Source organism: Triticum urartu, chromosome 3A (assembly GCF_056163025.1).
Source record: "Triticum urartu cultivar PI428250 chromosome 3A, HENAU_Tu73, whole genome shotgun sequence".
NCBI lineage: Eukaryota > Viridiplantae > Streptophyta > Magnoliopsida > Poales > Poaceae > Triticum > Triticum urartu.
The window spans coordinates 631,656,679-631,728,767 of record NC_141875.1 but is presented as its reverse complement, the minus strand read 5'-3'; the positions used below and the strand labels follow the sequence as shown (position 1 = coordinate 631,728,767).

At 45.1% G+C, this 72,089-nt stretch overlaps 2 protein-coding genes and 3 pseudogenes across 6 annotated transcripts; 3 read left to right on the top strand and 2 right to left on the bottom strand.

Annotated features, from left to right (window-relative positions):
- Positions 1–36,649: 36,649 nt before the first annotated feature.
- Positions 36,650–39,333, bottom strand: LOC125545641 (amino acid permease 3). 2 transcript variants are annotated; one of them, XM_048709656.2, is made up of 4 exons: positions 39,202–39,333; positions 38,331–38,470; positions 37,702–38,244; positions 36,650–37,607 (listed from the first exon to the last, which is right to left on the bottom strand). In XM_048709656.2, the coding sequence occupies exons 2-4, from the start codon at positions 38,443–38,445 to the stop codon at positions 36,823–36,825; spliced, it is 1,443 nt and encodes a 480-aa protein (XP_048565613.1). In that variant the 5' UTR covers positions 38,446–38,470; positions 39,202–39,333; the 3' UTR covers positions 36,650–36,822. The 2 variants fall into 2 exon arrangements, with proteins under 2 accessions (XP_048565613.1, XP_048565615.1); XM_048709658.2 differs by having other exon boundaries at positions 38,331–38,473; positions 39,202–39,314.
- Positions 39,334–42,693: 3,360 nt separating this feature from the next.
- Positions 42,694–50,399, top strand: LOC125548961 (uncharacterized; annotated as a pseudogene). The gene is made up of 4 exons (XR_015598769.1): positions 42,694–43,092; positions 43,228–44,513; positions 44,610–44,692; positions 49,589–50,399. The product of XR_015598769.1 is annotated as an uncharacterized LOC125548961 (transcript).
- Positions 50,400–50,411: 12 nt separating this feature from the next.
- LOC125547098 (26S proteasome non-ATPase regulatory subunit 8 homolog A pseudogene) lies at positions 50,412–51,072 on the top strand (annotated as a pseudogene).
- Positions 51,073–54,687: 3,615 nt separating this feature from the next.
- LOC125545637 (uncharacterized) lies at positions 54,688–58,875 on the top strand. Of its 2 annotated transcripts, XM_048709653.2 has the most exons (5): positions 54,688–54,979; positions 55,068–55,181; positions 55,990–56,101; positions 58,122–58,474; positions 58,551–58,875. In XM_048709653.2, the coding sequence occupies exons 3-5, from the start codon at positions 56,006–56,008 to the stop codon at positions 58,654–58,656; spliced, it is 555 nt and encodes a 184-aa protein (XP_048565610.1). In that variant the 5' UTR covers positions 54,688–54,979; positions 55,068–55,181; positions 55,990–56,005; the 3' UTR covers positions 58,657–58,875. The 2 variants fall into 2 exon arrangements, with proteins under 2 accessions (XP_048565610.1, XP_048565609.1); XM_048709652.2 differs by having other exon boundaries at positions 54,689–54,979; positions 55,068–56,101.
- Positions 58,876–58,887: 12 nt separating this feature from the next.
- LOC125547099 (uncharacterized) lies at positions 58,888–60,630 on the bottom strand (annotated as a pseudogene). Its single transcript, XR_015599367.1, has 3 exons — positions 60,571–60,630; positions 59,549–60,462; positions 58,888–59,452 (listed from the first exon to the last, which is right to left on the bottom strand). The product of XR_015599367.1 is annotated as an uncharacterized LOC125547099 (transcript).
- Positions 60,631–72,089: the final 11,459 nt, after the last annotated feature.

Here is a 72,089-nt window from a genome sequence, read left to right as displayed (position 1 = left end):
TTCTTAGTTGAGTTTTACCCTTGCAACTATGCTTGAGTGCTTATGTATGCTATTGTTTGTTTGCGATAGAATACCCGAAGTGCGAAGCGTGCTACTACGAGCCTCTAGGGTTTGCAGATCGTCCGGAAGGCAAGTAACACTTTGATCATACCCCTTTATTACCCAGTTTTTATGCATTAGCTACAATCCTCAAACATTTCATGAGTATGATCCTTTAACATGTGGGTTTTGGGAAGTAGATGATGAGGTAGAACGTATTGCCCTTTTATTATCAAACCTTGGGAGTTACTTCTACATTATGCTTAGGTTGCCATGCTATGCTCGTAGAAGTGGTTTGGTTTGAGTGATCCATGAAAAATGTGAGATTGTTAATTAATGGTAACTTAATGTGGCTACTTAAATACACATCTGGGTGGATTGGTTGCGGGCACCTGGGGATATACCAGTGTTGTCTTTTGGTTCGCCACCCAGGCTCAAAGGGATGCTTGATACATCTCCAACGTATCTATAATTTTTTATTGCTACATGCTATTATATTATCTATCTTGGATGGTAATGGGCTTTATTCTACACTTTTATATCATTTTTGGGACTAACCTACTAATCGGAGGCCCAGCCCAAATTGCTGTTTTTTTCCTATTTTAGGGTTTTGAAGAAAAGGAATATCAAACGGAGTCCAAACGGAATGAAACCTTCAGGAATGTGATTTTATCAACAAATGTGATCCAGGAGACTTGGAGTGGCCGTCAAGAAACAAGGGAGGAAGGCACGAGGCAGGGGGCGCGCCTACCCCCCCTGGGCGCGCCCTCCACCCTCGTGGGCCCTCCGTTGCTCCACCGACGTACTTCTTCCTCCTATATTTATCCACGTACCCCCCAAACATCCAAGAGCACCACGAAAACCTAATTCCGTCACCGGAACCTTCTGTACTCGATAGATCCCATCTCGGGGCCTTTTCCGGAGCTCCACCGGAGGGGGCATTGATCACGGAGGGCCTCTACATCAACTCCATGGCCTCTCCGGTGATGTGTGAGTAGTTTACTTCAGACCTACGGGTCCATAGCTAGTAGCTAGATGGCTTCTTCTCTCTCTTTGGATCTCAATACAAAGTTCTCCCCGATTTTCTTGGAGATCTATTCGATGTAATCTTCTTTTGTGGTGTGTCTGTCGAGATCCGATGAATTGTGGGTTTATGATCCAGTTTATCTATGAACAATATTTGATTCTCCTCTGAATTCTTTTATGTATGATTGGTTTATCTTTGCAAGTCTCTTCGAATTATCAGTTTGGTTTGGCCTACTAGATTGATCTTTCTTGCAATGGGAGAAGTGCTTAGCTTTGGGTTCAATCTTGCGGTGTTCGATCCCAGTGATAGAAAGGGAACCGATACATATTGTATTGTTGCCATCGAGGATAAAAAGATGGGGTTTATATCATATTGCATGAGTTTATCCCTCTACATAATGTCATCTTACTTAAAGCATTACTCTGTTCTCTTGAACTTAATACTATAGATGCATGTTGGATAGTGGTCGATGTGTGGAGTAATAGTAGTAGATGCAGAATCGTTTCAGTCTACTTGTCTCGGACGTGATGCCTATATACATGATCATACCTAGATACTCTCATAACTATGCTCAATTCTATCAATTGCTCGACAGTAATTCGTTTACCCACCGTAATACTTATACTCTTGAGAGAAGCCACTAGTGAAACCTATGGCCCCCGGGTCTATCTTCCATCATATTAATCTTCCAATACTTAGTTATTTCCTTTGCTATTTATTTTACTTGCATATTTTATTTCTCGTTATCATAAAAATACCAAAAATATTATCTTATCATATCTATCAGATCTCACTCTCGTAAGTGACCGTGAAGGGATTGACAACCCCTTTATTGCGTTGGTTGCGAGGTTCTTATTTGTTTGTGTAGGTCCGTGGGACTTGGGCGTGATCTCCTACTGGATTGATACCTTGGTTCTCAAAAACTGAGGGAAATACTTCTGCTACTTTGCTGCATCACCCTTTCCTCTTCAAGGGAAAAGCAACGCAGTGCTCAAGAGGTAGCAAAAAGGATTTCTGGTGCTGTTGCCGGGGAGATTTGCGCCAAGTCAATTCAAGATTTGACTCCCACAACGAGTCATTCCTGGTGCCATTACCAAGTACCCATCACAAACTCTTATCCCTCGCATTACATTATTTGCCATTTGCCTCTCGTTTTCCTCTCCCTCACTTCACCCTTGCCGTTTTATTCGCCCTTCTTCTGTTCGCCTTTCCATTTGCTTTAATGTCCTACTTGGCTCGTTTGCTCGTTTGGTTGGAATAATTGTTTATTTATTGCTGAACAGAGAACCTAAGATCTGTGGATCCTCATTCGCTTGCTAATCATTTTAAGAGATCCAATTATGATGAACCAATTGCTAGCGAGTTTTGTGCACTAGATTATCTTTATGAAGTTTTGCTTGAAATTCGTGAATCTGAAAATTGTGATGAAGTACTTTATGAAGTGATTCACGATAGACCTTTGAATGAAAAGCATGATTGCAATGATGTTATTATAAATTCTATTAACATCAATTGTGCTAATAATATGCAAAACCCTAAGCTTGGGGATGCTAGTTTTGCTACAACTACTATTTGTTGCAATGATCATGATTGGGGTGATTCTTCTTTTGATCTTGAAAATTTATTTACTCCCCTTGATGAATATGAGATTGATAATAGTGTTTGCAATAATACTGACAGTGGGTTTGGAAGAGTGTCAACTTTAGATCCCACATATTTGGATAATGTTCAATCTTATGAAGTTTTTGATAAAAGTGGGTTTGGAGAGGTCATGACTTTAGTTAATGTTAATCCCACTATTTTGGAAGAGTGTCAACTTTGCATGCATGTGGATCGTGTTGAGTATATTTTATGTGATAGCTATTTTGTTGAATTTGCTTATGATCCCGCATGTAATTATTATGAGAGAGGAAAATATGGTGGCAGAAATTTTCATGTTACTAAATTACCTCTCATTATGTTGAGATTGTTATTGTTTCTTTCCGCTTCCTTGCATATGCTAGTTTTTTCTTGCCTTGATAATTTGTTTACCTATAAGATGCCTATGCATAGGAAGTATGTTAGACTTAGATGTGTTTGTCATGTGATTTATGATGCTCTCTTTGTGCTTCAATTCTTGTCTTTCATGTGAGCATCGTTGAAATTCTATGCCTAGCTATAAGGCTTTAAAGAAAAGCGCTTGTTGGGAGACAACCCAATATTTTTCCTTGCTGTTATACAATAAATAATTTATCTAGCCTCTGTTTTGGTTGTGTTTTTTGTGTTTAATTAGTGTTTTTGCCAAGTAGAACCGTTGGGAAGACTTGGGGAAAGTCTTTTTAATCTTGCTGTAAAAAACAGAAACGTTGGCGCTCACGAGAATTGCTGCCATTTTTATTTGGAGAGTGCTATTTAGTTAATTATTTTTGCAGATGATTAATAGATAAATTAATCACGTCCAGAAATTTATTTTAGAATTTTTGGGGTTCCAGAACTTGCGTTAGCTACAGATTACTACAGACAGTTCTGTTTTTGACAGATTCTGTTTTTCATGTGTTGTTTGCTTATTTTGATGAATCTATGGCTAGTAAAGAGTTTATAAACCATAGAGAAGTTGGAATACAGTAGGTTTAACACCAATATAAATCAAGAATGAGTTCATTACAGTACCTTGAAGTGGTGTTTTGTTTTCTTTCGCTAACGGAGCTCACGAGATTTTCTATTTTGAGTTTTGTGTTGTGAAGTTTTCAAGTTTTGGGTAAAGATTTGATGGATTATGGAACAAGGAGTGGCAAGATTCTAAGCTTGGGGATACCCATGGCGCCCCAAGGTAAAACTCAAGGAAACCAAAAATCCTAAGCTTGAGGATGCCCTGGAAGGCATCCCCTCCTTCATCTTCGTCTATCGGTAACTTTACTTGGAGCTATATTTTTATTCACCACATGATATGTGTTTTGCTTGGAGCGTCTTGTATGATTTGAGTCTTTGCTTTTTAGTTTACCACAATCATCCTTTCTGTACACACCTTTTGATAGAGACTCACATGATTGGGAATTTATTAGAATACTCTATGTGCTTCACTTATATCTTTTGAGCTATATAGTTTTTGCTCTAGTGCTTCACTTATATCTTTTAGAGCAAGGTGGTGGCTATGTTTTATAGAAAATATTGTTCTCACATGCTTCACTTATATTATTTTGAGAGTCCTTTAGAACAACAAGGCAACAATAAAAACTTTCATATAAGTGCATTGAATACTATGAGAAATTTGATACTTGATAATTGTTTTGAGATATGGAGATGGTGATATTAGAGTCATGCTAGTTGAGTAGTTTTGAATTTTAGCAATAAATGTGTTAAAGTTTGTGATTCCCGTAGCATGCACGTATGGTGTGTTGGGGAACGTAGTAATTTCAAAAAAATTCCTACGCACAAGCAAGATCATGGTGATGCATAGCAACGAGAGGGGAGAGTGTTGTCTACGTACCCTCGTAGACCGTAAGCGGAAGCGCTTATCAACGCGGTTGATGTAGTCGTGCACCTTCACGATCCGTCCCGATCATGTACCGAATGTATGGAACCTCCGCGTTCAGCACACGTTCAGCTCGATGACGTCCTTGCCTTCTCGATCCAGCAAGAGGGGCGAAGTAGTAGATGAGTTCTGGCAGCACGATGGCGTGGTGACGGTGTTGGTGAAGAACAATCTCCGCAGGGCTTCGCCTAAGCACTACGAAAACTGTGACAGAGGATAAACTAGAGGGGACGGGGTTGCCAGCACATGTCTTGGTGTTTCTTGATGTGTCTTGGGTGCTAGCCCTACCCCTCTATTTATACGTTGAACCTTGGGGTCGAAACATGGAGTAAAAGCCTCCACAAAGTCGGTTTCACCCGAAAGGCAAGTGTCCTTCTCGGACTCCAGGACCAGACGCCAGGGTTCCCGGCGTCTGGACCCAGACGCCAGGGTTCCCGGCGTCTGGACCCAGACGCCAGGGACTCCGCAAAACTTCCTTTTGCACTTCCCAAAAACCTTGTGGGCTTTCCCCTTTGGCCCAAATATTGTGTTCTCGTACCCAAACATTTTGGGAAACATCCGGAACCCCTTCTGGTGAATTAGGGAACCCTTCCAGAGTCCAACACTATTATCCCATATATCGATCTTTATCTCCGGACCATTCCGGAGTTCCTCGTCATGTCCGTGATCTTATCCGGAACTCCGAACAACATTCAGTTACCAACATACATAACTCATAAATACTATATCATCAACGAACGTTAAGCATGCGGACCCTACGGGTTCGAGAACTATGTAGACATGACCGAGACACTTCTCTGGTCAATAACCAATAGCGGAACCTGGATGCCCATATTGGCTCCTACATATTCTACGAAGATCTTTATCGGTCGAACCGCATAACAACATACGTTGTTCCCTTTGTCATCGGTATGTTACTTGCCCGAGACTCGATCGTCGGTATCTCAATACCTAGTTCAATCTCGTTACCGGCAAGTCTCTTTACTCGTTCCGTAATACATCATCCCGTAACTAACTCAAAGTTACAATGCTTGCAAGGCTTATAGTGATGTGCATTACTGAGTGGGCCCAGAGATACCTCTCCGGCAATCGGAGTGACAAATCCTAATCTCGAAATATGCCAACTCAACAAGTACCTTCGGAGACACCTGTAGAGCACCTTTATAATCACCCAGTTACGTCGTGACGTTTGGTAGCACACAAAGTGTTCCTCCGGTAAACGGGAGTTGCATAATCTCATAGTCATAGGAACATGTATAAGTCATGAAGAAAGCAATAGCAACATACTAAATGATCAAGTGCTAAGCTAACGGAATGGTTCAAGTCAATCACATCATTCTCCTAATGATGTGATCCCGTTAATCAAATGACAACTCATGTCTATGGCTAGGAAACATAACCATCTTTGATCAACGAGCTAGTCAAGTAGAGGCATACTAGTGACACTCTGTTTGTCTATGTATTCACACATGTATCATGTTTCCGGTTAATACAATTCTAGCATGAATAATAAACATTTATCATGATATAAGGAAATAAATAATAACTTTATTGTTGCCTCTAGGGCATATTTCCTTCATGGTGAACCATTATGTGATGAAGTCGGAGTATGATTTATTTATTGATTGTCTTCCTTATGAGTGGCGATCGGGGACGAGCGATGGTATTTTCCTACCAATCTATCCCCCTAGGAGCATGCGTGTAATACTTTGCTTTGATAACTAGTATATTTTTGCAATAAGTACGTGAGTTATTTATGACTAATGTTGAGTCCGTGGATTATACGCACTCTCACCCTTCCACCATTGCTAGCCTCTCTAGTATCGCGCAACTTTCGTCGGTACCATAAACCCACCATATACCTTCCTCAAAACAGCCACCATACCTACCTATTATGGCATTTCCATAGCCATTCCGAGATATATTGCCATGCAACTTTCCATCATTCCGTTATTATGACACGCTTCATCATTGTCATATTGCTTGCATGATCATGTAGTTGACATCGTATTTGTGGCAAAGCCACCGTTCATAATTTTCATACATGTCACTCATGCATCATTGCACATCCCGGTACACCGTCGGAGGCATTCACATATAGTCATATCTTGTTCTAAGTATCGAGTTGTAATGTTTGAGTTGTAAGTAAATAAAGTGTGATGATCATCATTATTAGAGCATTGTCCCAGTGAGGAAAGGATGACGGAGACTATGATTCCCCCACAAGTCGGGATGAGACTCCGGACGAAAAATAAAAAAAGAGGCCAAAAAAGAGGCCAAAAAAAAGAAGGCCCAAAGAAAAAAATGAGAGAAAAAGAGAGAAGGGACAATGCTACTATCCTTTTGCCACACTTGTGCTTCAAAGTAGCACCATGTTCTTCATATAGAGAGTCTCCTATGATATCACTTTCATATACTAGTGGGAATTTTTCATTATAGAACTTGGATTGTATATTCCAATGATGGGCTTCCTCAAAATGCCCTAGGTCTTCATGAGCAAGCAAGTTGGATGCACACCCACTTAGTTTCTTCTTGTTGAGATTTCATACACTTATAGCTCTAGTGCATCCGTTGCATGGCAATCCCTACTCACTCACATTGATATATATTAATGGGCATCTCCAAAGCCCGTTGATACTCCTAGTTGATGTGAGACTATCTTCTCCCTTTTGCCGTCTCCACAACCACCATTCTATTCCACCATAGTGCTATATCCATGGCTCACGCTCATATATTGCGTGAAGATTGAAAAAGTTTGAGAACATCAAAAGTATGAAACAATTGCTTGGCCTGTCATCGGGGTTGTGCATGATTTAAATACTTTGTGTGGTGAACATAGAGCATCTAGTGCAACCCCTAGTTGGTTTTGGAGTATTGACGACAAACCTGGTTGAGGGACTAATGTGTTTGTGAGAATTGCAGGATAACACAGGTAGTAGTCCCTCATTGATTCGGTTTACCTACTAGAGATGACCCCTAAAAATGTGTGGAGACATTAAAGATAATGGTGGTATGTGAAGATATTCACATTGAAGACTATGACATGAGAAGACATCGCATGAAGTCTTTGTAGCGTGAAGACATAGTTGTTTCGTAGTTTCATTTTCTTCTTTGTTGAGTCATAGGAACCACTGTACTGTTAAGTGGGGTCCAAGTGAACAAAGCAAGAGTGACTAAAGTGATGCTCAACCAAATCCTAAGTCTTCAAGCAAAGACAATGAGAGCAAATCTTATCCAGAGCTAGATGAGTCAGCTTTACTTGTAGCCCAAGTCAAGCTACCGTGGGTGTTTGAAATCTGGCCGTTGGAACACGTGTCAGTTCCTTAGTGACCCAGGGTCATTTCGGACAAATCAGGTCAGGTTGCCTAGTGGCTATAAATAGCCCACCCCCTACACCATAAATTGGTGGCTTCTCAGAGTTAGTGCACGGCTTTTGTCGTTTGAGAGCAACCCACCTCGAAGTCTTTGAGAGAGAAATCCTTGCGAGGACAAAGCCCTAAACACCCAGAGCCAAAGAGTGTTATGCATCACTGAAGTCTTTCTATCTGTGTGATCTGAAGACTTGTTACACTTGAGGACTGTGAATCCTCTAGCCGGTTAGGTGTCGCATTCTGAGCATCCAAGAGTCATTGTGGATCGCCGGTGAACGAAGTCTGTGAAGGTTTGGAAGTCTACCTTGAAGACTTACCTGAGTGATTGGGCAAGGACTGGGTGTCCTTAGCTCAAGGGGAATAAGGTGAAGACACGGTCTTCTGAGTTGAATCTCAGCCTCCCTAACCAGACGTACAGTTGTCACAGCAACTGGAACTGGTCCAACAAATCCTTTGTCTTCACCAAGCAAATGGTTCTATCTCTTCCTTCTCTTTGCTTACAGTTTGTCTTCGTGAAGTCATTGCCTGCTTGCATCATCTGTTTGTCTTCACTGTGTGACTACTTGTTCCGATTGGCTTTATACTATCTTCCATCCTGATCCATACTGCCTAGTTGCTAATAGTCTTTGTGCTTTCACTTCATTAAATACTTGACTATGTCTGTCCTAGTGTAGTCTACCTTCTGTTGCATGTTAATAGGTTCATTTCTATCGTTTGTCTTCGAAACTTTCATGTTTTGAAGACTTCCATAAAAATCGCCTATTCACCCCCCCCCCTTCTAGTCGATAACTAGCACTTTCAAGTGGTATCAGAGCAAGGTACTCCCTTGTTCTGTGTGATTCGGTTTAACCACTTGGAGTTTTAGCTATGTCGACTGCAGGGATAATCAAAGTCTCCTCTGCGTGCCCTGTCTTTGATGGCACTGATTACCCCTACTGGAAGAATAAGATGTGCATGCATCTTCAAGCCATTGATGTCGATCTATGGTATGTCGTCAAGAATGGCGTTCCCAAAGTTGGTGAAGGCATCACCGCAGCTGATGTCAAGAAGTTCATTCAACTGGATTTTACTACCAAGAATATCATCTGTGGTCATCTGACCAAAGGACAGTATGGCCGTGTGAGTGCTCTGAAACATCAAAGCTAGTCTGGGACTGGCTCTCCAAGGTTAATGAAGGCGTCTCAACCCAGAGAGATCAAAGGATCAGTGTCCTTCACAACCTCTTCAACCGCTTCAAGAGAAACGACAATGAGAATGTTCAGCTCACGTTTGATCACCTCACTGACATCACAAATGAGCTTCATGCTATCGGCGCCACTGAGATCACCAAGCATGAAATCGTCAAGACACTCCTGAGATCACTTGACAGCTCGTTTAACACCCCAGCCCTAATGATTCAAGAACGCCCTGACTTCAAGACACTCGATCCGTCTGACATACTTGAGAGGCTCAACACACATGAGTTTCAGCTATCTGAGAAAAGAGATATCTATGGTCCCAACTATGGCCGAACTCGCGCTTTGAAGGCGTCTGAAGAAGAATCTAACTGCAGTTCTGATGATCCTGAAGACATTGGAAAGGAGCTTTCTATGCTTGTGAAGAAGTTCTAGAAATTCACCAAAAAGAAAGGCTTCAGAAAGTCTTCACGATCCAGCTCAAGAAATGATGAAGCTTCTACTCATGACCACAAGAAGAGAACATGCCACAAGTGCAAGAAACCTGGTCACTACATATCTGAGTGTCCGAGTGAGACAATGAAAAGAAGAAGAAGAAGAAGAAGAAGAAGAAGAAGAAGAAGAAGAAGAAGAAGAAGAAGAAGAAGAAGAAGAAGAAGAAGAAGAAGAAGAAGAAGAAGAAGAAGAAGAAGAAGAAGAGCAAGGAATATGATTCTGATGACAAGAAGAAGAAATCCTCAAAGTCTTCTTCCAAGTCTTCATCAAAGTCTTCATCACACAAGAGGAGCTCATCTGGCAAGGCTCGTGCTTTTGTTGGAAAGGAGATGGATTCAGAGGAGGAGTCTGCTTCTAAGGAGGCGGAGGTGGAGTCTGAGGAGGAGTCCGACTCTGGCATTGCAAGTTTGGCTCTAGCTACAGCCTACATTGCCAAGTCCATCTTCAACACTAAAGACAATGGCTCCGTCACCTACGCTGATGCTAAGGACAAGGACGACTCCGCTCCCACATACTGCTTCATGGCACGTGGTGCCAAGGTAAACTCACGCGATGCTTACTTTCAAACATCGAGTGAAGATGACTCTGATTGTGAATCCAAACCCAGCTACAAAACACTTGATAAAATTGCAACTGAACAACAGAAAGCTATGGAACATATTCAAAAACTGTTAGACAAAAGCGATGACCTGTTGGACGCGGAAATGACCCGATCTCAGTCCTTAATTGAAGACATAAAAAAATCTTCATGTTAAGTATGAGGAACTTGAAAGTCGTCATGAAACGCTCTCAACAACTCATGAAAAGCTTTCCTATGATTATCTTCAAAGGGAGCAAGAACTTTAGAAATTGAGAGCGGTTCCTAAAGATCTTCAAAAATAAAACGAGTCACTTCGCGCTCAACAGATCAGTCCCGCTCAGGAAGGATTTGAACCACCATGTCCAAAATGCCTTGAGCATGATAACGCTACTTCTGTTGCTGAATGTTCTACTGTTGCTACTGTTGCAATATCTTCAACTATTGATGTGGCAACTAACCCCTCTGCTGAGGGTACCACTGCTATTGATGATGAAAATGCTAGGTTGAAGACTTTGCTTGAGACGGGGATGTACAAAAGTCTCAAAGGGCATCAGACACTATGTGATGTCCTCGAAAAGTAGATTCTGAACTGAAACCCTAGGAAAGAGGGTGTTGGGTTCGAGAGGAAAATGAATGTTGATGGTTCTTACTGGAAGCCTGAGCAGTACCCCAAAACCACATGGGTTGCTGCAAAGGAACCTTCAATGGATCCATCCACCCTATCTGGCTTCTCTTGTGCTAACCTTATTATCATTGATGAATCCTTTGATGCAAACTATAAACTGTTCAAGAATCAAAATGGTGAAGTGTTTGCCAGGTATATTGGTACTAACTGTAGGAATAGGCCATCTATGAAGAAAATCTGGGTGCCCAAAAGGTGTTTGGAGAATCTTCCTGTGAATGTCATCATGACACCAAAAGGGAAGAAGACAAACCCCATACCAAAGGCTTCATATGGTCCAAAGGCTTCATACAGTCACAGGACTCACCTAAGTCACCCTAACGCCAATGTTTTGCAGGGAAACCATACTCAGGCCTATGAATATGAGCGTGTTTCATCAAACCGTCATGCTCATAAGACCAAGAAACTACTCTGCCTATTCGTATGAGTACTATTCGCCTTCTGCAAGGCTATTTGCTAGGGCTCCAAAGCCAAAGTTCTCAGATGCTGCACTTAGACTCATTACTTCGAAGCCACCCCTGAAGATGTCGGTGGTTAAGAAGACTTAACTCTCTTTTGCAGGGAAAGGTCTCCAGCCTGAAATCAAATGCGTCAGATGCTATTGCTGGGGACCTAAAACATCTTGTGGGGCACAAGATAAAATGCCCAAATGATCTTATTATGTATTTCATTCCTGAGTCGCTTCACATGCATCCTATCAGTTCTAACCTGGGTCTGAGCTTTCATAATCCACTTGCTCGTCAAATTTTTATGCTTCACAATACTCTTCGTGAAGCCTATACCCCTAACTGCTCTGTAGGGTATGACACCAGCTGCTTCAGAATGGATTATTGATGGTGGATGCACTAATCATATGACTGGTGATCGAAGTCTTCTCATGGACTCCACCTTACGTCCATCTGACAAGAGTCACATCACATTTGCTGACACTGGTAAAAGCAAGGTATTGGGTCTAGGTAGAGTTGCAATCTCAAAGGATCAGCACATGGATAAAGTGATGCTTGTTGAATCCCCTGGTTTCAACTTAATGTCTGTCTCAATGCTTTGCAATTTGAACATGATTGTGATACTTGGAAAATATCGTTGCCTTGTTCTAATGGAATCTGACAAGTCTCTAGTCTTTGAAGGGTATCAGAAAGATGATTTGTACATGGTAGATTTCTCAGCAGGACCACGACTTGCCGTATGTCTTCTTGCAAAAGCTTCAGAGTGCTGGCTCTGGCATCGGAGGCTAGGGCATGCTGGCATGAGGAACTTGCATACTCTCACAAAGAAGAAGCACGTCATAGGCATCGAGGGCGTCAGGTTCAAGAAGGATCACTTATGCGGTGCCTATGAAGCTGGAAAGATGACGAGGGCCAAGTATCCCTCGAAGACAATCATGACAACAACTCAACCCTTCGAACTGCTACACATGGACCTATTCGGTCCTACTCACTACTCTACTCTCGCTACTACTGCTTGTCTCTATGGCTTCGTTATTGTTGATGATTATTCAAGATATACATGGGTGCATATAATTCTCTACAAGACTGAAGTGCAGGATGTCTTCAGACGCTTTGCCAACCGTGCCATGAACAACTATGGCATCAAGATCAAGCATATCAGAAGTGAAAATGGCACAGAATTCAAGAACACCGGCCTTGACACTTATCTTGATACATTAGGCATCACTCATGAGTTCTGAGCTCCGTACACGCCGCAGCAGAATGGCATCATGGAGCACAAGAATAGAACACTCATTGAGATGGCTCGGACGATGCTTGATGAGTACAAGACTCCAAGAAAGTTCTAGCCTGAAGCTATTGATACTGCATGCCATGTCATCAACCGTGTTTATCTTCACAAGCTTCTAAAGAAGACATCATATGAGCTACTGACTGGTAAGAAGCCAAACGTAAGTTACTTCGGAGTATTTGGTGCCAGATGTTGGATCAAGGATCCACATCACACTTTAAAATTTGCACCGAAAGCACATGAAGGTTTTATGCTTGGTTACGGAAAGGATTCGTACTCCTACAGAGTCTTCAACCTCTTTCACTATAAAGTGGTTGAAACTGTGGATGTGCGGTTCGATGAGACTAACGGCTCGCAAAGAGAGCACCTACCAAATGTGCTAGATGAAGTTCCACCTAGTGAATCCATCAAGCTTATGGGAAATGGAGAAAACATATCATCTGAATCTCAGGCTGAAGAGGAACTTATCATTTCTGCACCAAATCAACCTGAAGACTCTGCTCAACCTGAAGCCAATGCTGAAGATGAAGACATTGATCAGCAAGAGCAAAGTCTTCGTCCAGTTCATCCTCGTGTTGCAAATGAAGTACAGATTGAGAAGATAATTGATAGCATCAATGCACCTGGTCCACTCACTCGTTCAAGAGCAACACAGCTAGCAAATTTCTGTGGGCACTTTGCATTTGTCTCAATATCTGAACCCAAGAAAGTTGCTGAAGCCTTCATGGAACCTGAGTGGATTCAAGCTATGCAAGAAGAGCTTCAACAGTTTGAGTTGAACAATGTGTGGGAATTGGTCAAGCATCCTGATCCTCGTAAACACAATATCATAGGCACTAAATGGATATATAACAACAAGAAAGATGAGCATGGTCAAGTTGTCAAAAACAAGGCTTGTCCCGTTGCTCAAGGATACACTCAAGTTGAAGGGATTGACTTCGATGAAACATTTGCTCCCGTGGCTAGGCTTGAAGCCATTCGCATACTGCTAGCCTATGCAAATCATCATAACATGCTTTTGTATCAAATGGATGTGAAGAGTGCCTTTCTCAATGGCAAGATTGAAGAAGAAGTGTATGTTGCACAACCACCTGGCTTTGAAGATCCAAAACATCTTGACATGGTTTACAAGCTCAACAAGGCACTGTATGGCCTCAAAAAAGCCCCTCGTGCTTGGTATGACACACTCAAAGACTTCCTGAAGAGCAAAGGCTTTAAACCTGGTTCCCTGGATCCCACACTCTTCACGAAGACATATGATGGTGAACTGTTTGTGTGCCAAATATATGTGGGTGACATTATCTTCGTCTGCACTAATCAAAAATATAGTGATGAGTTTGGACACATGATGCAAGAGCAATATCAAATGTCCATGATGGGTGAGCTGAAGTTCTTCCTTGGTCTTAAAATACGTCAACAAAGCAACGACATCTTCATATCTCAAGAGAAATACCTCAAAGACTGCTTGAAGAAGTTTGGAATGCAAGACTGCAAAGGTTACACGATGCCAATGCCAACCAAGAGTCATCTGGGTCCTGACGCTAATGGTAAAGAGTTTGATCAAAAGGTATACCGCTCCATGATTGGTTCTTTACTTTATTTATGTGCATCTAGGCCAGATATAATGCTTAGTGTTTGCATGTGTGCCTGATTCCAAGCGGCACCAAAGGAATCGCATCACTTAGCTGTGAAGCGAATTCTTCGATATTTGGCTTACACCCAAACACTAGGATTATGGTATCCAAAGGGCTCAAAGTTTGATCTAGTTGGATTCTCAGATGCTGATTATGATGGTGACAAGGTGGATCGCAAGTCTACATCAGGCACATGTCACTTTCTGGGACGATCACTTGTTTGTTGGTCTTCAAAGAAGCAGAACTGTGTATCTCTCTCCACTTCTGAATCTGAATACATTGCTGCTGGATCTTGCTGCACTCAGCTTCTATGGATGAAGCAAACACTCAAAGACTATGGCATCCATCTGAAGCAAGTACCATTCTACTGCGACAATGAAAGCGCCATCAAGATTGCCAACAACCCAGTTCAGCACTCGAAGACAAAGCACATTGAAATTCGTCATCACTTTCTCAGAAATCATGTCATGAAGGAAGATATTGATATCATTCACGTCAACACTGAAGAGCAACTGGCAGATATCTTCACAAAGCCCTTGGATGAGAAAAGGTTTTGCAAGTTGCGGTGTGAGATAAATATCTTGGAATCCTCAAATGTCCTATGATTAGGCACACATCCTAACACTTATACATGTTGATGACTTAGATGTGCAACACACGAAGTAACGTATATCTTCAATTAATGAAGACTTACACTCTAAGTGTGAATACATTAATGTGGAATTTGACTTCGGAGCACCGGATAATTGTGTGCCGTGTCTGGGTCTTATACTTCCTATACGGTGGGTAACGCCACCACCAAACTTTTGTTTGGAGTGTTTTCTGTTGGTGTTACATTTGCAAAGTATTCGCATTTGGTTTGTCTTCAATATTGACATGACTTCATGTTTATATTCACAATATTAATTTGGTCTTATTCTGATATTAGCGTTCTGTCCTCTACTGCATTCACTTATATCTATGTCTTCTCGTTTGAATCTTTTGAACTAAGTGAATGTGATCGGACCCTAACCTCTCTATGCTCCCTTCTCAAATCTATCTATCCAAATCATATGCATTCTATTGAAACCATCGAATGTCTTCTCTGCGTCCTTGTCAGCAGAAGATACAGAGACAAACATTAAATCTGTCTTAAATGCTCAATCCTTTGTGCCTGAAACTCGGAGAAGCGGGAACGACCACCTGACAATCCAGGCGTGCGTGGGAACATGGAGCAACTTCCATGGTGTTGCATGCATGCCACGTGTACCTCAGATGTGAACCGCCAGGGGCACCTGCGTAGTAACGTTGTGCCGTCCATGTCCTTATAAATACACACCACACCCTAGTTATTATCTCTTCTTCCACCTCTCCTTCTCGGACAAACCCTAGCGCCACCGCTAGCTCTCAACGACGCTGGCGACGAAGCGCTTAGCTGCCGCGACCTCACCAACGCCATCCTCACGCCGGCCGCGGACATCGTCTTCTCCGCCGTCACCGTAGGTGTCCTCCGTCGCCAAGTTAGGGCACGGAAGATCGAACTGCTCGGCCTCATCTTCTACTCCGTCTAGCAGTTCTTTGTGTGGTAAATAAAACCTCCTTTTTACTATACTTTTGATCCTATAGATTCATCATTTTCAACCACAAGTGGTTTCTGTCCCTACAAATTTGGATCTATCCTGTTCTACATCTCATAACATGCCTAATATATTCACTTATGCTTCACACACAGTTAGATTCCTCACTTGTACTTATTCTTGGATTCGTACAAATCTGGAACCAACTCTCATCATATAAGTGAATGTCTTCGCGCTATGAGGTCAATGTCTTCTAAACTGATTTATCTTCAAAATCTTCTAAGAATGCATATGACCTCTTCCCCTTCCCTCACATCTCTAATGCTGTCACAGGTACATGTCCGTGGGAGAATCCCTTGGTTCTCATAGTCTGCATTCATTTGCAGAATTCTTACAGCGTCACATCAATTCTCCCAAAGCCAGTTCCTATCTGACCAGCAGACGGAAGCCTTTGCAAGTTCTGAAGTCATTCAGTCTGAACTTCATGGCAACAGAGAAATCAGTCAGGAAGGGCGGCAGACAGCGCCATGGGAACACATCTAAGGACCTGCCACCAGATCTCTATGAGTTGTACAAGTCAGATTCTGAAGAGACCTATGGGGAACGCAGGAACCGAATCCAATGGATTCGAAGACATTGGGGCAGAGGAATGGTTCGGGTACAAATTTGTCACTGACGAATATGCTGAAAAGAATGCCATCAAGGGCCCCTAGGGAGATATTATATACAAAGGTCTTCAGCCCAAGTCCAAGTCCAAAGCCATTGCTCAAGGCTTCTACCCTTGCATGGTCCGTGGACCTCAGCCTGCTAATGCCGACCCATCCTCTCTGCTATGATGTCGTGAAGACAATCTCTTTAACCGCAACTTCCAGTTTGCCAAAGAGTCTGCAAAGAAGAACAAGAAGGACCTTGGTCTAGACTTCAACCCGGGTCCATCAGCTCCTCGTGCTGATGGCACCCGTGATGCCGAACCCAATATCATCAGGCCCTTCTACAACCTTGAAGGTCTCATCTCACACATTGTTGTTCAGGGGGCAGCCGTGGAGCACTCTGCAGATGACGCTGATTCTGATGAAGCGCCTGCTCCTCCCAAGCAACAGAAGCAGAAGAAACCAAAGGCTTCAAAGCCCTCCTCTGCACCAAAAGCTTCGCATGCAAAGCCTCTGGCCACTGCACCTCCTGAAGCCAGTGTGCAGTCTGAAGATCTCTCTCGCATCTCCAAGACTGAGAAGAAGAAGAAGCCCATTCAAATTTCTGGTCAAGCACTGACCCCAGCTACCATTCTGAGGAACAAGAATGAAGCCATTGATCAGTCAAGTGACGACAATATTGGCGATGACACTCTTGAGCTGTTGATAAAGAGCAAGGAAGAGGCAGAGATCTTTAATGATCTACCCCTGTTTGATGTGGATATCCTGAATAACTTCATTGATGAATGGTTTGAAAACCCCAGCATCAACCTCGATGACCTTGAGCTTCCAATTGGCATAAGTGTCTCTTTCCACAGTGCCATTGCTACTGAGCTGGCTCTTTCTCAGCAGATTGTCGAACTGAAGAACAAAATTGATTATGAGAAGGCTCGGTTCAAGAAGAATATGGCCAACCTCAACGTGGCCGATGTTCAAAGCTTCAAGCAAATGCTACATGAGCTCAAGGAGAAGTTCCACCAGAAACGCCAGGAAGCAAAAGCTTCAAGAGAGAGAATGAAGTACTTTGCTGAGAAAAGTGTTCAAGCTCACAATGAAGCAGAAAAGCGCAAGGCTCTGGGGTGTCCTGGCATCGACCCTAGAATGGCTGCCAAGAAGAAGAAGAAGCATGTTGTGGCCCAAGCTGAAGCATCAAGGCAGGAAGAACCTCGCATTCTCTTCCCTGCCAGTATGACAGGCTCGAAGCCTAAGATCCCCACAGCTACTTCAAAACTCGAGAAAACAAGGGCAGCTGAAGCTGAAGCCCGAAAGCGCAAGACCAAGAACACCACTAACGACGCTCCACCGACCAAGAAAATAAAAACCAAGAAGAAAGATCGGGCTGCTCCCACAGAGCCCCTTGTCGTCGAGCCAATCTCAGTTGCTCGCCCTGCGTCTGAACACCGTGAGCGTCAGTTGATAGTTCATGAGCCTACTACCCACAGAGCTCCTGAAGCTGAAGAAGATCCAGCTGTTGACCCCACCGCAGCTGAAGATATTGGTCCCCAAGACAATGTAGAAGATGATGAAGTCCTTCCTCAGATCGAGCACAACATGGTATCATCGCCAGTTCTCACGAACAGCGAGCTCATCAGCATTGGTCGTCCTTTGACGCCAATTGCTCAGGATGATTCATGGGTTGATCACCCTCAAAACTCCCCCCGTTAGGAATCCCCAAGTACTCCCCCACCTCAAGCCACCACTCCGGTGCTTGAAGATGATGACTTTGTGGTCCAGCCGACTCCCTCTCCAAAGGCGTCGCCCGCACTCCGCAGGCTTCGCACCGGACTAAGGCCACAAGTCACTCTGGCGAGCGTTCCAGAAGGAGAAGAGCAACATAACTCAGTGGCATGACAAGTGTTCCCTGACGCCACTCCAACTACGAACGTCTTTGAGTCCGAAGCAAAAGCTGCTGAAGACATTCCGGCTGCATCAGCCGATGAACAAGAAGAACCAAAAGAAGAAGAAGAACGTGTTGCTATACCCTCGTCCAACCCTGAAGTTGTTCTCGAGGAGAACGAGTCTGTGCCCGACCCTCCGGCTACTCAAGTGGAGGTTGAAAACACTGAGGCGGCCGGCCACCCACAACACTACTGAAGCCAATGACATTGTCATGGCCGAAGCTAATGTGGCGCCTGAAGCTAATGTGGTGCCAGAAGTGAATGCACCTGAAGCCAATGCTGCACCTGAAGCAAATCCGTAGCTCAAAGACAATGCCTCTGCTCCTGTACCACCTCCCAGGCTACACACCATTGAGCAAGCATTCTATCAAGGTCAGCTTGTGACCGTCTGCTGGCCCATTCTGGTTCCTCCGCCTGCTCCCGGACCTCAATTTGACTATCATGTGGAGCACAGGCCTCAGGTCCAGAAGCCAAAGCCAAGGCTGCCAAGGTTTCCAGGTACTGCAACTTCACCAGGATCATTTAATGTGAATGGCTTCATAGCACACAACACCTTCTTTGATAGTGCCAAGAAGCCCTACTCCAAGCCAAGAATTTCATCTGATAGATTCTGGAGCTATCAGCAGCGTAGTTACTATCCCTGTGTTCTCTATGATCAAGGGCGCATCTTTCCCCATATGTGTCTCGATAGTGAAGCTATTGCTGGACTACCCTGCTTAGAAGAGGCACTTGACTGTTTCCGTGATGCTGGTCTCCTGAACTTTGTGATTGCTAAAGAGCATTGGAATGAAGAGCTTCTGCTGTAATTCTATGCAACTCTCCACATTCGTGGCTACAACAGGGATCCGAAGACTTGGATCCTTGAGTGGATGACAGGCGATGTACACCATGAAGCCAAAGCCCAAGACATCATTGAGCTTACTGACCTGCCCACTCCTGGTGAACACTATGAACCAGGTTTTCAGCTTCACCGCAATGCCTTGGAGAGCATCTTCCAGAAGTCAGAGCCAAACATGAGCCAAATGCTGAGCATGACGAAGCCACTGCCACAAGACGCTGAATATCCTAAGGAGTTCTTTGTTGAAGACCTAGAGTATCTGCCCCGCACTATTTATCATATTATCAGGCGAACTCTCTGGCCTGTAAAAGGACATTCTTCTGCGGCGAAGCTTGAAGGAGCAATGAAGACATTGGTTTTCTATATCTTCAATGGCATCAGCTTCAGTGCTCAAGACTTCTTCATCAGACAATTGGCTGCATCTGGCTCTGATCTCTTTGGTCTGAAGTTTTATGCTCCATGGGTAATGCGCCTCATCAAGATTCACTCTGCTATCAACTATCAGCCGTCTGCGCGCAATCATCTCATATTCTTGCCAGAGGTTGATCTGTCTGTCGAAGCCATATACCCAGAACCTGCCAAGGAGCCAATTCATCTTCACAATGTCGATCGTCAAAGCTTCATCCAGTCCATTGAAGGAGTCCAGGCCATCACTCGTGTTTATCCTTTGGCTGGCAATACTCGTGCACCTCACCGTGCCCGTACTGAAGCTAGTGAAAGCACTATTGCTCAAAGGCCTCGGAAGCGATCTCGTGTTCTCAATGTCCGAGAGCTTCTCGTCGCCTTGCATCAAAAACAAGATAAGCATCACGACTGGCTCAAGCGTCAAATGCAAAGCCTCTTGGTGGATGTCAATCGCATTCGCAACCTTGCCACCAAGAATGCCTTTGTCACTCACGAAACCTGTCGGAGCTCGTGGAAGAGCTTGACATTGCTCAGTGCTGAAGCTGATCTTCAAGATGATGACTTCACGCAGAGATTCAAGTTTGACTCAACTCCTCCAAGGAATGCTCACTTGCGTCGGACTCCCTCACTCGAAGACTCTGACTACTCATCCTCAGCGGCAACTGTCAATGCCAGAGTCATTGATGACCAAGATGATGCTACTTCACCACCTCCTACTTCGGCGCGTATCGACACTGCACCAAGTTCTTCTGCACCACCAAACCTCAACGACGACACTGCTGCTTCGCCTACTCCTCATGGTAACGAGTAGAAAGCTCTATGTCTTCAAACCTTTTTGGTCATTACTGACAAAAGGGGGAGAAGCATATGAGTTGATAGTCTTCAAGCAGGTCCATATGGGTGGTTGCTATACTTTTGCTACATTTGCCAAGTGCTTACAACTCTCGCTTTTGATACATTTGGTTCTTTGAGTTGTAACACTTAAACTTGATGGTCGTCTGCTACCTTTTCTATCAACTATGTGATGCGATGATAAATTCCGCATGTGCGACGATAAATTCCGTACGAAGTCATTTTGCAGACGTCCATTTTTCATTATGCATGTCATTATCTTCGTTATATCTCTACATGCATGATGAATTGTCTTCATAAGTTGAAGAGGATCTCCACAAGTACAACCTCCATGTGCATTTGCATTCGCAAGCAAAATACTTATATGCACATCTTCAGGGGGAGCCTTTTGCTACTTACGAAGACAATACCTCAATCCTTTACAATTTCACATACTTTTATCCCCGTTGAAAAATTCATCCAGTTTGTCATCAATCACCAAAAAGGGGGATATTGTAAGTGCATCTAGTGCCACCCCTAGTTGGTTTTGGAGTATTGACGACAAGCCTGGTTGAGGGACTAATGTGTTTGTGAGAATTCTAGGATAACATAGGTAGTAGTACCTCATTGATTCGGTTTACCTACCAGAGATGACCCCTAAAAATGTGTGAAGACATTGAAGATAATGGTGGTATGTGAAGATATTCACATTGAAGACTATGACATGAGAAGACATCGCATGAAGTCTTTGGAGAGCGAAGACATAGTTGTTTCGTAGTTTCATTTTCTTCTTTGTTGAGTCATAGGAAACACTGTATTGTTAAGTGGGGTACAAGTGAACAAAGTCAGAGTGACTAAACTGATGCTCAACCAAATCCTAAGTCTTCGAGTGAAGACAATGAGAGTAAATCTTATCCAGAGCTAGATGAGTCAGCTTTACTTGTAGCCCAAGTCAAGCTGTCGCATGTGTTTGAGATCTGACCGCTGGAACACGTGTCAGTTCCTTAGTGACCCAGGGTCATTTTGGACAAATCAGGTCGGGTTGCCTAGTGGCTATAAATAGCCCACACCCTACACCATAAATTGGTGGCTGCTCAGAGTTAGTGCACGGCTTTTGTCATTTGAGAGCAACCCACCTCAAAGTCTTTGAGAGAGAAATCCTTGCAAGGACAAAGCCCTAAACACCCAGAGCCAAAGAGTGTTAGGCATCACTGAAGTCTTTCTGTCTGTGTGATCTGAATACTTGTTACACTTGAGGACAGTGAATCCTCCAGCCGGTTAGGCGTCGCATTCTGAGCATCCAAGAGTCATTGTGGATCGCCGGTGAACGAAGTCTGTGAAGGTTTGGAAGTCTACTTTGAAGACTTACCTAAGTGATTGGGCGAGGACTGGGTGTCCTTAGCTCAAGGGGAATAAGGTGAAGACACGGTCTTCTGAGTTGAATCTCAGCCTCCCTAACCAGACGTACAGTTGTCACAGCAACTGGAACTGGTCCAACAAATCTTTTGTCTTCACCAAGCAACTGGTTCTATCTCTTCCTTATCTTTGCTGACAGTTTGTCTTCGTGAATTCATTGCCTGCTTGCATCATCTGTTTGTCTTCACTGTGTGACTACTTGTTCCGATTGGCTTTATACTATCTTCCATCCTGATCCATACTGCCTAGCTGCTAATAGTCTTCGTGCTTTCACTTCAATGAATACTTCACTATGTCTGGCCTAGTGTAGTCTACCTTCCACTACATGTTAATAGGTTCATTTCTATCGTTTGTCTTCGAAACTTTCATGTTTTGAAGACTTTCATAAAAATCGCCTATTCACCCCCCCCCCTCTAGTCGATAACTAGCACTTTCAGTGTGTGTCAGAATTACCGATCTAGGGATGACACTTATGCACAGAGATTTGACTGTTTGAGGTCAGATCGCTACAATGTATGATTATATTGGTTAATTGGAGCTAGTTCTGTGTCACCCTATGTTATAACTATTGCATGATGAATGCCATCCGACATAATTATCCATCATTGATCCATTGCATACGAGCTTGTTTCATATTGATCTTTGCTAAGTTACTTTTTCGTTGACACTATTACGATTGCTACAAAACTGCTACTATTACTTTTGCCACCATTACCGTTACTTCCATACTACTTTGCTACTAAATACTTCGCTGCAGATATTAAGTCTTTCGGGTGTGGTTGAATTGACAACTCAGCTGCTAATACTTGAGAATATTCTTTGGCTCCCCTTGTGTCGAATCAATAAATTTTGGTTTAATACTCTACCCTCGAAAACTGTTGTGATCCCCTATACTTGTGGGTTATCAATAACTTTGTTTGGCCATGTTATTTTGAAAAGACATGATTGCTTTATTAGTATGCTTGAAGTATTATCGTATTAATGTCAAATGATAGACTATTGCTATGAATCACTCGTGTCTTAATATTCATGCCATGATTAGATATGTGATGAAGATTATGCTAGGTCGCATTCCACATCAAAAATCATCTTTTTATCATTTACCTATTCGAGGACGAGCAGGAATTAAGCTTGGGGAGGCCTGATACGTCTCCGTCGTGTCTATAATTTTTGATTGTTCCTTGCCAATATTCTACAACTTTTACATACTTTTGGCAACTTTTTATATACTATTTTTGGAACTAACATATTGATCCAGTGCCCAGTGTCAGTTCTTGTTTGTTGCATGTTTTTTGTTTCGCTGAAAATCCATATCAAACGGAGTCCAAATGTGATAAAAACTTATGGAGATTTTTTTGGAATATATGTGAATTTTGGGAATTGGAATCAACACGAGATGATGCCCGAGGGGGCCACAAGGCAGGGGGCACGTCCTGGACCCTTGTGGCCACCCCGTAAGGCGGTTGGTGCCCTTCTTTCGCCACAAGAAAGCTAATATCCGGATAAAAATCATGTTGAAATTTTAGCCCAATCGGAATTACATGTTTCCGAGAGTTTAAGAAATGGTTGATAACCCACAAGTATAGGGGATCGCCACAGTTTTCGAGGGTAGAGTATTCAACCCAAATTTATTGATTTGGCATAAGGGGAGCCAAAGAATATTCTCAAGTATTGGCAGTTGAGTTGTCAATTCAACCACACCTAAAAGACTTAATATCTGTAGCAAAGTATTTAGTAGCAAAATAGTATGGAAGTAACGGTAACGGTGGCAAAAGTAACAGTAGTAGTTTTTGTAGCAATTGTAACAGTGGCAACGGAAAAGTAACTAAGCAAAGATCAATATGTGAAAAGCTCATAGGTAATGGATCAATGATGGATAATTATGTCGGATGTGATTCCTCATGCAACAGTTATAACATAGGGTGACATAGAACTAGCTCCAGTTCATCAATGTAATGTAGGCATGTATTCCGAATATAGTCATATGTGCTTATGGAAAGAACTTGCATGACATTTTTTGCCCTACCCTCCCGTGGCAGTGGGGTCCTATTGGAAACTAAGGGATATTAAGGCCTCCTTTTAATAGAGTACCAGACCAAAGCATTAACACTTAGTGAATGCATGAACTCCTCAAACTAGGGTCATCATCGGTAGTGGTCCCGATTATTGTCACTTCGGAGTTACCGGATCATAACACATACTAGGTGACTATTGACTTGCAAAATAGGATCAAGAACTCACATATATTCATGAAAACATAATAGGTTCATATCTGAAATCATGGCACTCGGGCCCTAGTGACAAGAATTAAGCATAGCAAAGTCATAGCAACATCAATCTGAGAACATAATGGATACTAGGGATCAAACCCTAACAAAACTAACTTGATTACATGGTAAATCTCATCCAGCCCATCACCATCCAGCAAGCCTATGATGAAATTACTCACACACGGCGGTGAGCATCATGAAATTGGTGATGGAGGAAGGTTGATGATGACGATGGCGACGGATTCCCCTCTCCGGAGCCCCGAACGGACTCCAGATCAGCCCTCCCGATGAAGATTAGGGCTTGGCGGCAGCTCCGTATCGTAAAACACGATGAATCCTTCTCTCTTATTTTTCTCCCCAAACGTGAATATATAGAGTTAGAGTTGAGGTCGGTGGAGTCTCAGGGGGCCCACGAGGCAGGGGGTGCGCCCTACACCCTTGTGGACAGGGTATGGGACCCCTGATGCTGATTCTTTCGCCAGTATTTTTTATAAATTCCAAAATGTGTCTCCGTGGATTTTCAGGTCATTCCAAGAACTTTTATTTCTGCACAAAAATAACACCATGGCAATTCTGCTGAAAACAACGTCAGTCCAGGTTAGTTTCATTCAAATCATGCAAGTTAGAGTCCAAAACAAGGGCAAAGGTGTTTGGAAAAGTAGATATGTTGGAGACGTATCAACTCCCCCAAGCTTAAACCTTCGCTTGTCCTCAAGCAATTCAGTTGACAAACTAAAAGTGATAAAGAAAAACTTTTACAAACTCTGTTTGATCTTGTTGTTGCAAATATGTAAAGCCAGCATTCAATTTTTCAGCAAAGATTATGAACTAACCATATTCACAATAACATTTAGGTCTCATATTTACTAATATCAATGGCATAATCAACTAGCGAGCAATAATAATAAATCTCGGATGACAACACTTTCTCAAAACAATCATAATATGATATAACAAGATGGTATCTCGCTAGCCCTTTCTGAGACCGCAAAACAAAAACGCAGAGCACCCCTAAAGATCAAGGACTGACTAAACATTGTAATTCATGGTAAAAGAGATCCAGTCACGGTCATACTCAATGTAAATTAATAGCAATGCATGCGAATGACAGCGGTGCTCTCCAACTGGTGCTTTTTAATAAGAAGATGATGACTCAACATAAAAGTAAATAGATAGGCCCTTCACAGAGGGAAGTAGGGATTTGCAGAGGTGCCAGAGCTCGAGTTTTGAAGCAGAGAGAAATAATATTTTGAGTGGCATACTTTCATTGTCAACATAACAACCAAGAGATCTCGATATCTTCCATGCTACACACATTATAGGCGGTTCCTAAAAAGAATGGTAAAGTTTATACTCCCCCACCACCAACAAACATCAATCCATGGCTTGTCCGAAACAACGGGTGCCTCCAACTAACAACAATCCCGGGGGAGTTTTGTTTTCAATTATTTTGATTTGAGCATGGGATTGGGCATCCCGGTTACCGGCCATTTTCTCGTGAGTGATGAGCGGAGTCCACTCATCATGAGAATAACCCACCTAGCATGGAAGATACAGACAGCCCTAGTTGATACATGAGCTATTCGAGCATACAAAACAGAATTTCATTTGAAGGTTTAGAGTTTGGCACATACAAATTTACTTGGAACGGCAGGTAGATACCGCATATAGGAAGGTATGGCGGACTCGTATGGATTAACTTTGGGGTTTATGGAAGTGGATGCACAAGCAGTATTCCTGCTTAGTACAAGTGAAGGCTAGAAAGAGACTGGGAAGCGACCAACTAGAGAGCGACAACAGTCATGCACATGCATTAAGATTAATCAACAATGAGTGCAAGCATGAGTAGGATATAAATCACCATGAACATAAATATCGTGGAGGCTATGTTGATTTTGTTTCAACTACATGCATGAACATGTGCCAAGTCAAGCCACTCGAATCGTTCAAAGGAGGATACCACCCTATCATACCACATCACAACCATTTTAATAGCATGTTGGCATGCAAGATAAACCATTATAAACTCCTAGCTAATTAAGCATGGCATGAGCAACTATAATCTCTAATTGTCATTGCAAACATGTTTCATTCATAATAGGCTGAATCAGGAACGATGAACTAATCATATTTACAAAAACAAGATAGGTCGAGTTCATACCAACCTCTCTCATCTCAATTAGTCCATCATATATCGCCATTATTGCCTTTCACTTGCACGACCGAACGGTGTGGATAATAATAATAGTGCATGTGTATTGGACTAACCTAGAATCTGCAAGCATTTAATACAGGGGAGAAGACAAGGTAATATGGGCTCTTGGTTAAATCAACAATCCATGCATATGAGAGCCACTCAACATTTTCATCGTGGTCTTCTCCTCTCGACCCCCAAAGGATAAGAAAAGAAATAAAACTATTTACACGGGAAATCTCCCAACAAGCAAAATAAGAACGAGAAATCTTTTTGGGTTTTCTTTTAATTACTACTACTACAAGCATGGAAACTAAACTATCTAAAAGCTACAACTAATTTTTTGTTTTTCTTAAGGTTTTTCAAACACACAAGGAGAATGCTTAGAAAAGAAAATAAACTAGCATGGATAGTACAATGAAAAAGTATGAGCACCGACAACTAGAATGAGTGTGTGAACATGAATGTAATGTCGGTGAGAAATACGTACTCCCCCAAGCTTAGGCTTTTGTCCTAAGTTGGTCTATGGCCACTGCTGGCCTGGCGGATATCCAAAGTCGTAGTTGGGGTCGTACTGAGATGCAGCAGCTACTACCACTACTGCAAGATGCTGCTAACGCGACACTACGATCAGAGACCCTTCGAGAAACTGTGTGTGATGCAATAATCGCAAACAGTGGTGTATGAAAACTGTCAGAAATGATGAAAAACATTTGCGATGAATGATACATCAAACACGGTTCAGATTATAGTTGTGTATGCGATGAGGAGCATACGGTTGATCTGTACGAACTATTTGCGATGAGACAGAACAACATAAATGAGCAGCCAGATCAAGGTGTGTGCGATATACGGCATACAGTTCACTCCGATGAACCGTTTGCGATGAGTGAGGTGAACACAAATGATTCGGTGTAACAAGATGTGTGTGATACCCGACAAACAGGTCGTTAATCAGAATTGTGTGCGATCATTATAGACAGCCATGCGGTCTTTTTGTGAATTGTGTGCTCGTCAGGGCACACAGTTCAACAAACCAACCTGTTGGCGATAATGTAGAGGATCTCTGTCGAATACATGTTACTAATCGTCTGCGATGAGATTGACAGGATAAACAGAGATATATACAGTCTGCTTAATTTAGTCCTTCTTCTTCTTGTTGTTCTTGTTGGATGGCCCCGCGACATCGTCTTGGCGAGGACGCTTCTTGCCGCTGACCATTGGCTTTTCATCGCCGTCGTCGTCATCGTCATCGTCGTTGCTGTCATCGTCCTCCTCCTCCTCGTTCGACCATTCCTCCTCATCATCATCGTCGTCCTCTTCTTCGTCCTTTGACGGCTCCTCGTCCGTCTGGTTGTCGTATGATAACTCCGGAGGCGGCGTCCCTTCCATGAACCGGATATAATAGAGGTCTGGGCTCAACACCGGACTCATGGAAGACGAGCGGGATGATTCCGATGTTGACCTATCATCGGGCGCCAGACTGCTGGCCGAACTGTCGTCCTCACTATCGCTTGACATGGCTGCAGAGTGTGTGCTAGTGTGTAGCGCGGCCTGCCGGGGACGATGAAGATGGCGGACACTTAAGCGGGGTATGCAGAGAAGAGGAACTTTCAATTGAAGCGGGGGTTGACGTATTATCTAACCGCTGATATAATCAACCGTAATTATTTGTACCCAGTCGCTCGAAATTCCTAGGGTTGCGCAGGACTCCTATTGGCTATTTGGCTGGTTTCCTTTTTCAGGACAAGAACAAGGAACGAGTTTTGGGATTATGCACCGGTACTGGTACGAATAGAGTAGGACAGTTGGCAAGCAATACATTGAGCTCTTCTTATTGATAAAGCCAGTAATAATCAAACTAGAAAGGAAAAGAAAAAAGACAAAGAAAAATATCTGCATGAATCCTCGCATAACATCAATGGCATATATAGGACCTAGATGTGCATTACTTAGAGCACATCTAGATGTGCTTTAGCAATACTGTCAAACAAAACCCCTAATCATCATTGCAAACAGCGCATAGAACATGGCTAATGCGACAACCACAACTACACATGCTAGTTCCTTCTTGTCTCTTGCTTTCATCTGCTGCCTGTGATTGATTCTTTCTTGCTTCATCGTACTGATTGTACATTCCAGATCAGCCAGTTTCTTCTTCAGCTTTACGTTATCTTCTGCGAGCTTGGTGATAACACTCCGAGCCCTGCCATGCCATTCTTCATCCAGCCAGTTAACAAAGGCACAAGCTTCATGTCCCTGCCAATGTTAAATAGTATTCTGGATGAGCGGGGGAATTAATTGAAGTAAAATGATGAACTTAATTAGCACTAACCTCTAAGGGGCAACCAAGAAACCGCCTGCCAATGTCGAATCCCTCAGTGCATACACGTCGAGCGGGAGTGTGCCCGTGCACACAACTCAACTTTTGGTACTTCTCGGTGGCGCAAAACTCGGAGTCGAACTTGTGTTGCGGGAGTCTTGAGTCAAGCTCCGGATCCGGTGACAGATCGCTTTCCTAGGGGGGTCATTCAGGACGGATTCAGCAAGGAGCCATACTTTGGACATGGTAAAAACGATTGGGATAGATTGGAACCTAACAGGACGATTCGGATCCATAGTACACCTGCCTTCTGATGACCTTAGGCAAGTGCTCGGCGGTGACCGCCATCATGGCGGCGATACGAGCAGGAGCATCCGCACCAAAACCATCAGCACCACTCGTCCGCATTCCCCCAATGTCAGCGCCACGCGAGGGAATTTGGAGGCTATGTAGGGACTTGGGTGAAATGGGGAAACTATGGAGATAAGCTAACAGTCGATAACTACTAATGGCACTATATATATATATGTTGTATATGGCACACTGTTTGTACATGTCATTTGTGTTAGGTATTACAACGTCACACACGATTTCCGCACCAAACCATGTGAGAAGACAACGTAGGTTAGACACAGTTGTCGTTACATAACCGTATGTGATGTACTACCATGTCCATATAATTGAGTTACGGTGAGATACCGTGTAAACAGCCGCTCCATGGATATCCGTCAAAAAACAGCCGCTCTGCATATAGAGATGGCGGCGGCCTAGGCAGTGGCTACCGGAGAAGAGGTCAATCCTGGGTCGGTGGGCGGTGGCGGCGTCATAGGAGGTCAATCCTCGTTCTGCGGCGAGAGATAGGAGGAGCTCAACAATCGAGGTCGGCGGCGGCGTGATTCGAGCACATCCATCGCGGTCGATGGCGCGCGGGATAGTGGAGGTCGAACTTCAGGCGGCAGTCGCACTAAGCTTTGCTCCTCGACCCTGTTGTCTCGGCGTGCCGCCACATCGCGCTTCTCTGTCTGGTGGGTGGAGGTCGCCGCGCAGCTAATTAATTAAGGTATTGTCTTGTATCGTGCAACTTTTGCCGGTATCATAAATCCACCATATACCTTCCTCAAAACAGCCACCATACCTACCTATTATGGCATTTCCATAGCCATTCCGAGATATATTGCCATGCAACTTTCCACCATTCTGTTTGTTATGACATGCTCCATCATTGTCATATTGCTTTCCATGATCATGTGGTTGACATTGTATTTGTAGCAAAGCCACCATTCATAATTCTTTCATACATGTCACTCTTGATTCATTGCACATCCCCGTACAACGCCAGAGGCATTCACATAGAGTAATATTTAGTTCTAAGTATCGAGTTGTAATTCTTGAGTTGTAAGTAAATAAAAGTGTGATGATCTTCATTATTAGAGCATTGTCCCATGTGAGGAAAGTATGATGGAGACTATGATTCCCCCACAAGTCGGGATGAGACTTTGAACGAAAAAAGAGGCCAAAAAAATGAGAGAAGGCCCAAATAGAAAAATGAGACAAAAGAGAGAAAGGGAAATGCTACTATCCTTTTACCACACTTCTGCTTCAAAGTAGCACCATGATCTTCATGATAGAGAGTCTCCTATGATATCACTTTCATATACTAGTGGGGATTTTCATTATAGAACTTGGCTTGTATATTCCAATGATGGGCTTCCTCAAATTGCCGTAGGTCTTCGTGAGCAAGCAAGTTGGATGCACACCCACTTAGTTTTCTTTTTGAGCTTTCATAAACTTATAGCTCTAGTGCATCCATTGCATGGCAATCCCTACTCACTCACATTGATATCTATTAATGGGCATCTCCATAGCCCGTATATACATGATACGTCTCCAACGTATCTATAATTTTTTATTGTTCCATGCTGTTATATTATCAATCTTGGATGTTTTATAATCATTTTATATCATTTTTGGGTACTAACCTATTGACATAGTGCAAGTGCCACTTGATGTTTTCTACATATTTTTTACATCGCAGGAAATCAATAACAAACGGAGTCCAAATGCAACGGAACTTTACGGAGATTTTTATGGACCAAAAGACACCTAATGGGTCAAGGCAGCGCCTAGGGGTGCTCCGAGGAGAGCACAACCCACCAGGGCGTGCCTGCCCAGGCGCGCCCTGGTGCGTTGTGCCCACCTCGGGTACCCCCCTCCCCTGGGCCGCCTCTTTGCTCTATAAATACCCCCATATTCCAGAAACCCTAGGGGAGTCGACGAAAATCAATTCCAGCCACCGCAGAGTCCAGAACCACCAGATCCAATCTAGACACCATCACGGAGGGGTTCACCACTTCCATTGGAGCCTCTCCGATGATGCATGAGTAGTTCTTTGTAGACCTTCGGGTCCGTAGTTAGTACCTAGATGGTTTCCTCTCTCTCTTTTGATTCTCAATACAATGGTCTCTTGGAGATCCATATGATCTAACTCTTTTTGCGGTGTGTGTGTTGGGATCAGATGAACTTTGAGTTTACGATCAGATCTATCTTTTTATATCCATGAAAGTTATTTGAGTTTCTTTGATCTCTTATATGCATGATTGCTTATAGCCTCGTATTTCGTCTCTGATATTTGGGTTTTGTTTGGCCAACTTGATCTATTTATCTTGCAATGGGAAGAGATGCTTTGTAGTGGGTTCTATCAATTGCTCAATACTAATTTGTTTACCCACCGTTTGCTATTTTTCTCGAGAGAAGCTACAAGTGAAACCTACGGCCCTCGGGCCTCTTTTTCACATTATTTGCCTTCGTGATCTACTTTTATTTTCAGATCTACTAAACCAAAAATACAAAAATTCCTTGCTGTAATTTATTTTATTTGGTATTCGATCTATCAATATTTACAACTCTCTCGCATCTGTTTTCCCATCTTGGGGCGCTGCTACCCGAAAGGGATTGACAACCCCTTTTACACGTCAGGTTGCGAGTATTTGTTATTTATGTGCAGGTGTTGTTTACGTTGTGTTGCTTGGTTCTCCTACTGGTTCGATAACCTTGGTTTCATATCTGAGGGAAATACATAGCGTCGTTGTGCTACATCATCCCTTCCTCTTTGGGGAAATACCGATGTAACTTCAAGCGACATCAATACAACTAGTTGGTGTGAGACTATCTCCTTCTTTTTGTCTTCTCCACAACCACCGTCTATTCCACCTATAGTGCTATGTCCATGGCTCACACTCATGTATTGCGTGGAAGTTGAAAAAGTTTGAGAACATCAAAAGTACAAAACTATTACTTGGCTTGTCGTCGGGGTTGTGCATGATTTGAATATTTTGTGTGATGAAAATGGAGCATAGCCAGACTATATGATTTTGTAGGGATAAGCTCTCTTTAGCCATGTTATTTTGAGAAGACATAATTATCTTGTTAGTATGCTTGAAGTATTATTGTTTTTATGTCAATATTAAACTTTTATTTTGAATCTTACGGGTCTGAACATTCATGCCACAATAAAGAGAATTACATGGATAAATATGTTAGGTAGCATTCCACATCAAAAATTCGGTTTTTTATCATTTACCTACTCGAGGACGAGCAGGAATTAAACTTGGGGATGCCTGATACGTCTCCAACGTATCTATAATTTTTTATTGTTCCATGCTATTATATTATCTATTTTGGATGTTTTATATGCATTAATATGCTATTTTGTATGATTTTTGGGACTAACCTACTAACCTAGAGCCCAGTGTCAGTTCCAGTTTTTTCCTTGTTTTAGATTTTCGCAGAAAAGGAATACCAAACGGAGTCCAAACGGAATGAAACTTTCGCGATGATTTTCCTTGGACCAGAAGACACCCAAGAGACTTAGAGTGCAAGTCAGAAGAGCCATGAGGCGGCCAAAAGGGTGGGGCGCGCCCAGGGGGTAGGGTGCGGCCCCCGACCTTGTGGGCCCCTCGGTGACCCCCTGGCCTAGATCTTCCTCCTATATATTCTCAAATACCCCAAAAACTTTCAGGGGAGCCATGAAACCACTTTTCCACCACCGCAACCTTCTATACCCGTGAGATCCCATGTAGGGACCTATTCCGGCGTCCTGCCGGAGGGGGATTCGATCACGGAGGGCTTCTACATCAACACCATTGCCTCTCTGATGAAGTGTGAGTAGTTTATCAAAGACCTACGTGTCCATAGCTATTAGCTAGATGGCTGCTTCTCTCTCTTTGATTCTCAATACCATGTTCTCCTCGATGTTCTTGGAGATCTATTCGATATAATACTCTTTTGCGGTGTGTTTGCCGAGATCCGATCAATTGTGGATTTATGATCAGCTTATCTATGAATATTATTTGAATCTCCTCTGAATTCTTATGTGCATGATTTGATATCTTTGCAAGTCTTTCCGAACTATCAATTTGGTTTGGCCAACTAGATTGGTTTTTCTTGCAATGGGAGAAGTGCTTAGCTTTGGGTTCAATCTTGCGGTGCTCAATCCTAGTGACAGAAGGAGAACCGACATGTATTGTATTATTGCCATCAAGGATAACAAGATGGGGTTTTCATCATATTGCTTGAGTTAATTCCACTACATCATGTCATCTTACTTAATGCGTTACTCTGTTCTTATGAACTTAATACTCTAGATGCAGGCAGGATTCGGTCGACGTGTGAAGTAATAGTAGTAGATGCAGAACCGTTTCGGTCTACTTGACATGGACGTGATGCATATATTCATGATCATTGCCTTAGATGGCGTCATAACTTTGCGCTTTCTATCAATTGCTCGGCAGTAATTTCTTCACCCAGCGCAATATTTTCTATCTTGAGAGAAGCCTCTAGTGAAACCTATGGGCCCCGGGTCTATTTTCCATCATATAAGTTTCTGGTCTACAATTTTAATTTCCGATTTACTTTCTTTGCAATCTTTTACTTTCCGTTCCGTAAACCAAAAATACCAAAAATATTACTTTGTTGTTTATCCATCTATATCAGTTCTCACTTTGCAAATAACCGTGAAGGGATTGACAACCCCTTTGTCGCGTTGGGTACAAGTTGGTGTTTGTTTGTGCAGGTATTCTGTGTCTTGTTATGTTGTCTCCTACTGGATTGATACCTTGGTTCTCAAAAGGTGGGGGAAATACTTACTCTACTTTGTTGCACCACCCTTTCCTCTCCAAGGGAAAAACCAACGCAAGCTCAAGAAGTAGCATTGTGCTGCATCATCCCTTCCTCTTTGAAGAAATACCAACGCGGTCTCAAGCCACGTCAAGGGCAGTTTGGACCGCCGTTTTCCCACAAACCAGAACCAAATCAGGGGGCTCTGGGAGAGTCCAGACACCAACCATGTAGGACTCTGACACCCCAGACCCACTCAAAACTAAGTCAGAGCCTGCGCTTTTATAGTTGGTTGCACTCTCTCCGCGGCACAATCCACCACTCTCCTCTTCCCTGTTGTCGCTCTACACCCAATTCCTGCCCTTTTTGCTACCGTCGGTGCATGGACCCATACGAGAAGCTGTCAGAGACGGCGATGGAGGAGGATTCGACGATCACGTTCGCCTTGAAGATAAGGCACATCGAAATTGCCACCTCAAAGTGAAGGGAAAGGCGACACCGGTCAAGTAGCAGAAGGCCGACGGAGGCGAAGGTGGTGCTTGTGGCAATGGACGTGTAGGAGACAGAAGCGGTGCAGGGCAAAGTCTGGGACGCGAGGTCCTGCTACGGTCACCGACCGTGTAGACACTTCCCTGGCCGGAGCATTACAAGGCTCCATACTTCTACACTACCACACAACTCAGTAGGCAGTCCCTGGCATCTGCCATGCTTCAAGTGCCTTACTACGTGGACGTCAACGTGGTGCCGCTGCTTTTGTCGGAGTGTGCATTGCCGCAGGTTGTCCGGACACAGATGTAGAGAGTGGAGCAGTTGGGTGCTCGCACACTGTTCGTTGGTATGCCTAACGCGGGCGAGCTAAGTTACGACGACGCGGATAGGGAGCTGTTTGACATGATCCACACTAGAGCTGGGGGAGGATGTTCCTGTGAGGACGGTCAGGTCGATGACTCAGAGCCCATCCATGTCGGCTCATACACCCAGCCGGGCTACACCCAAACCGACACGTACACCCAGCCGGGCACGCAGCCGAGCTACATCCCCAGTCCGGCACGTACACCTAGCTAGGCACAAACATATAGCAGTAGGATTTGGCCACCATACAGCAGGAGCAGGAGGACGACGAGGAGGACAATGATTTGGATGAATTTGCTGCCGATCCAAAGAAGAAGGGTAGAGGAGAAAGCTTGAACATGTGGGAGGACGAGTTCTTGTGGATGCATGGTTGGCCACTAGCATCGATCTGATCCATGGCACAAAGCAAAAGGGTTCATCATTTTGGGCCAACATTCACTCTTGGTTCCATGAACACTAGCATTTCGAACCCTACTCCGACGGTCTCATCCGCAACCGTGGCGCAAAGTCTCTCAACCATTGATGGTACATCATCCAAGAGGTCGTCTCGAAGTATTGTGGCCACTTGAGGAAACTCATCACATGTTGGCCAAGTGATGCGCAAATCTCTGAGCAAGTAAGTGTGTTCATCATTTGGCCAAATATGCATTCTTGTCTAGAACATTTGGCCGGATATGCACATTGTTGGCCAAATATGCATCATGGTGTTGGTCATTTATAGTCATTGACAACGTTTTATTTTGAATCCTTCCAGTGCATGCAATGTGTTTTCGAAGTTGGAGAAGAAGAGCTTCATCGTCATGCATTGTTGGTTGAAATTGAACGAACAACCCAAGTGGAATCCATTCATTGCCAAGACCATCACCCATGGAACCGATGAATAAACCGGTGATCCAACCGATCCAACGAAAGAACCACCCAAGGAGGTTAGAACAAGATTCTGGGGATAGAAGTGTGAGGAGGAGAAGGCGAAGCGAGAAGGGTCGTCAGCCAAGTTGACAGAGAGGTTCGAGGACATCTTGGTGAAGCAGGATGCATACTTCAAGCGCTTCGACATCAAGGAGGAAAAAAGGTCGAGTGGTTTAACATCCTGATGGCATCAACCGAGAATGATCAAGCTCGTAGAGAGGAAGGCCATGCTCGAAGAGAAGAACGTTGAGATTGCAACCGCTTTAGAGGACAGGAAGATGTTGACCATGACGATGGAGGATTTAGATGACGACAGAAGGATGATCGTGCAAGCCGTCCATTTCAAGATGTTGAAGCACCAGAAGGAGGAGCTGGAGGCGGAGGAGGTAGCCGAGGCGGAGGTAATGACAGATTCAGCGTGGAGTCTCGGATTGTCGGTCCAGCAGGGCAGAAAATACAATTTTTCACACGGACTACCGTACTTATATTCTTTTGTGATCAGGCATGTAAACACTATGGATAGTGTCCCCTTTTTGGTTGTGACCGGGGCTGATGTGATCCGTCGCGCGTGTTGTGATCGGACGGATTTGAATTTCAAATTGCCCATACTAACGGACATTTAGGGGATAATTTTGGATGATCGGCTCACGTACCAGTGTCCTCGGACTGGTCCCCGCCGGTCCGTTGACGGATGCGGTGTCCGGTTAGGGGGGTCATCGTTGGAGATGCCCTGACCATTACAACTACTTTTCTAGAGGTTACAATCTCCATCACTAAGTTAATGTATCTATCAGGAAATCCTTTTCTCGCAAACCAACATGTGGTTGGATGGTCAGAAGGATAGTGGTATCCTCAGTCCATTAGGGTTCAAGTCCTAGGCATCTGTGGCGACTTCGTCAATCTCAAGATGATGTGCCGGCTCAGTCCCTCGGAGGTGCTCATAGGGGTAGAATGTGCATGTGTTCATAGGTGTGAATGTATGTGCATATGTATGACCATCTGCATATGCATTGTGTTAAAAGAAAGGAAATCATTTTCTCTCTAATAAGTATAATTTTTTTAAAGACCACTTAATATTATCATACATTTTAAAAATCACTACTATAAAGAAACATCATTTAGTTTTTTTTCAATGGATCTCATGCATGACTTCATGAAGTAGTACAACTCCATCCAGGATGTATCTTCTTTGAATTGTTTGAAGGCCAAGAACTTCTTTGTCTTGAATCCTACACCTTGATGTATTGTTTGTGCGTGCACGATCGTCAACGTCAATTATGTCTTGAATGGGTGGTACACCTTGAGGTCGGACTTGATGCCGGCGATGGACCCCGCGGCGGCGGCAAGGGAGATGGCGAGGCATCCGAGGCTGAGCATCTGGAGGCACACCCACTGTGTGCTCCACTTGGGCACCTTCTTCTGCACCACGTACATCTCCACCGGAAAGTAGACGGTGAGCGGCCAGAACCCCAGCGCGCCCAGGAACCCCACCACGTCGTTGAAGAAGGGCAGCATCATGGACACCACCGTCGTCGCCACCACGAACGCCGTCCGCCACGTAGCCCGGAACATGTTCACCTTGTACGTCCTGAAGAGCGGGACCTCGACCTCGCCGGTGACGAACGTGGACTCCGGCCACCTCTTCGCCGCCCATTTCTCGACGAAGGCAAACAGGGGCTGGCAGTACACCTGGTACGCGCCGACGAGGTGGACGACGATGGCGGCATTGGCCACGTCGAGGAGCCAGAATGGCTCGTAGAACCCAAACCCCGTGAGGAGGTTCCCCGGCGCGGCGTCGCCGAAAGCCGCGTAGCCCATGCAGCCGCAGAGCATGTAGAAAACCGTGGTCACCGCGACACTGACCATGGTGGCGCGCTTCATGACCGTGGACTCCGACGGCGGCGGCGCACGGATGGTGTCCTGGATCTCGATGAGTATGAGGGAGTAGGAGTAGGCGAACGCAATGTCCCCGAACGCCTGCGTGCTGCGCCACACCTTCTGCATCGGCGTCACCGTGCCGATGCTGATGCCGGTCAGGCTACCCTTCACGCCTCCGTTTGCTGCATGCATGCAGACATCATTGGTTAACACATTGCTCAACAGGATCTAGGGAGTGCTTTCGTCGATCTATCAATGTGTATAAGAGTCACCTACCTATGACTTGGACGATGCCGAGGCCGAGGCCGATGGAGGAGTAGGTGAAGGACATGGCGGCGGCGAGCATGGAGAGCCAGGAGATCTGGTCGAAGTCGGGGATCTGGGAGAAGAAGACCTGGGCCACGCCGAAGATGATCATGTAGGGCACGCTGGAGACCTTGCAGGGGTCTGCGTGGCCGTTGCCGTGGAAGCAGTTTGCCCTCTTGATGGCCAGCATACTGATGGAGGCGGCGATGGTGTAGCCGATAGACACCCCAACGATGTTAGCATACTGCAGCACCCCGCAAATCTGCACCTTGACGCCGCTGAGGTTGGCGTTGACGGCGTCCATGTAGGTGTAGTTGCGCTTGCCGGTGCTCTGATCGCCGGAGCGGTAGCAGTCGGCGAGCAGCGAGGAGGTGAAGTAGGTGACGAGCGAGAAGAGGAGCATGACGGCGGGGCCGGCCACCCAGCCGAGCTGCGCGATGGCCCAGCCCAGCGACAGCACCCCGGACCCGATCACCGCCGTGATGATGTGCGAGCTCGCCGTCCACATCGTGCCTGCGCACATCGGCATCGGTACTTCAGAGTGAGAAACCAACAATCAAGTATTGTATTCCATCAGATGAGACAGGGGTTTTACGTACCGGTGCGCTTGTTGCGGCCATCGTCGTCCACCTTGGACCCAGCGGTGTGGCCGAGCTCGGCGGCGGCCACCTCCATCGGCGGGTAGTAGTAGGTGGCCACGACCTTGTCCGCCATCTCGATCGACCTCTGCCTAGCTTAACTGCTGCCAACAGAGCGAGTAGGCGTGCAGGTGAGAACTAATTAAGAGGAGGCCAGACCACAGTAAGTGTAGTGCACTCTGCGCGCTAGAGATGCGATCTTGTGCAGCGTGATCTGCAGAGACCGAGTAGTAAATGTTTGCTGGCGAGCGAGAGAGCGCGAGGTGGTGGTGGGTGCCTGGCCTGCCTCTGGGTGCCCGGGGTACCGGTGCAATTTATAGGAGGAGCCTGCGCACTGCGCATGGTGGGTGCCGGCAGCCGGCCTGGACCTGTCGCCGAGGGGCCGCCGCTGCCCGGGATGGCTGGCGAGGACGCGGGAAGCTGCTGCTAGTGCTCGGACTGGAAATCCAGACCCTCTTTGGAAACAGAGTTGACGCATGTAGTAATCTCAGCATTTGCTAAGCATGGTGGAGGTGGACATGACAGGGTGGGTAGTCTTCCGAGAAGGGGCCAACCATCACCTTTTGCCCTACGTCGTCGGCACAGCAGTCGACACATCAGACACATGCTAATTGCTCACAGCCGGCTAACGATCATACCTAAGCCCACCACCCGTAGCTTTTTTAGCCAGTCAATGGTGAAACAGAGAATGCCTAACTTTCCACAGAGCTGCCCACCTCGTCTCGTGCATGAAAGCTAGATATGATAAGATCGCAGCAGTGCCAGCAACTAACTTAGTAGCTACCTCGCTCCACCCTGGTGAGTGCATTTCGAGTTAAAACAGTTACAGTACCTTTCTCTGCAGGGAACTCCTGGACCAAGCAGGGCGGAGCACCGGAGGCAAGCACGGCCGGTCGAGAGGCCTCGGCGAGAGCTGATCGCTCGTTGCTGCTGCGGTGGTGGTGCTCCGTCTGCATCGACCGGCTAGGTGTTTTATAGGGGAGAGGCTGTACGTGCGGCGCCGGCATTTCGGGTCCATCCTTTTCCCCTTGGGCATCTCTTCCTTTCTCCGCCCACTCGCATCGCATGGATCCCAAAGTGCTCCGCCGATCATGCGAGGATCGGATGGCTCTCCGTCGTCGTATCACGAATTCTTTACGACTGCAGTACCATGATTTTTCAGTGCTCGAAATTGATGCCCGGTTCGTGGAATCACTCATTGCGCCCGGTTTTTGACCGGCCCAGAACCTGTGGAGGACAGGCGACGAACATCTCCTTTGCGACGGAGGGCCGGAGAGCCGTCCCTTTTCGCGGCAGAGGTTCGCGTGTGTATGAATTAATTAGCTAATCCCCGTTTGAACGTGAACATGCCACACATTTTGTAGAATAATACTACTCTACTAGTTAACACGAGCGGTTGCTCGGTCTAGGAATCGCGTGATATGATGATGGCCTGACAAGCAGCGTTTAAATTAGCTCAGTATCGTCTAATCGTGTGTGGGTCGACAACGACTTTTGGTTCAGAGAAAGAAAAGCAGCGGCTGGAACTGTCCCTGGCCGGGCCTCTTTTTGTCCTGACCAGCATTTGTGCCCGTATAGCTTTACTCGAGTGGCATGACTATGTTTCAGGATAACAAAACTGAGCATGATCTGTGAAGGCTAAATTAACTAGTCCAGGGAGCGGCTTGCTAGCTTGTACATTTTTGGTTATCCACGATCAGAGGGTTGGGCAAGCTAACAGCACAACAAAATAGAGAAGTATCCGGCCGAATAAAGCTCTAGTGAATTTTTTTTAGGGAAAATTTTGTTTTTGCCACTCTAGATTTTGCCAATTTTTCTTATGCCACTCTAGATTTTAACATTTCACTTTTGCCACTCTTAGATTTTGACAATTATCACAATTGCCATTCTGTGGCAAAAGCAAAATAATTTTATTTCATTTTTGCCACTCTTAGCTTTTGACAATTATCACAATTGCCACTCTCAACATTTTGCTTTTGCCACGGAAATGGCAATTGTGATAATTGTCAAAAACTAAGAATGGCAAAAGTAAAATGTCAAAATCTAGAGTGGCATAAGGAAAATTGGCAAAATCTAGAGTGGCAAAAACAAAAATTTCCCTTTTTTAGGGAAGTAAATTTGGCTGGATCTAACCGATCCTCTAAATTTAGTGGAGTAATTTTTTTGGTCAAATGCATTTCATTTTCGGGCACCGAAACAAATTTCATTGTTTTTTTATTTCATTAAATGTTATTTTAATACATCGTAGTACATAATTCACCAATTCTTTGCTAAGAGAACCGAACCAAAAAAACAAGAACCACAATTAACTTTCATAACTACTCCCACTAGTTGGATTAATATTTTCTCTATGTCTTCATCTTGAACATTGATGATTCTCTCAATTGGCTTCTCAAGTTTGCACACTTCTTTCTTTTCCAGTTCCAACCAATTCGACATTGTGGTGCCTCTAGTCTTATCTCTAGTCGCTACTTTAGCAAGGAGTGGACGGATATCTATCAAATTTCTCATTATCAATAGATCGATGTAATCTTCTTCCCAATACCAGAACTTGAATCCATTCTACACACAATTTTGAGCAAATAATGAGCCACAAATTGTGACTAATCTGATGAACGACTTGATAAACAAGCACTCATTCCATCTTTTTTGTACTTGAAGAACACCCATCAGGATGTTCTGGCGTGGTCAAAACTCGGTGCACCACCTGCCGCGGGCAGTCATCGCACTTGATGACCGGCAACTGGGAGCCGACGAGTTGGGCTAGTGCTGAGCCCGACCGACGGCTATGCGTGTCTTTGTCGGTGGTTCGCCCATGAGTGAGATTTGAGCGGCTAGAGGAGGAGGCCATACCTACATGTGGTGTAGAGTCGTTGCCAGGTTTGTGCGGTTCGATACTGGCCAATCCATGACAAAACAACTGGATGCATTAAACCCAACGACGGCGGCGATAGACGTAGATCGGTCGATTTATGCGTCGATGACAGCAAGAAAGAGAGGCTCAAATCCGGGTGTGCGAGGACCTCGACGGGGCCTACGAAGCATCGACAGTGGCGGGTGGTGGTCAGCGGAGGCAAGAAGGATGATGCTGGCGCCTGGCGTAGATGCAGCACAGAAGTGAGGTGAGTGAGATTATGAAAGGGAACAGAGTTTTTGCTCAAGCAGTGGGCGGCCAACTAAATATAAGAGCAACCAGGCGGCGGAGTAAAATTTTACTCCACTATTTGATTTTGGTAATCGACTATATGCGGGTTAAAGGAATAAAAACAAAAGTTTACTCCTGTATAGCCTTCTAAATCGGCGGCTAGAGTTGCTCTAAGCATTGTTCGTGAGCAGCATTCCAAATCTATGAAAACTAAATTAACTAGTCCATCGAGTGGCTGTACATTGTAGTCTTTGTATTTTTAAAACCCACTATCGAAGGCTAGGAAACCTAAGCTTCATTCTGATCCATTTGTAAATTTGTAGAGTTTTGTGAAACCTAAGCTCCTAAGGCCATACAAGCTTAGAACCTGAAACGACGAACTTACATGGTTTTGAGACTCAAAACTGCAGTTTCAAAGTTATAGGACTAACACACCTGTAATAGTTTTAGGTCTACAATTACAGTTTCAAATTAAGTCATAGAGCTAAACTGACACATGTTTTAGGACTTGCTTCCTTCATCCGGGTTTATTAAACCTCCTTTCATTTTGAGCCAAAGTTTGGTCATTAATTTAACTAATAAGATCTAAAGCATACATCACAAAAATTATATAATGGAAAACCTCTTTCAAATACAAATCTAACATTATACTTTATGTAGCATATATGTTATATACTCCCTTCATTCCCTTATACAAGGCCACTATGAAAAATACAATTTGCATCTATACAAGGCCATTAACTATAATCGAGGGAAAAATTAATGATGCTTTCTCTTAGTACCAACTGTTTTAATATTTGCATGCATGTAGTCATAATGACATTGTGCTACTTTCTTCTAATTCCTTCCTTGAGGACATGTTGGCACACTAATGATCTCGATTAACGAAAAGAAAAGTGGACTTCCAAAATAGTCATTAAATTTTGCCTTGGTACCTATATTTTGAGTTTGTGGCCTTGTATAAGGGAATGGAGGGAGTATTTATAGTCAAATACTTGGTCTAACTTGAACCCAAAATGTAAGGAGGCCTAATAAATTCGGACCGAGGTAGTATAATGCATTTTACTCAATATTCAATGGCTAAAATACAAAGAATGAATGCTCACCTTCAATAAGAAAACAGACCCAAATGATAAGTGACACACGTATGAAACGAAGCATTTCAGCCCTAATTTTTTTTACAACTAAAGTTGTCATCAAAAGGAAAAACAAACCAAAGAAAAAACTGAATCTTATCATCCAGAGAAATGTTACCATACTTGACAACTAAAATTGTCATCCTTGCGTAACTAAATTTACCTAAAAACATTAGGAGTTGCCGTGTTTTCATGCCATTACACTTATGGAGGTAAAAAAAAAAGGACGAAGGCAGAGCAGACATAGCCGCCGCTGAGCTTCGCCTTTCCCAAATCGAAATTGAGAACGAGGATCTCCCAACTCGGAAGCAATGGCCGCCGGTCATGCCAAGCAGTGGTCATGCCAAGCAGTGGACAAGCATAGCACGAGGCCGCCGATGCCGGTGAATCCCCTCGAACGTGCTCCACAGGCACTCACCATCTCAACTTCTCAAGTCCACAGGTACCGCGCCCCCTTCATCTGTGTAATTTATCCCCTATAATCTGGATATATAATCTGGGGGTGACCGTCGACTATTTCATATTCCTCATCGTTTGTCCAGAGGTGAAATTCGTCATCTCTTAATTGGTGCATCAGATCTGCGAGTTGGAACTCAGGATGCCGCCGTCGAGATCTAGAAAGCGCACTTCGGCGCCGCCGGCCACGACTGCGCGCGCAAGGAGGTGCCGCCGGCCTGCGGCGGTGCCATTGGACGATGTCGCTGGCGCAGTGGCGCCCCCGTTTTCTTCCCCCCTCTGGGCGTCGCTCTCAGAGGATTTGGTTTGCGAGATAGCCTGGAGAGTGCTCTCGGGCGATATTCTGGACTACGTGCGCTTCCGCGCCGTTTGCACCAGCTGGCGGTCTGGCACCGTCTGCCCGCGGGGCCGCGGCGTCGCCGATCCGCGCTTCTACCCGCGCCGCTGGATGATGCTGCCGGAGGGCCATGGCCTCTACCCCGGCCACCGCAAGTTGCGCGGCTACGTCCGCTTCTCTTCAACCTAGACACGGGAACCTTCGTCCGCGTCAAGCTACCGCTGTTCAACAGCCACTGCGCTCTCGACTCGGTCGACGGCCCCCTCCTCCTCCAGAGGGACGAGGACACCGGCATCCGCCTCGTCCACCCGTTCACCGGCGACATCGCTGAGCTCCCACCACTCGCCACCCTGCTCGCGCAGCTAAAGAACGACCCATCGGTCCCTCGTGGTTCTGATCCTTACTGGTGGTGGTCCTTCATCAGATACTGCGTCTGTGCTACCGTGTCCTGCAGTGCCGGAGCCATCACCGTGATGCTCGTGTTCCGTCATCTGCGACGTGTTAGCCTTTGCTACCTCCGAGGACCGGCAATGGGCAATGCCAAGCTGGGAAATCCCAGTAAACATCGCACCCTTGTCGCTCCAAGGCAAGCTATACTTGGTGCAATTTCCTTGCGCTAATGGCTCGCTGGTCTTCCAGATGGAGGTTGGTTCGCCGCCGCTGCCGCCAAAGATGATTGCCACATGCCCAGCAAATAAGCTCTACGGCGGCTACCACCTTGTAGAATGCGACTCGCAGATCCTGCTTGCCGGGTATACCGACAGCTCCATGTCTCACATTTTGATCTACAAGCTCGAGGACCTCATCTTGGAGAGGTTTGTCCCGGTAACAAGCATCGGAGACCGAGCCCTCTTCCTTGAAGATCGGAGCCTGAGCGTCTCCTCCAAGGCACTGCCAACCATCATCGCTGAGACAGTTGTGTATACATGTCCACTCAACCGTTGTTTTGCGCAATACCGTCTCACTACCGGTGCTTGGTCTCAGCCATTCGATGGATATAGTGATGGGTTTAACCCAGGTCCTTATAGCCTCATGCAACATGTCATTAGCTGCTGCATTCGCAATGTTTGGTATGCAACTGGCCCTATTTTGTGTGTCAGCACAATTATTCCTTGGATCATCTTATTTATCTATTGTGCCGGCCATTCTTCTTGTGGTCCTTTTAGGAACAAAGGGCTGGTATATTCTGAAGGAAACCAAAAAGCCTGGATGGCTTTGTTGGAAGGTGAAGAGAAAGCTTCGCATTTGGGTAAATCTTACTCACAATTAATCCTCAGTCTTTTGATACTAACAACATGATAGTTTTAGTTACACCTCTGCTGTTTTTTCTCTTATAGTAATAAATAACCAGCCAGCCAGCCAGCCACAATAGTTTATGCCCTTGATCAATACCCAGGTGAAAAAACCTCGACAGTCAGAATACTCCCAGTTCAGAAGCAGTTCTGAAGAGGTGTTTGTGCTACTTACAAACCCATTGTTTTCTGTTCAGATGATATGCAGCATTGATATTTGCCCAGCTGTTTTAAAGGAAATTCTGCACAATAAATCAATCGTTCATCCACTGGTACTTACTTTAATATGCAATTTGACTTGCATAATTTCAGCTAGCAATTTTAGCAGCTGCAGATGACATCTCACTATAGAACTTGCAATCATGTACTCCCTCTGTTCCTAAATATAAGCCCTTTTAGAGATTTCAATATATTTATGCCTTTGGTAGCTTATTTTACTGTTCTATTTGTGGCGCGCACATTTGTTCGTGAGGTGTCTTGCTAAAGACCATTAGATTCTTCTTTTTATTACTAAAACAAGCTAAATGATTCTGCAAGGAGAAACATGTTAGAGAAAGCAAACATGCAAATGATTATGCTAGTTAATTACCCTTGAGTTATTGCACACACAGCAGCTAGCTTTTTTATTTCTTTTTTGTACATGTGCTCAATGATCTTTGTACATGCGTGTTTCTGCTTTTACATTTGATCAGATTGGTGTAATTAGTGGTGTAATTAGAATAATCGGAAGGGGAGCCTTGGCGCAGTGGTAAAGCTGCTGCCTTGTGACCATGAGGCTCTTACAGAAATGTAGGGAAAGGCTGCGTACTATAGACCCAAAATGGTTGGACCCTTCCTCGGACCCTACGCAAGCGGAAGCTACATGCACTGGGCTGCCCCTTTTTTTGGTGTAATTAGAATAATCCCTGATCTTACATCTCCTTTTATTGCTAGGCGTGAATGGCCTGTATATATCCAGAAGCCGGTGGATTGATTTTCTTTGCACCATCAGATGGGGTGATCAAGCTGGATGTTTTTATCCATGTCCTGTTTCTTGCCAGCATTTAGGTTCATACTATATCTTTGGTTCAACTCTCGTGTAGTTAACGGGTGCTTTCACATTAGTTAGATCCTCGACCTTACTACTGAAACTTACACCCATTCATTAAAGGATGGGGTTTCTCAAGGTTTGCTTTGAGAGTTTGGACATTTTAGATGTGAATCATTTATCCGAAGATCGGTCGTAGATCCTTCTGGGACTTCGGATGTCTCTGGGAAACGGGCACCGGGCACAATCAACAAGACTAGGCTTAAAGCAGTTTGATTCTTTTCGTTGTAGATCATTGCAAGTTGGGTTTTTTTTTTTTTGCAAAAACGATCCAGATATATTATCAAAGTTCACTACAAAGCATGTCAGACATAATAAAAATTACATCGAGATTACTACAGTTGTCAGAACACGCTGCTGTCGCTGCTCCCCTATCTAGCTGGCTTGACTGTGTCAATGACAGTCGGGAAGTCTTCGTGCACATGCCTCTAAAGACCAGCGCCCGGGAGCCGAGTATCTGACACCAAATCTCTTCAATGAGATGGTAGGAATCTACACGACGGAGCTCGGGGCGGCGGTCGCCTTGCAAGGAGCCGAAGCGAAGGACGGCCCGGTCAAAAAAAGCAAGTAGACAACCGTCGCAACACAAGCCGACGGCCCGGTCAGAAAAAGCAAGTAGACAACCGTCGCAACACAAGCCGTGGTAGATGGTAATCCTTGGAACGCCCTTCGGTTCGGCTCCCTCAAAATGATTCACATGACGATGTAGATGGCTACCTCATTGAAATGACGTGGACAAAATTCATGATCACTGCTGGGATTGGAGGAAGGTAGTCTTGTTGCACTCATCTCACACTTGTATATGAACCGTGCTATCTTACTACAGACAACACAGATCTCTCGCGTGTTCTTGGAAGAAAAAAAAAGTGTCATCTATGCACCTTGGGAATGATCTCTCGCATGAGGCCACCAGAAGATGATGGTGCTTAAGTTTTTGGTTGAATTTGTTGGCACCGCCTCTCGCAGTGCCGCTCTTCTTCTACCTCTTGCTGCCTCTCACCACTCAACTCTTTTTGTCTCACACAAGAACACACACACATGATGAAACTTAGAAAACACACACGCACACAGCCAAGGAAGAAACTCAACGAGGCTTTGCCCAGAACACTCTTCCTTGGTGCATACAAAGACTACATTTCTCCTACAGCCCTCACGGCCTACTTTTCATTCATCTGATCAACACATATATATACACCGGGCTGGCTCACGCACGCCCTAACCCAGCCTCCACTCGGGCCACTAAACCCACTAACCCATGCACATGCACAAACCTAGCTAACCAACTACTTGCATGCAGCCAGTTTGTTTCCTTGATTCACTCCAACGTCCCAAGACTAGGACTTGCATGCAGCTCACATCCGGATCAACCCAGCCGGCTAAACATGCTCATAGAGCCCCACACTCCAGCCTTCGTCGCACTTGCCGCATCACACGGCCACGCTGCCTCACGCAGCACTACAGCCTCACGCCGCCATTGGCATCTCGCCATCATCGTCGTATCGCACGACGCCTTGGCATCTCGCCTTCTTCGCACGCCTCCGCTGAAGTTTCGTTGGACAACTACTCCCTGGACAAACTAAGCTACATGCATAACGAAAAACAAACTATGCAGATACACGAATCAAGATTAAGTCTATTATTTTCCTCCCTAATCTTGATTCTCCAATCATCACAATCTTTGATGCGGATCACCCGCCATCACTTGATGACGCCATCGCAGCGCCGTAACCAGCCACGCACCGCCACCGACGCCGTCGCAGCAGCGGTCACCATGAACCATCTTGTCGTGGATGACGTCCTCGCAACGCCAATCACCACACCGTCTTGCCGTAGACGACGCCATCGCAGCGCCGAGTACCACGGCCTCTTGCCGCATGTGGCGGCCATTTCTTGACGTGAACGACGCCTTCGCGGCGCCGATCGCCACACCAACTTCTCCTCATAACGGCCTCGCGCCGTCAAAGCCACCAGCGGCCTCACGCTGCCACAAGCCTCCTGCTTGCGCCACCGGCCTCCATCTCACATGGAGTCCACCACGCCGCCGACGTCGCCACCGGATCGACGAGGCTCTGATGCCAATTGTTGGCACCGCCTCTCGCAGTGCCGCTCTTCTTCTACCTCTTGCTGCCTCTCACCGCTCAACTCTCTTTGTATCACACAAGAACACACACACATGATGAAACTCAGAAAACACACACGCACACAGCCAAGGAAGAAACCCAACGAGGCTTTGCCCAGAACACTCTTCCTTGGTGCACACAAAGACTACATTTCTCCTACAGCCCTCACGGCCTACTTTTCATTCATCTGATCAACACATATATATATACACCGGGCTGGCTCACGCACGCCCTAACCCAGCCTCCACTCGGGCCACTAAACCCACTAACCCATGCACACGCACAAAGCTAGCTAACTAACTACTTGCATGCAGCCAGTTTGTTTCCTTGATTCACTCCAACATCCCAAGACTAGGACTTGCATGCAGCTCACATCCGGATCAACCCAGCGGGCTAAACATGCTCATAGAGCCCCACACTCCAGCCTTCGTCGCACTTGCCGCATCACATGGCCATGCTGCTTCACGCAGCACTGCAGCCTCACGCCGCCATTGGCATCTCGCCATCATCGTCGTATACCACGACGCCTTGGCATCTCGCCTTCTTCGCACGCCTCCGCTGAAGTTTCGTTGGACAACTACTCCCTAGACAAACTAAGCTACATGCATAACGAAAAACAAACTATGCAGATACACGAATCAAGATTAAGTCTAACAGAATTGACATGTGAAGCTTCCTCCTTTTGCAGGCCCTCCTCACCAAGTTCCCTAGCCTTCGTCCGTTGCTTCAGCAGACGCCCAATGCCGTGGAGGAGCTCAAACTTGCGAGTAAGATAACTTTGCTCTGTTGAGTTGGCCAGACATTGGGGTTGCGATGATGCTTTCTATCCGTGTGACAGTGTGCGCAGGGTGCAAGTGTTGGGAATTTTTCTTGGTTGGCTGCTATGTTATGGTTTAGGTACAGGAAGATTTTGTCCATCGGTGATGCTTTGCGTCTTGTTGATCAGTCTCTGGTTGATATATGCTGTGGTTGTCTGGTCTCTGTAATGCTGTCTGAGATTGTGTCGTGATATGACTCGTTCAGCAACTCTACCTTGGCTCGGCTGAAACTTGGTTCAGTTCACTGCAATCCATGTGTAATCGATCTGTAATACTAGTTGATACGTTTGGTTGCTTGGTAATACTACCTTGAGGATGTGACTGGAGATCTTTACGGGCCTAACACTGGATCTGATTTGCCTTGGTCATGCAGTTTTACCTTTAGGAGTTTTAATTGACTGGTTGCTGCCATATGAATTTATAGATGCTTTGAATACGATCCCATCCTAGGACTGATGCTAGTGATGCTTGTCAGTTGTGTAATGTGAACTCTGGATCTGATTTGCCTTGGTCATGCAGTTTTACCTTTAGGAGTTTTAATTGACTGGTTGCTGCCATATGAATTTATAGATGCTTTGAATACGATCCCATCCTAGGACTGATGCTAGTGATGCTTGTCAGTTGTGATAATGTGAACTCTGGATCTGATTTGCCTTGGTCATGCAGTTTTACCTTTAGGAGTTTTAATTGACTGGTTGCTGCCATATGAATTTATAGATGCTTTGAATACGATCCCATCCTAGGACTGATGCTAGTGATGCTTGTACGAAAAACCAAGCAACCAAACGTATCAACTAGTATTACAGATCGATTACACATGGATTGCAGTGAACTGAACCAAGTTTCAGCCGAGCCAAGGTAGAGTTGCTGAACGAGTCATATCACGACACAATCTCAGACAGCATTACAGAGACCAGACAACCACAGCATATATCAACCAGAGACTGATCAACAAGACGCAAAGCAGAGACAACCACAGCATATATAAACCAATAACACTGTGTCTTTGCATTGTGTAGGCTGCCATTCTAATGTATGTATCGTTCTCTGTTCTCTTTCATCTTCCATTGGATTATCATTGGGAAGGTCAAAAGAAACAAAGTGTTATTGGTTTTCTTTGGGTATAAGTTGCTAAATGAGTGTTCATCTTCCATTGGATTATCATGGGAAGGTCAAAGAAATAAAGTGTTATTGGTTTTCTTTGGGTATAAGTTGCTAAATGAGTTAAACCAGAAGTGTTTTTTGGGTTAGTCCTGCATGAGTTATGTGGTGCTAATTTTGCTGGGTTCAGTTGGGTAGTCGAACTTGGAAATTAATATTTGTAAGCCAAGTTATACATGTAGATTGGGTTTGTATGGAATTTTTAGGTTCTCGCCTACTGGTGAGCCGCAATACCCTTGCCAAACTGGCAATTGTTTTGTGTCGACTATTTTAGCAGAGTTCATTTCACATCTTATTTGGCAATAGGATGTTTGCTTCGTCAGGTCCAGAACATGATGCAAAATGTCTGGACACGTCAATTGATATTTTATCTAAAAACATCTAGCACTTCCTCTTTTGCAACATGTCGATTGATATTATGCTATATCATACTAAATCATGCTGATACTAAAAGTGGATAATTCCTCCATCACCGGTTGAGTACCCAATTATGGGGCTTAACCTTCTGAGGATGTTGGTCCAGAATAGAATTGCGGAGTTCCACACTGAGCTGGAGCCTCTGCCCACCAAAGCGCTGGAGAATCCTTGCATCAAGCACGCAGTTGAGCTCGAGCAGTCCCTTATGGAGGGCGCCTACAACCACGTGCTGAGTGCTCGACAAGCTGTGCCGCATGAAAGTTACGTATACTTCATGGACCTTCTAGCCAAAAGAGTAGTTAGGTAAGTGGGTTTGTGTCGCTACCTCTTCATGTGTGATCTGCCGATTTACTCCTTATGCAGTCCATCACTGTGACATTTGCTGCACGCGCAGAGACAAAATAGCTGGGTGCAGCGAGAAGGGATATGATTACTTGTCGATAAGTAACGCGAAACAAATGCTTATGTTCAGCTCTGACGAAGAACCACAACAGTACATCTCAGAGGTAAATTCTGTTTCCATCAACCTTTTGTGTTCTGGTGTGAATTACCTGAGATACCACCATGAGTTCTCAGTATGATATCGTTGGCAGGAACACCCCGAGAGGGATGTTAGGAATGGCCGGGTCTTCTTCCAGAAGGCGATGGAGTCTCAGCCCTGTAAGGAGACACCGGCGATGCCCGCCATGAACAAGACCCTTGGCTATGCGAAGGAATTCAAAAGGACAGTGTGATTTGCTTTTTTATTTCATCTAGACTGTAAATTGCCATGAAGAGGTGGATTATTGGATCGTCCTGTAACTCAGTTGTACTACTTTGTTAAATCATTTGTTTCACCATTCAGTTTCCAAATTGCTCTACAGTCTACACACAACCGCAAAATGTCCCTTAAAATGGCAATGAAACCATATCACACAGACATCCGGAGTCCCAGAAGGCCAGAACCAGAAGGATCTACGACCGATCTTCAGATAAATGGATCGCATCTAACATGTCCAAACTCCCAAAGCAAACCTTCAGAAACCCCCATCTTCTAATGAATGGGTGTAAGTTTCAGTAGTAAGGTCCAGGGTCTAACTATGTGAAAGCACCCGTGAACTACATGCTGGCAGGAAACATGGCATGCTGGCAGGAAACATGGCATGGATAAAAACATCCAGTTTGATCCCCCCCCCTCCCCCCTCTGATGGTGCAAAGAAAATCCATCCACTGGCTTCTGGGTATGTAAGGGCCCACTCACGACTAGCAAAAAAAGAGTAGAAAAGGATGTAAGATCAGGGATTATGCCAATTACACCAATATGATCAAATGTAAAAGCAGAAACACACATGTACAAAGACCATTGAGCACATGTACAAAAAAGAAATTAAAAGCCAGCTGATGCGTCTGCAATAACTTAACAAGTCACTTGGTACCCATCATTTGAGGTGGATTTGGTAGATTTCATTTGCGATTTCCGGGTTCAACTTGTTTGGCTGCCACGGAATTGACAAATGGAATTGAATTGTCATTTCCACCCAAAATCCCCCCCCCCCACCCCCCTCAATGATACCTGGTCAGATGGGCCGGCCTTATCGTGACTGGCCCGTCATGGGCCGTGCCTGGGCTGGCTAGCCCGGCACGGTACGGCTTTTTTTTTTGAACAACAATACAGACACAAGCGCTCATATACACGCGCATACACTCACCCCTATGAACGCACACACGTATACCCTACCCCTATGAGCACATTCGAAAGACTGAGCCGACATATCATCTTGAAATTTATGAAATCACCCTAGGCACCCCGTCGTCGACAGGAACGTCTCCTCCCACTGAATGCGCATCGCCGGAAATCCAGAAATAAATGCGAGCATCAGGATTTGAACTCTGGTCAGCTAGGGATATCACAGTCCCTCTAACCATCCAACCACAGGTTGATTCGCCCCGGCACAGTACGGCTGCTAGCACGTCTCAGAAAGCCAGGAGGTGTACATGTATACTTGTATAGTATACGTACATGCATGTGCAATGGCACGAGCCGACGAACGCACTAAGCCAGAAGGCGTGCATGCATGCATGCAGTTGAGGGAACCGGCTCCTCTACCGTGCCTGCTGGGCACGGCAGGGTGCCGTGCCTTCTTACCCCGCACCTTACACATTGATATGGGCCAGAAAGGCCAGACTCTTTGATGAAAGTTTATCTAATCAGCCCAACTGTTCACCGGATGCATCACGTTCAACTAAAAAAAATCTGATGTATCACACGCCTGCACATGTCACCTAATTAACTATTTCCCAAACCCAAAAAGAAACTATTTCCCCCGTAGAAAAACTAACTCACTATTTCTATTTTTATTTTTTTAGATAACACTTCGATCTATTCATATTCAATCATGACAATACAATAAACACCATAAATAATAAAAAAATACACCCAGATGCGTAGACCACCTAGCGACGACTACAAGTACTAAAGCGAGCCGAAGGCACGCCGCCGTCATCGCCCCTCCCTCGCCGGAGCCGGGCAAAACTTGTTGTATACACAGTTCAGAAGTCATCGTGCTAAGACCCCATAGGACCGACACGGCAGAATAACAACCGCCGCCGAGAAAGGGTAGCGTAGATTGGAAGAATCCAACCTGAAGACACACGAACGTAGATGAACTACGGCCAAATCCAAGCAAATCCAAATCCACCAAAGATAGATTCGCCGGAAACACATCTCCATATGCCCATCGACGATACTAGACACACCATTGGGACGGGGGCTAGGCGGGGAGGAATTTATTTAATATTCAAGGAGCCGCCGCCATCTCGTCTTCCTGAGCAGGACATAAGTCCTAACAAAACTCGAAGAAACATCTGAAAACGGGGCCCTTCCACTATCATTGTCTCAATAAACTAATTACCTATTATGAATATACATGAGCAACATTCTAAAATGAAAATGAACTCATATTTGAAAAATGGTTTTGCTTAATCTCAGCCATATTTTACGGAGAGAATTTTTTTGTTAAAATATATTTGTATTTTGCTTCGAGCGGGCAACAGTACCATTTCCTACATTTGCATATTTTGAAAAGTTAGCAAATATATTCAAGTATTAGAAACTATAAATCCAGAAAAGACAAAAAAAGTTGAGAAACAACATGCAGACAACAGTCGACTTATATACTTAACCAAATTTAAATCGACCGAAATTTTGACAAACAAAAAAACGCCATGAGAACATGCAGCCATGAACTAATGCTGTTAATTTTTTTATAGAAGACTAATATTGTTAATCAATAAAAAATTTGAGAACCATGTTGTTAATCAGCAGGCATCAGGTGAGCTGCTGGGCTGCTGATATGGGCTTTTAGTAGTTTCCTGGGCTAGACCATTGCTTCGCTGGGGTAAAGAAGGCACGGCACCCTGCCGTGCCAAGCGGGCATGGTAGAGGAGCCGGTTCCGCAGTTGAGATGCAAATAAAAAAAAGTGGCGTGCATGCAGGTGCAACGGCATGAGCCGACGAACGCGGCCGCCACGACACTCGGTTTCTTTTTTGAGGGGTGATAAATAATTTTATTCATCAAAATCCACATGAAATGGGATACGAATTTGATTGTACGGAACGCCTAACCAGACGTGATGACCGGGACCTCTAGAAAGGGAAAATTTAGCTAAACCGTGTGCTTCATAGTTCGCAGCACGACCCTCGAAAATAAATTTACATTGGACATTAATAGCTCTAAGGCGAATCTCCCTGATAATTGCTCCATATCTTCCTCCAGTGTTGTTGTCAATATCCGCCACAACCTGTTTGCAATCAGATGCGATGATAAAATGGTGGATGTTGAGGTCCTCCGCCAGGCACAACACCTCTCAACATGCTATCGCCTCCAAAGATGTCGGATCAGTGACACCCTCCAAGACCAAGGCCGAAGCCCCAATATAATTCCCCGCTTCATCTCTGCAAACTGTAGCTGCCGCTCCTCCTCTTCTCGCGCGAACGGATGCATCAACACACTCCTTCATCACAAGTTTCATGGCAGAGCTCGGTGTGATTAATTCAAACCGATGCCCCCGGCAAGGAGTGAGCCAACCGCGGCCACAAAGATAGAACCCCAAGAAACCACCCCCCGGAGCATACAAGTTACATGTACCTGCCACGACGCTCGGCTGCTCGCTCCTTCCCGTGCCACTCAGGCCGCCGTGCTAATCGGGCCAGCGTGCCGGCCCGTGAGACTGCTGTGCCGTGCCTGGGCCGGAACGGCCCGTGTATGTACGTGCCTGGCCGGGCCGTGCCGTGCCTGGCCCGTGTAAGCCTGGACGGGCCGTGCCGGCCCATTTGGCTCAATCGTACTGTACCCAAATCCCGGCCCCCACCCCGTCATTCCTCTGGATTTGCCGCAGCTCTCGTCCTCCCCAATCCCGCACATCCATGGCGCTCCGATTCGCCGCCACCGGCGAGCCTTCCCTCCTCCGCTGATCCCTCTTCCTTCGTTCTTCTCCTCTCCCATGTCCTATTCCTCACCTTCCCCTTCCCTCCACCCGACCCAGTTGCTCCGCCCCGTGCTCCGTCCTGCCGCCGGGAGCAGCGTCCGGTGACCCCTAGTTGCTCCGTCCTGCTGCCGGGAGCAGCGGTCGGTGACCCCCAGTTGAGCACCACAGTCCCTGGTAGGTCTCCTCCTCCACCTCTTCTCTCTCCCCCCTTCCACATAGGCACTTATCTTTTTCTTGAACCCTAACCTCACCAAATTAGCAGGTTCAGTACCGGATCGACCTCAAGCACACCGGATCTGGACACCTCGAGAGGAGATTGACATCTTGACCATCCCTGCACCTCATCCCTGATCTTAAAGCGCAACGTTTTTGCAAGGCTCGTCTGACTAATCTTTTAATTTGTACCAATGGAAACCTCTGTTCCAAGTTAATTAGCTGCTGATGCATACCCTGTTGTCATGTACTCCCTCTGTTCCAAAATAGATGACTCAACTTTATACTAACTTTAGTATAAAGTTGAATCATCTATTTTGGAACGGAGGGAGTACTTCCTGTTAAGACATCTATTAACTCACCGTTGCTAAGTGCTGAAGAGTTAGGAGCCTTTTGTAAGTTTTTCTATGTATGGGACGAAGCATATTGGGTGGCCGAGAACTTTTCTTATAAAGATGGGTTTGCAGAAATTGGATCTTCGATAGGAACTTTAAAAGATGCAAATAGATTAGGTTCTGCTGCTCTTTGTAGTGCAACTATGTTTTAGGACAAATATTGCCAAAGATGAGAAAGGTTGCTCTGTTTTTGTTTTTTATTTTAGACTCTAATAAGTGGGCAAGGCCTCTGGAGACGTTGTGTTATGTTATCAGTTCTTAGAAAAGTCAGATTCACCACTAGCAGACTGTTATGTTTGTCTGAAGTAACATAAATGTTTGAGCTTGGGAAAGGTTTCACTATCCAATATGCAAGGTCCTATCTAAGTATTTAACAAGAGAAGTAGGGAAAACATGCAAGCGGTTATAATGACATTTAGTTTTTCAAAATGAAAAAATTACAGTACGGCTTAACAAATCAAGGTACTCTACTAACAGAATTGATTTAATTTGATGGCAGAACTGTACACATTCAGCATATGTTGTTTAGCAAATAAACTGTTGAGCTCATGATTTCGTTTTCTATGTAACATTTAGTAACATTGGACCCTTAATGGAGATTAAAAAGATGGGGAGTAGAGTGGCTAGCCACCCAGTTCATCAAGATGCACAAGTACAAAATCAAAATAATCTCCTTCAAGCCCAACAGGTTGGCAACTACTGCTGGTTACCATACTTTATGTTGTGTATACATTGCTTACCTTCTTTTTCTACCATTTCTGTACGCTACTGTCATAAATTTTTCCTTCCTCAGAAGGATTAGTTGTTTATACTACTATATTTAAAAAGCATGTACCCACAATTGTCCAAAGTTGATGGATTCAGCCAACTAACATTACAACACGTATAGTATTACAACGGCATTCTAAAACACCTCTAGAAGACGTAAAAATGCCTCCAATTGTTTTGTGCGGCATTTCTATAAAATGCTAGAGAAGCTCATGAAGGGGAAAGTCAACTGAGACGTTTTCCAGTAACGCCTTGAAAGATCTGGCATTCAGCGGCGTTTTACAGACGCCACAAACGAGGTTTTGGAGCAATTTCCTAGAGCGCTGTAAACTTCTCGATCAAAATCGAAAAACAGAACTAACAAACACCATGGGGTCTTCTCTTTGTCTCTTTTTGTCTTTTCTGTGCCAAATGGCTATCTATCTTTCTTTCCAGGCTGAGAATTTAAATTAAATCTAACTAGACAAGCCCATTAGCGAGAGAAATGACATCAGTACTTGTCATTTCTGAAACACCGCTTATGTTTGCACCTTTTAACTACCTCCAACTCTTTCTCGCCAAGCAGTATGGGACTAAAACAACCTCGCGCGAGAACAAAAAAACTGTATAAATAGAGAGGCATGCATGATTCGAACGCTGCATCGGCTGGAAAACATTGTGGCGCACTTACCACCAGACCAAGAAAGGTAACGTTATTGGCAAGAAATCCATGTGCCCTTTTTACTGATACATAAACCGGCATGTCCCCTCCATTGACGCCGACGCCCATGAGTATCCATTAGGAGGTGTTTCTTACAAATGCCTCAAAATCTCTTTTGAGGCTTCCGGAAAACGCCTCCACAGCTGTCTGTTTTGTGGTGATTTGCAAAAAATGCCATGACAGCTTCATCCAGTCCGAGGTGTTTTCCAGAAATGCCTTAAGCTAGAGATGATTTGGGGTGAACCTGATAGAACACCTTCTTAGATGCTATTCTGAGGTGTTTATAAAAACGCCCTGAACAGAACGTTTTCTGATATTAACGTGTTGTAGTGTAAACAACTCTTTGGCTAAGCTGCCCACAAGTAAATTCACTTGATGGGAATGGATATTGGTTTCTGCCTGGTCATCGCGACAGCTGTATAATCTTGCTGTTACTTCTATTTTTAGAGGCACTCACAAATTATAATTAGTGCAAGTATCTTTGAGATTTGGGTAGAACGGGTTGCAAACCAATGTTCTTGCCTCAGAATAGGCCTCCTTATTCTTCTAATTGTTCAGTCATATAAAGAAAAATTCTGCTAACTCTTGCAACTTGAAACCAACTCCCAGAACTCATGTATGACCATTCACTGTGATTGGCTACCCATTGAACTGGGAGTGGTTCTAGAATTCAGTCTCTACATTCGCCCACTGAACCAGCTGGTTTTGTGACACCCGGCTGGTTTTGAATGGTCACTAATCACAGTGATGGGAACTATTTTGCTTCTACTACATTTGTTTGTTTGATTAGCCACTGTTTGAGCAAAAAAAAATTTGAGTCAAATGGTTGCTATTCTTTTTATTGTGATCCAATGGGGAGGATCCCATGGACAATATATTACTAAGAGAGAGCCCACCCGGGTGAGATACCACAAATTCGCTCCCGATGGGATTCGAACCTTGGTCAGCCAGGATGCGCCGCTGCGACCTAGCGAGTTCTATGCTATTCATCTATGCACACGCTTGAAACTATTATTGTTTTTGGAAATGTCTTCTCTGTGAAACCATAACATCATTTTCTCATGCTGCCCCTAACATTAACACATACTCCCTCCGTTCCAAATTACTCGTCGCAGAAATGAATGTATCTAGAACTAAAATACATCTAGATACATCCATTTCTGCGACGAGTAATTCGGAACGGAGGGAGTAGTTAATATGTTTAATTGGCGGCGCTCTTACGATGTTGGACAAAACCCAGGCCCTGGTAAACGTGAAGCTCGAGAACACCATGGATTCACAAATCAATAGCCCGTACGGATCTCTCACCAGACAACAACAACAACAGATGCAGCAGCTGAGGCACCAGCAGCTACTGCAGCAGCAGCAACAGAAGCAGCTCCAGCAACAGCAGGTATTGCAGCTTCAACAACACCACCAGCAACAGCAGCAGCAGGAGCAACAACTCCAGCAGCACCACCACCACCACCAGCAACAGCTCCAGCAGCAGCACCACCACCAGCAACAGCAGCTTCAGCAGCATCTGGGCATGTCTGGAAACCAGAGCGCCCAAGCCCAGCTAGCGCAGCAGTTCAAACAAGCGTCGCAGTCGATGTAAGTATCCCTAGTTCTTTGCCTGTTTTATGCCGCCATCAACTGCTTCAATCCCTTGATCCACGATGTGTTGTAGGAACTCGTACGGCATGCGGGTGCCGCCTGTGAAGGTGGAGGTGTTCCACGAACTGGTGAGCAGGGACTCGTCCAGCGACACCAGCAAACTCACATCTCCCAAGTAGACCATCCATCCTTGTGCTGATAAAAATGTACGGTCGCTGTACTTGCAAATCTGAAAACACCTACTCCATGAACAATGTGTGCCCAACAAATAAGGGCAGCCCGGTGCATGTAGCTCCCGCTTGCGTAGGGTCTCGGGAAGGGTCCGACCACTTTGGGTTTATTGTACACAGTCTTTCCTTAACCCGTGACCTCTTGGTCACAAGGCAGCAGCTTTACCACTGCGCCAAGGCTCCCCTTCGTGTGCCCAACAAATAGAACAACAAAATAAGCTACCAAAGGCACAAAATAAACTTCCACGTGATTACAAGTTCTATAATGAGATATCATTTGCAGTTTCTAAATTGCTAGCTGAAAATATCCAAGTCAAATTGCATAAAGTAAGTACCAGTGGGCAGTGGACAATTGATTTATTGTGCAGAAAATATTTTAAAAGAGGTGTGCAAATATCAATGGTGTATAGCATCTGTACAGAAAACAATGGGATTGTAAGTAGCACAAACACCTCTTCAGAGCTGCTTGTGAACTGGGAGTATTCTGAGTTTCTGACTGTCGAGGTTTTTTACAGTTTGGGTTTGATCGAGGGCATAAACTATTGTGGCTGGCTGGCTGGCTGGTTATTTATTACTATAAGAGAAAAAACAGCAGAGGTGTAACTAAAACTATCATGTTGTTAGTATCAAAAGACTGAGGATTAATTGTGAGTAAGATTTACCCAAATGCGAAGCTTTCTCTTCACCTTCCAACAAAGCCATCCAGGCTTTTTGGTTTCCTTCAGAATATACCAGCCCTTTGTTCCTAAAAGGACCACAAGAAGAATGGCCGGCACAATAGATAAATAAGATGATCCAAGGAATAATTGTGCTGACACACAAAATAGGGCCAGTTGCATACCAAACATTGCGAATGCAGCAGCTAATGACATGTTGCATGAGGCTATAAGGACCTGGGTTAAACCCATCACTATATCCATCGAATGGCTGAGACCAAGCACCGGTAGTGAGACGGTATTGCGCAAAACAACGGTTGAGTGGACATGTATACACAACTGTCTCAGCGATGATGGTTGGCAGTGCCTTGGAGGAGACGCTCAGGCTCCGATCTTCAAGGAAGAGGGCTCGGTCTCCGATGCTTGTTACCGGGACAAACCTCTCCAAGATGAGGTCCTCGAGCTTGTAGATCAAAATGTGAGACATGGAGCTGTCGGTATACCCGGCAAGCAGGATCTGCGAGTCGCATTCTACAAGGTGGTAGCCGCCGTAGAGCTTATTTGCTGGGCATGTGGCAATCATCTTTGGCGGCAGCGGCGGCGAACCAACCTCCATCTGGAAGACCAGCGAGCCATTAGCGCAAGGAAATTGCACCAAGTATAGCTTGCCTTGGAGCGACAAGGGTGCGATGTTTACTGGGATTTCCCAGCTTGGCATTGCCCATTGCCGGTCCTCGGAGGTAGCAAAGGCTAACACGTCGCAGATGACGGAACACGAGCATCACGGTGATGGCTCCGGCACTGCAGGACACGGTAGCACAGACGCAGTATCTGATGAAGGACCACCACCAGTAAGGATCAGAACCACGAGGGACCGATGGGTCGTTCTTTAGCTGCGCGAGCAGGGTGGCGAGTGGTGGGAGCTCAGCGATGTCGCCGGTGAACGGGTGGACGAGGCGGATGCCGGTGTCCTCGTCCCTCTGGAGGAGGAGGGGGCCGTCGACCGAGTCGAGAGCGCAGTGGCTGTTGAACAGCGGTAGCTTGACGCGGACGAAGGTTCCCGTGTCTAGGTTGAAGAGAAGCGGACGTAGCCGCGCAACTTGCGGTGGCCGGGGTGTTAGAATATGTATAGGATAGTTTCATTCAAATTGTAATCTATCTTTATCTCTATCTTCTTCTTCTCCCTCCTGTACCGAACCAAACCAACCTGAGATTGATCTCTTAATCTCTTCTTGTACTCCAAGGCATTGCCATTATATATAAACATGCGGCCCGAGACAAAGGGTTCAACGCTTCCAACCCAATTACGCTTCCAACCCAATTTACATGGTAATCGGAGCATCTTCCTCTTAGATCGAAGATCGCATCTAGCTACCTTCCCGCGGCCGAGATCATGTCTTCCTCCGCAGCCCTATCTTCCACCACGAGCGCGCTTTCCTCCTCCACGGCCTCCACCTTCGCATCATCATCTAGCAGCAGCTCTATTCCTTTCAGACCGCCCCCACAGGAGAAGCTAACAAGGGGAAACTTCCTCTTATGGAAGGCCGTCGTTCTCCCGCAAATCCGAGGCGCACAGATGGAGCGCCACCTTGATGGGACGAGCCAGGAACCACCGGCCACCCTCACCATCACCAAAGATGGAAAAGACGAACAGGTCGTCAACTTCGCCCGAACCCTCTGGTACACGCAGCAGCAGCAGCAACTCCAGGGGTATCTGATGGGATCTTTGTCCCGTGAGATTCTCGCTCAAGTTGCCACCCTTCAGACGCCAGCAGAGGTCTGGAGCGCCATCAACGCTATGTTCGCCGCCCAGAGCCAGAGTCAGGCCATCAACACCCGCATCGAGCTCACGAACTTGAAGAAAGGTAACATGTCCATGGCAGAATATCTTGGCAAAATTAAAACCCTTATAGATGAAGTTGCATGCTGCACCGGAGTTCCTCTTCCCGATCCAGAGATAGTCTCCAAGATCATGGCTGGCCTCGATCTGGACTACAATCTAGTCGTGTCCGCTCTGTCTGCTAGGGTTGAGCCGGTCTCGGTTCAGGAGTTGTACAGCCAGCTCTTGAGCTTTGATGCTCGCCTCGCCCTCCTCCACGACACCAACATCAGGCAGTCCTCCGTCAACTCGGCGGCTCGCAGGCGCGGCCGTGGGCGCGGTCACCAGGGACAGAACCGCAGCTCCAACGGCGGCGGACGCGGCCGCGGCAACTACCAGGGCGAGGGTGCTCGTTCTGGTGGTGGCAACAACTCCAGAGGTGGCGGCTTCAACAACAACAACAGCCGCCGCTCCTCCTCAAGTCACCGCCCTCGTTGTCAGCTGTGCAAAAAGTCAGGCCATGAGGTCATGGACTGTTGTCATAGGTATGATGAAGACTTCGTCCCCGACGCTCGTCATGTTGCTACTGCCATCCGTGAAGGAGGAGGAGATGGCGTCTGGTACGTGGACTCAGGTGCAACAGATCATGTCACCAGCGAGTTAGAGCAACTTGCACTTCATGAGAGATACCATGGTGGCGACCAGATTCACACTGCGGCAAGTGGTGGAGGTATGGATATTTGTCACATTGGACAAGCTTACATTAATTCCCCCAACCTTAAACGTGATCTAGTTCTTAAAGACGTTCTTCATGTCCCACAAGCTGATAAAAATCTTGCATCCATGTCTCGTCTAGCCACTGACAATAACGTCTTCTTTGAAACTCACCCTCGTTACTTTTTTATAAAGGACCGAGCAACGAGGGAACTTCATCACGGTAGATGCGTTGGGGGGCTCTACCCCATCACATCCGGAGCACTCAGTCGCAATCGGCGTCAAGTTTATTCTGCCACTAAACCCTCCTTGGAAAGGTGGCATCAAAGATTAGGACACCCATCATCAATCATAGTTAAGCAAGTAGTCAATAAAGACAAACTTTCTTTGTCACATAGTCAAAATAGTGAGTCAGTTTGTGAAGCTTGTCAGTGTGCCAAGAGCCACCAACTTCCTTATCCCAAGTCAAATAGTGTGTCTCATGCTCCTTTAGAGCTTATTTTCAGTGATGTATGGGGTCATGCAAGAGATTCCTTTGGAAGAAATAAATACTATGTTAGTTTTATTGATGATTATAGCAAGTTCACTTGGATTTATTTACTCAAATATAAATCTGAGGTTTTCTCTGTCTTCCAAGAATTTCAGAAACTGGTTGAAAGATACTTTAACAGAAAAATTCTAACAGTCCAAAGTGACTGGGGAGGGGAGTACGAAAAACTCAACTCTTTCTTCCGTAGCATAGGGATTCAGCACCATGTGTCTTGTCCTCATGCTCATCAACAGAACGGTTCTTCCGAGCGCAAACACCGCCACATTGTTGAAGTTGGACTCGCCCTACTTGCTCATGCGTCTATGCCTCTAAAATATTGGGATGAAGCTTTTATTACAGCAACATATCTCATTAATCGTCTTCCAAGTAAAGTTATTGGCAACTCCACTCCTTTGGAACATCTCTACCATCAAAAACCAGACTACAACTCTCTCAGAACTTTTGGGTGTGCTTGCTACCCCAACTTACATCCGTACAATCATCACAAACTTGAATTCCGTTCCACTCAATGTGTTTTTCTAGGCTATAGTAATCTACACAAGGGATACAAGTGCCTAGAAATTTCCACCAGACGTATATATATTTCTCGAGATGTAATTTTTGATGAAACTCTCTTTCCGTTTGCCAAGCTCCATCCCAACGCAGGCGCTCTTCTCCATGCCAAAATAGCACTTCTTCCGGATCTTGACACACTATCTGATCACGGGGGTGAATTATCTGAAGCTGGCCATGTGAACAAATCCGCAGAAAATTGCAGCTCTAATGATGTTTGTACAAATGCAGCTCATGATTTTATGTGTCCAGAAACAGACAATACAGGCGTTGCTGATCACGAGGAGGATTCTGGCGGCAGCAGGCGATCTGGCGCGCAATCCCAGGTGAATCCTGGCGCCAACGCCAGCACAATCATTGGCGCACGATCCGAGGAGAATCCTGCCCACCTGCATGCGGAGACGGCGTGCAACCCGGTGGCCGATAGCGACCGCGCGGAGCCCACTAGCGCAGGCGGGGCCGGGGGCGAATCCCCGCTTGCCATGAGCCCACGGGCCATGGGCTCGCGCACGTCCACCCGTGTGGAGTCCTCAGGCGACACGCGGCCCGTTTCTACTGGTGGAACAATCCCGAGGCCGATCCTGTCTGCAGAAGATCTGGCGCGCGATCCCGCGACTGCTGGGTGTGTGCAGGACGCTGGATCTTCTGTGGACGCCTCTTCTGCTGCACAAATTATTCCTCGACGTCACACACGGTCACAATCAGGTATTACTAAGGAAAAGGAATACAAAGATGGCACCATTAGGTATGATAAAAACGTGCTTTTCTCACTACTACTGGTGAACCAGTTAATCTTGTTGATGCCATGGATAGTGAGTATGATGCACTTATGAAAATAAAACATGGCACCTAGTACCATCAAAAAGTGGAATGAATGTTATTGATTGTAAATGGGTGTACAAGATAAAAAGGAAGTCAGATGGAAGTATAGACAGGTACAAGGCTAGATTAGTTGCTAAAGGCTTTAAGCAAAGGTTTGGGATTGACTATGAGGATACTTTTAGTCTAGTTGTTAAATTAGCCACCATTCGACTTGTCTTGTCTATTGCTGTTTCCAGAGGTTGGAGCTTAAGACAACTAGATGTTCAGAACGCGTTTCTTCATGGTGTTCTTAAGGAAGAGGTGTTCATGCGGCAGCCACCAGGTTATGAAAACAAAGGTACACCACATTATGTTTGTAAGTTGGATAAAGCTCTATATGGTTTAAAACAGGCGCCAAGAGCTTGGTATTCACGATTGAGCATGCAACTACAACAGCTTGGATTTGTACCATCCAAAGCAGACACATCCTTGTTCTTTTACAATAAAGGAAATGTCACTATTTTTGTGCTGGTTTATGTTGATGATATTATTGTTGCTAGCTCGAGTTCAAGTGCCACCACTTGTTTGCTTAAGGATCTTAAGTTAGAATTTGCCCTCAAGGACTTGGGAGATCTTCATTATTTTCTTGGTATTGAGGTCAAACAGATAAGAGATGGTATACTTCTAACACAGGGAAAATACACATCTGACATACTCAGGAGAGTAGGTTTGGAAAAATGTAAACTTGTGAGTACACCTATCTCAACTTCTGAAAAACTCTCTGTTGAAAGTGGAGAGCCACTTGGGTCAGAGGATGCAACAAATTACAGGAGTGTTGTGGGTGCATTGCAATATTTGACACTTACACGCCCTGCCATTTCTTATGCTGTCAACAAGGTATGTCAGTATTTACATGCTCCTAGCACTACTCATTGGACTGCAGTTAAGAGGATTTTGAGGTACCTTAAGTTTTCAGAGGGACTTGGACTTCAAATTACCAAGTCTTCTTCTATGCTTGTTACTGCCTACTATGATGTAGACTGGACATGATGTATTGATGATAGAAGGTCAACTGGTGGATTTGTTGTATTTCTGGGATCCAATCTTGTGTCATGGAGTGCAAGAAAGCAGGCTACAGTCTCTAGATCAAGTACTGAGGCTGAATACAAAGCTTTGGCAAATGCCATAGCTGAAGTAATGTGGATACATACATACCTCCAACTGGTGCAGACGGCGCGGAAGTGCACGTAGTCCAGAAAATCGCCCGAGAGCACTCTCTGAGCTATCTCGCAAACCAAATCCGCTGGAAGCGACGCCCAGTGGGGGGAAGAGAACGGGGGTGCCAACGGGCCAGCGAAATCTGTAGAATATATGAATTGCACAATGTATTGCTCTCGTGCATAGACATGTATATATGATGTACAAAGATGGGCCAGGGACCTCAACTATACAAGGAACTAGGAGGCGGACCCAATACACAATATGCACATAACACATATACTCAACACCCCCTGCAGTCGAAGCGCCACCGCGGCTAACGCAAAGACTAGACCGGAACTCCTCAAATGACGCCGTAGGCAAGCCCTTGGTCATGATATCTGCAAATTGTTGGGAAGTAGGGACGTGTAAAACACGAATATGGCCAAGGGCCACCTGTTCCCGAACAAAATGAATATCCAACTCAATATGCTTGGTCCGTCGATGATGCACCGGGTTAGCGGAGAGGTAGACCGTCGAGACGTTGTCGCAGTAGACCACTGTGGCACGGTCAACAGGGCAAGAGAGCTCCAAAAGCAGCCAGATTGTGGTGTGATAATATTGGTGCAACCTATTTGTCAGCTAATCCTGTTTTTCATGCACGCACAAAGCATATTGAAGTTGATTTCCACTTTGTCAGAGAAAGAGTAGCTAGAAAGCTCCTTGAAATTCAGTTCATTCCTACTGGAGATCAACTTGCTGATGGATTCACAAAGCCTCTCACTATGAGGAGGTTAGATGGGTTCAAGTACAATCTCAACCTTGGTCGAAGTTCATGAGGTTTAGATTGAGGGGGAGTGTTAGAATATGTATAGGATAGTTTCATTCAAATTGTAATCTATCTCTATCTCTATCTCCTTTCTTCTTCTCCCTCCTGTACCGAACCAAACCAACCTGAGATCGATCTCTTGATCTCTTCTTGTACTCCAAGGCATTGCCATTATATATAAACATGCTGAAGGAAATATGCCCTAGAGGCAATAATAAAGTTATTATTTATTTCCTTATAATCATGATAAATGTTTATTATTCATGCTAGAATTGTATTAACCGGAAACATAATACATGTGTGAATACATAGACAAACAAAGTGTCACTAGTATGCCTCTACTTGACTAGCTCGTTAATCAAAGATGGTTATGTTTCCTGACCATAAACAATGAGTTGTTATTTGATTAACGAGGTCACATCATTAGTTGAATGATCTGATTGACATGACCCATTCCATTAGCTTAGCACCCGATCGTTTAGTATGTTGCTATTGCTTTCTTCATGACTTATACATGTTCCTATGACTATGAGATTATGCAACTCCCGTTTACCGGAGGAACACTTTGGGTGCTACCAAACGTCACAACGTAACTGGGTGATTATAAAGGAGCATTACAGGTGTCTCCAAAGGTAGATGTTGGGTTGGCGTATTTCGAGATTAGGATTTGTCACTCCGATTGTCGGAGAGGTATCTCTGGGCCCTCTCGGTAATACACATCACATAAGCCTTGCAAGCATTACAACTAATATGTTAGTTGTGAGATGATGTATTACAGAACGAGTAAAGAGACTTGCCGGTAACGAGATTGAACTAGGTATTGGATACCGACGATCGAATCTCGGGCAAGTAACATACCGATGACAAAGGGAACAACGTATGTTGTTATGCGGTCTGACCGATAAAGATCTTCGTAGAATATGTAGGAGCCAATATGGGCATCCAGGTCCCGCTATTGGTTATTGACCGGAGACATGTCTCGGTCATGTCTACATTGTTCTCGAACCCGTAGGGTCCGCACGCTTAAGGTTACGATGACAGTTACATTATGAGTTTATGCATTTTGATGTACCGAAGGTTGTTCGGAGTCCCGGATGTGATCACGGACATGACGAGGAGTCTCGAAATGGTTGATACGTAAAGATTGATATATTGGAAGCCTATATTTGGATATCGGAAGTGTTCCGGGTGAAATCGGGATTTTACCGGATTACCGGGAGGTCACCGGAACCCCCCGGGAGCCATATGGGCCTACATGGGCCTTAGTGGAAAGGAGAAAGGGGCAGCCCAATGGGGCTGCGCACCTCCCCCCTCCCCTAGTCCTATTAGGACTAGGAGAAGTGGCCGGCCACCCTTCTTCCCCTTTCCCCCTTGGGAATCCTAGTTGGAATAGGATTGGGGGGGGGGAGTCCTACTCCCGGAAGGAGTAGGACTCCTCCTGCGCCTCTCTCCCTGGCCGGCGCCCCCCTCCCCCCTTGGCTCCTTTATATACTGAGGTAGAGGAACCCTAGAACACACAAGTTGATCCACGTGATCTATTCCTTAGCCGTGTGCGGTGCCCCCTGCCACCATATACCTCGATAATACTGTAGCGGAGTTTAGGCGAAGCCCTGCTGCTGTAGTTCATCAAGATCGTCACCACGCCGTCGTGCTGACGGAACTCTTCCCTGACACTTTGCTGGATCGGAGTCCGGGGATCGTCATCGAGCTGAACGTGTGCTCGAACTCGGAGGTGCCGTAGTTTCGGTGCTTGATCGGTTGGATCGTGAAGACGTACGACTACTTCCTCTACGTCGTGTCATCGCTTCCGCAGTCGGTCTGCGTTGGGTACGTAGACAACACTCTCCCCCTCGTTGCTATGCATCACATGATCTTGCATGTGCGTAGGAAAATTTTTGAAATTACTACGAAACCCAACAGTGGTATCAGAGCCTAGGTTATTTATGTTGATGTTATATGCACGAGTAGAACACAAGTGAGTTGTGGACGATACAAGTCATACTGCCTACCAGCATGTCATACTTTGGTTCGGCGGTATTGTTGGACGAGACGACCCGGACCAACCTTACGTGTACGCTTACGCGAGACCGGTTCCCTCGACGTGCTTTGCACAGAGATGGCTTGCGGGCGACTGTCTCTCCAACTTTAGGTGAACCAAGTATGGCTACGCCCGGTCCTTGCGAAGGTTAAAACGGAGTCTATTTGACAAACTATCGTTGTGGTTCTGATGCGTAGGTGAGATTGGTTCTTACTTAAGCCCGTAGCAGCCACGTAAAACTTGCAACAACAAAGTAGAGGACGTCTAACTTGTTTTTGCAGGGCATGTTGTGATGTGATATGGTCAAGGCATGATGCTGAATTTTATTGTATGAGATGATCATGTTTTGTAACCGAGTTATCGGCAACTGGCAGGAGCCATATGGTTGTCACTTTATTGTATGCAATGCAATCGCGATGTAATGCTTTACTTTATTACTAAACGGTAGTGATAGTCGTGGAAGCATAAGATTGGCGAGACGACAACGATGCTACAATGGAGATCAAGGTGTCACGCCGGTGACGATGGTGATCATGACGGTGCTTCGGAGATGGAGATCACAAGCACAAGATGATGATGGCCATATCATATCACTTATATTGATTGCATGTGATGTTTATCTTTTTATGCATCTTATCTTGCTTTGATTGACGGTAGCATTATAAGATGATCTCTCACTAAATTATCAAGAAGTGTTCTCCCTGAGTATGCACCGTTGCCAAAGTTCGTCGTGCCCAGACACCACGTGATGATCGGGTGTGATAAGCTCTACGTCCATCTACAACGGGTGCAAGCCAGTTTTGCACACGCAGAATACTCAGGTTAAACTTGACGAGCCTAGCATATGCAGATATGGCCTCGGAACACGGAGACCGAAAGGTCGAGCGTGAATCATATAGTAGATATGATCAACATAAACGATGTTCACCATTGAAAACTACTCCATCTCACGTGATGATCGGTCATGGTTTAGTTGATTTGGGTCACGTAATCACTTAGAAGATTAGAGGGATGTCTATCTAAGTGGGAGTTCTTAAGTAATATGATTAGTTGAACTTAAATTTATCATGAACTTAGTCCCTGATAGTATCTTGCTTGTTTATGTTGATTGTAGATAGATGGCTCGTGCTGTTGTTCCGTTGAATTTTAATGCGTTCCTTGAGAAAGCAAAGTTGAAAGATGATGGTAGCAATTACACGGACTGGGTCCGTAACTTGAGGATTATCCTCATTGCTGCTCAGAAGAATTACGTCCTGGAAGCACCGCTGGGTGCCAGGCCTGCTGCTGGAGCAACACCAGATGTTATGAACGTCTGGCAGAGCAAAGCTGCTGACTACTCGATAGTTCAGTGTGCCATGCTTTACGGCTTAGAATCGGGACTTCAACGACGTTTTGAATGTCATGGAGCATATGAGATGTTCCAGGAGTTGAAGTTAATATTTCAAGCAAATGCCCGGATTGAGAGATATGAAGTCTCCAATAAGTTCTATAGCTGCAAGATGGAGGAGAACAGTTCTGTCAGTGAGCATATACTCAAAATGTCTGGGTATAATAATCACTTGATTCAATTGGGAGTTAATCTTCTGGATGATTGCGTCATTGACAGAATTCTCCAATCACTGCCACCAAGCTACAAGAGCTTCGTGATGAACTACAATATGCAAGGGATGAACAAGACTATTCCCGAGCTCTTCGCAATGCTGAAAGCTGCGGAGGTAGAAATCAAAAAGGAGCATCAAGTGTTGATGGTTAACAAAACCACTAGTTTCAAGAAAAAGGGCAAAGGGAAGAAGAAGGGGAACTTCAAGAAGAACGGCAAACAAGTTGCTGCTCAGGAGAAGAAACCCAAGTCTGGACCTAAGCCTGAAACTGAGTGCTTCTACTGCAAGCAGACTGGTCACTGGAAGCGGAACTGCCCCAAGTATTTGGCGGATAAGAAGGATGGCAAGGTGAACAAAGGTATATGTGATATACATGTTATTGATGTGTACCTTACTAGAGCTCGCAGTAGCACCTGGGTATTTGATACTGGTTCTGTTGCTAATATTTGCAACTCGAAACAGGGACTATGGAATAAGCGGGCACTGGCAAAGGACGAGGTGACAATGCGCGTGGGAAACGGTTCCAAAGTCGATGTGATCGCAGTCGGCACGCTACCTCTACATCTACCTTCGGGATTAATATTAGACCTAAATAATTGTTATTTGGTGCCAGCGTTGAGCATGAACATTATATCTGGATCTTGTTTAATGCGAGACGGTTATTCATTTAAATCAGAGAATAATGGTTGTTCTATTTATATGAGTAATATCTTTTATGGTCATGCACCCTTGAAGAGTGGTCTATTCTTATTGAATCTCGATAGTAGTAATACACATATTCATAATGTTGAAGCCAAAAGGTGCAGAGTTGATAATGAAAGTGCAACTTATTTGTGGCACTGTCGTTTAGGTCATATCGGTATAAAGCGCATGAAGAAACTCCATACTGATGGACTTTTGGAACCACTTGATTATGAATCACTTGGTACTTGCGAACCGTGCCTCTTGGGCAAGATGACTAAAACACCGTTCTCCGGTACTATGGAGAGAGCAACAGATTTGTTGGAAATCATACATACCGATGTATGTGGTTCGATGAATATTGAGGCTCGTGGCGGATATCGTTATTTTCTCACCTTCACAGATGATTTAAGCAGATATGGTATATCTGCTTAATGAAACATAAGTCTGAAACATTTGAAAAGTTCAAAGAATTTTAGAGTGAAGTTGAAAATCATCGTAACAAGAAAATAAAGTTTCTACGATCTGATCGTGGAGGAGAATATTTGAGTTACGAGTTTGGTGTACATTTGAAAACTGTGGAATAGTTTCGCAACTCACGCCACCCGGAACACCACAGCGTAATGGTGTGTCCGAATGTCGTAATCGTACTTTACTGGATATGGTGCGATCTATGATGTCTCTTACTGATTTACCGCTATCATTTTGGGGTTATGCTCTAGAGACGGCCGCATTCACGTTAAATAGGGCACCATCAAAATCCGTTGAGACGACGCCTTATGAACTGTGGTTTGGCAAGAAACCAAAGTTGTCGTTTCTTAAAGTTTGGGGCTGCGATGCTTATGTGAAAAAGCTTCAACCTGATAAGCTCGAACCCAAATCGGAGAAATGTGTCTTCATAGGATACCCAAAGGAAACTGTTGGGTACACCTTCTATCACAGATCCGAAGGCAAGACATTCGTTGCCAAGAATGGATCCTTTCTAGAGAAGGAGTTTCTCTCGAAAGAAGTGAGTGGGAGGAAAGTAGAACTTGACGAGGTAACTGTACCTGCTCCCTTACTGGAAAGTAGTTCATCACAGAAAACTGTTTCAGTGACACCTACACCAGTTAGTGAGGAAGCCAATGATAATGATCATGAAACTTCAGATCAAGATACTACTGAACCTCGTAGATCAACCAGAGTAAGATCCGCACCAGAGTGGTACGGTAATCCTGTGCTGGAAGTCATGCTACTAGATCATGATGAACCTACGAACTATGAAGAAGCGATGGTGAGCCCAGATTCCGCAAAGTGGCTTGAAGCCATGAAATCTGAGATGGGATCCATGTATGAGAACAAAGTATGGACTTTGGTTGACTTGCCCGATGATCGGCAAGCAATTGAAAATAAATGGATCTTTAAGAAGAAGACTGACGCTGATGGTAATGTTACTGTCTACAAAGCTCGACTTGTCGCAAAAGGTTTTCGGCAAGTTCAAGGGATTGACTACGATGAGACCTTCTCACCCGTAGCGATGCTTAAGTCCGTCCGAATCATGTTAGCGATTGCCGCATTTTATGATTATGAAATTTGGCAGATGGATGTCAAAACTGCATTCCTGAATGGATTTCTGGAAGAAGAATTGTATATGATGCAACCGGAAGGTTTTGTCGATCCAAAGGGAGCTAACAAAGTGTGCAAGCTCCAGCGATCCATTTATGGACTGGTGCAAGCCTCTCGGAGTTGGAATAAACGTTTTGATAGTGTGATCAAAGCATTTGGTTTTATACAGACTTTCGGTGAAGCCTGTATTTACAAGAAAGTGAGTGGGAGCTCTGTAGCATTTCTGATATTATATGTGGATGACATATTGCTGATTGGAAATGATATAGATTTTCTGGATAGCATAAAGGGATACTTGAATAAAAGTTTTTCAATGAAAGACCTCGGTGAAGCTGCTTA

Bases quoted from the DNA above. Each gene is read 5' to 3' on its own strand.
- LOC125545641 (XM_048709656.2), bottom strand. From the start codon at position 38,445: ATGGCGGACAAGGTCGTGGCCACCTACTACTACCCGCCGATGGAGGTG. The intron at 38,245-38,330 runs GTACGTAAAACC...CGATGTGCGCAG, and splicing joins TGGCCGCAACAAGCGCACCG to GCACGATGTGGACGGCGAGC. The intron at 37,608-37,701 runs GTAGGTGACTCT...GCATGCATGCAG, and splicing joins CGGCATCGTCCAAGTCATAG to CAAACGGAGGCGTGAAGGGT.
- LOC125545637 (XM_048709653.2), top strand. From the start codon at position 56,006: ATGGAGATTAAAAAGATGGGGAGTAGAGTGGCTAGCCACCCAGTTCAT. The intron at 56,102-58,121 runs GTTGGCAACTAC...GACAAAACCCAG, and splicing joins ATCTCCTTCAAGCCCAACAG to GCCCTGGTAAACGTGAAGCT. The intron at 58,475-58,550 runs GTAAGTATCCCT...GATGTGTTGTAG, and splicing joins AAACAAGCGTCGCAGTCGAT to GAACTCGTACGGCATGCGGG.